The 72089-nt window shown below is 46.2% G+C and overlaps 1 long non-coding RNA gene across 1 annotated transcript; it reads right to left on the bottom strand.

Annotated features, from left to right (window-relative positions):
- Positions 1-12719: 12719 nt before the first annotated feature.
- Positions 12720-46893, bottom strand: LOC144165125 (uncharacterized). The gene is made up of 3 exons (XR_013321377.1): positions 46759-46893; positions 24379-24442; positions 12720-13478 (listed from the first exon to the last, which is right to left on the bottom strand). It is a non-coding gene; the product is annotated as an uncharacterized LOC144165125 (long non-coding RNA).
- Positions 46894-72089: the final 25196 nt, after the last annotated feature.

Raw genomic sequence — 72089 nt, 5'->3', positions numbered from 1 at the left:
ATATCAATTAACTCTTTCATATATTTTGGACTTCACAACGTTCTCAAAGGGGTGACTGCGGTTCCTAATATCAACCCCAGAGAATGCATGTTCATAACAATCACCGGTCATTTAGCTTTACATCCTTCCCATTTTGCTCTCTTCCCCCAACATACCCTTGAAATTAACCCATCAGCTATTCGCCGTAACATTACAGTCTAACCTGATTTCGTCATTGGAGAAGAACGTATAAGGGCTTCCTACTTTACATCAAATACTTATGCCGGCCGTTATTGCTGGCTTATTTTTTCTCATGTTTTTGCAGGCGCGCTGATCAAAATGGCGTCCTGCATGAGTTTAAAATGGTGAAATTATTCTTCATCCATTTAACGCTGTCTACTCACAGTCAAGATTTTTGGATTATCCCTGCAGGGAGCACCAGCAAAAATAAGTGGGATGAGGTATTACATATATCATGCTGTATACTTCCGAAGGGGTCCCTACAACGATAGGCATGCGTTGTCTTGAGCGACAACCACCTAGTTAACACTTTAGTTATACCCATGCATATCCAGGCTGTGCGTGGCTTTGTTTTGTCCGAAGAAAAAGAGAAACCTGCTCTTTTACGCAATAAACGCAGTTCTTTCGGAAGTGTGTGATCACGGAGCAGCGGCAACATCACAATGGGTACCCCTGATTTTCGCACATGGGTCTGCCAGCCTTACCCACCTTACCGTCGTTTGATCTCGGCTTAGTTCTGTCACCTCGTGTCTCTTTGCAGCAAAGCAGTATACCTCTACACCCAACAGTTTCTTCTTCAAGGGCAAGCAATCATCGTGGTCAAAAATGCGTTGAAACTTGCGAACACTGATTTTCCAACGTTTTGCGCTAGTTCTTATCGCGCATTAAAATAGCATACCAGGACACTCGTTTGTTAACGCCTCGCTCTGGAACGTTTCTTCACCATGGGAAAATACGCGTACTCAATGAACACACAGGGACATTCGTTTTCCAACGTATCGCTCAAGCTCTAGAACAGTTCGTGCTTCAGAGACACCACACTTTTACAGGAAAGTGCATACCTTTACCCGCAAATATTTCATTACCTGGGGCAAAAACGCCAAGCGTCCAAGGCCTAAGATGCGGAGCGCTAAGCATAAAAAATACACCATCTTCCCGTAGGCGAACCCTGAGTAGTATGCGAAGCAGCCATGGGGTCGATTCAAGCGCCCATTAGTTTTCAGTTCGTCGTTTCCGTTAGGTTTACCTAGTTAGTTACTTATATATTGCCGTTTGATTTCCATGGTAACTACCACACTTTTCACTTACCAGAACTATGAAATGGGAAATTGCGTTGACCCCTTGGCTGTTTCGCATAATACTTAAGGTTCCCCTACGGGAGGATGGTGTAATTTTATTAGAGGGGGTGGGGGGCCTTAGAGTGAAGAGGCATAAAGAGAGACAGAGACGTTGTACGGGGTATGAGTTCGTCTTTTTTAAGTTTTATCATCATCATGTTCAACGTAGGTGACGTCGAGCTGTGGTTGAAGTTTCCTTTTGATTATGACCGCCTTATGGTCTAAGAAATATAAAGTCGTGGGCTGTCGTAATGGATCAACCCTAAAGTTGCTGAAGATGGGGTCGATGCACGTTCCCCGGATGATTGTGGGCTGTTTGTAATCACGACCGGCCGACACTCGCCTACGCACGCCGCTGCCGACGACGTAGAAACGTCGAAGGCGCGTAAAGCATGCTCTCTCGTCCCAGCGCCGGAAGACATCGGTGACGCTGTCGCTCCACTAGCCCTTAAAAGGGAAGCGTGCTCGTCTCGTGCAATCACAGGAAGACACCGGTAATACTGTTGCTCCAGGAGCCAATAAAGGGTAAGACACCACTGGGCATTCAGCAAGGCGAGCACGCGCAATGGGAGAGAGAGAGATTGATTGATTGATTGAGTCTTTTTATTGGAGCAAGGAGGGCGTTTGCCGTAGAGTGGGGAGAGGGATGGAAGGAAGGGGATTACTAATCAAGGTCCATATTCAAGCAGGGGATTCGTGTTATGGGGGCCTGGAAGTCTTCACCGGGGTCGGCCCCAGTTAGACTAGTCGCGCCAGACCACTCTTAACTGCAAAAGCGGCAATTGTTCGTAATAAAGATGCGTCTAATCCAGTATGTGCTTCATGTGGTAGGGTGTCGGGATTAATGTTTGTTAAACATTCTGGGCGATGTTTGGCAAAGTGTGGGCATGTCTACACTAGGTGGTGGAGATTTGATTTGACGTCAGTGTTGCAGTAGGGGCATCGTGGGTATGTGTTGGGGCATCTTGTTCATTTCTGGGTAATGTGAGGAGTGTAGGCGGCATCCGCGCATAACTTGTTAATGAATACTTCCTCGGATCTGCTGCAGGAGACAATGTTGGCAAGATACCCAGGGGGTGTAACCTGTTGGTAACGTTGTCTTTTACGTTTCTTTAGCCGGAGAAATAGGAGGGCTGGAGGACAAGGGTGTGGATGCTGAAAGGGGAACCAGTGGAGGCGTAAAGTTCAAACACTCCTGTGCCGCCTCGTGGGCGAACTGGTTCCCTGGGCCGGTTTCCTCGTGGCCTGGAGTCCAGTCAATTCTGATGTGCACGTTGTGGCTTTTGAGGAGTTCTTTGAGTAGGATTATAGAGTTGCCGAGCGGGTTGAGGGAGAGTGGCTTGCGAAGTTCTTGAATTGCTTCGAACGAGTCCGTTAGAATCCGTATTTTGGCTGGTGGTCGGGTATTGAGGTCATAGCTGATATGATTAAGGGCACCATTGATGGCATGGAGTTCACCTTCCAGTGCAGTTGCACCATCGTGTCTGAGGGAGAGTTGACCTCCAAGGGATGGGTTTTCAGGACAGGTCCATGCTACGCCAATATGCGAAGTTGCCACACTGGCGTCGGTATAGATGTCGATCTCATTGGGAAGTTTGGACTTCTCCAAGTGAAAGCTACGTTTAGATCTTGTTGCCGTTCTAGAGTTGCCGAGCGGGTTGAGGGAGAGTGGCTTGCGAAGTTCTTGAATTGCTTCGAACGAGTCCGTTAGAATCCGTATTTTGGCTGGTGGTCGGGTATTGAGGTCATAGCTGATATGATTAAGGGCACCATTGATGGCATGGAGTTCACCTTCCAGTGCAGTTGCACCATCGTGTCTGAGGGAGAGTTGACCTCCAAGGGATGGGTTTTCAGGACAGGTCCATGCTACGCCAATATGCGAAGTTGCCACACTGGCGTCGGTATAGATGTCGATCTCATTGGGAAGTTTGGACTTCTCCAAGTGAAAGCTACGTTTAGATCTTGTTGCCGTTCTAGAGCGGGGAATAGGTTTGGAGAGATTGCCGGTGATGTTTTCCGAGATTGTCCAGGGTGCTAAAGGGATGGGAAGGTCGATGACCGGTATAGGCTTCTGCTCGTCCCATGCTGTGAGAAGGAGCTCTTGTCGGGTGAGCCCAAGTTTGGTGTCTGCCTGTTCACGAGTTTCTTTCATGATTACGTCTATAGGAGGGAGCGCAACCGCTCGCTGAAGAGCTTCTATTTTTGTATGTTTTGGGAGGCCTGTGATGGTACGCAATGGGGCTCTATGGAGCACCCGAAGGTGTTTTGTGTTCGTTTTGTTCAGGTTGTATACTGGCGCTCCATATGCGAGAGTGCCGATTGCAACTGTCTGGGCCATGGAGAGGCATGCCTGTTGACTTGCGCCACCATATTTGTTAGACAGCCTCGCGATTAATTTGAGCATGGGTTTCCATTTCTGTCGTAGTTGTTTTAACCATATCTTAGCACTATTGTTACTGCCAAGTGGGAGACCAAGAGGCGTACGTGGCCACGTGTCGTTTGGATAGTTGTCTCCAATGTACAGCAGAGCAGGGTCCACGGGGTGCGTTTTGGTATCGGTTGATACCGTTAGAAGTTCTGTCTTTTCTGGGGCGAGTTCTAGGCCAAGTTTTGGTATGCATGCTTCGAGGCTGTTCACCGCCGCCTGCAGCTCGACCAGCATGTCGGATGTTGACGAGTAGTCTCTACCTTCCATCCATATCGTAATATCGTCAGCGTATATTGCGAAACGGGCTGACGTTTCCTGTTCTAGTGTTTTGGCTAACTTTGCCATGACGATGTTGAAGAGTACGGGTCCGAGTATAGATCCCTGTGGAACACCTTTGTTGTTGTAGTAGGTATTGGGTGTCCATCCAGGGAGCGTGCTGCTCAGTTGAATGGGCCGGTTGTGGAGAAAGTTGCGAACCCAAACTTGTGCTTTTTTGCTGGGGAAGGCTTGGGCGAGTTCAGTCAAAATCGTCGTTTGATCTACTCTGTCGAGAGCTTTCCGAAGGTCTACAGTAAGGAAGTAGTCGGGAAGTCCGCGGTCGTACGGGGATCTGTTGATTACCCGTCGTAAGAGCCAAAGGCAATCGTGTGTCCCTAGGTACGGACGAAAGCCAGTTTGGGACGGGTGAAACCATGGGTTCACATATTCCAAATGGTATTGTAGCCGGTTGTTTATCAGGCGTTCGATCAGTTTGCATAACGTGGGTGTAAGAGATATGGGTTTAAGGTTGGAGATGACAGAAGGGTCTTTTCCAGGCTTTGGAATTAGGTTAACCAGGGAAAGCTTCAGGGTGTCAGGAATTTTTCCTGTGTTCCAGGAATGATTTATAAGGCGAAGAAGTTGTTCTAGCTGGGGCTCGTCGAGGTTACTGATGTGTTGCCACGTGACTCCATCATGTCCTAGGGATGATTTCACCTTGCTTTGTCTGATGGCGGTGCGAAGTTCTGCCATCGTAAAAGGGGTGTCTAAAGCTGAGTCGTCCGAGTCTAGTTCGATGATAGGTAGGTACGTACGGGGTTGCGTACTTGCTGAAGAGAAAAGCGTTGCTATAATCTCCCGCTCGACTACCTCCGGGGTGTTGTGGAGCGTGAGCGTCGCGAAGAGGGGAAGACGTTGTTTGCCCTTTCCTGTCATGCCTCTGTAGATTCTCCATAGCTTCGAGAGTTTGCGCTCTTTGCCTAAAGTTGAGCATAGCTCTTGCCAGTGCTCATGAGCCAATTGTTTCTGTAATTCTTGAATAAGTTTGTATTGGTGCCTTAGTTTCACTAGGTCGACGTGGCGTTTCCCCAGTCGTCTGTATTTACGAGTTAGGAGTTTAGCTCGGTTCCACAAGTTTGCTAGGTGGCCGTCCATGGCAGGTGTGTCCTCAGAGCATGTTACGGACTCTTTAGAGGTTTGGGCAGCATTCTGAATACGCTTTATGAAAGTATGAAAGTCTGTTGCTGGGTCTGATGATTCGTTGAGAATTTCACGAAATGAGGTCCAGTTCGTCAGTTCCAAAGTTTTTGCCGTCCGGATTCGCTTACCACGAAGGGAAATTGATATTGGAAAGTGATCACTGCCCCAAGTGGTGTCGAATGTTTTCCATGTAGTTACTAGCCCCGGTGACGCAAAGGTGAGGTCTGGAGAGGTGTCTTTCTGGGAAGCATGCAATCCAATTCTCGTTGCCTCCAAGGGGTCGTTTAACAGCATAAGATTGTTCATCTCCATGGTTTCTTCCAAACGTTTTCCTATAACATCCGTAGCTGCGTAGCCCCACGTTGTGTTTTTGGCGTTAAAATTACCACCAATTATTGTCTGCGTGGCCGGATATTGGTGCATGAGTTCTGTGACCCATTGAAAAGAGGTGTGTCGAGCAGATCCAGTGATCGGCTTGTAGTAAGACGAGGCGACAAGAACTGTTTTGCCATTAGGAAGTCTGCCACGGATAACTAATGTTTCGTGCTGTTGCGATGTAAGTCCAGGGAGTTTGATCTGATGACATGCAATTTCTTGTCGAACCAGTATCAGGGAGTACCCTGGTGCTTGAGGGGCAGAGTTTCGGGGGCTTGTTAGCTTGCATGTTATTACAGGGTCCGAATACGTAACATATCCATTGACCTTAGGAATGCTTCGAGGTTCTTGAAGGAGAATAAACAGCTGTTTAAGTTGTTGAATCTTCTGCAGTAATATTGGTGAGTTTTGCAAAATCTTCGACAGTTTCATTGTAATACTATGGGTGCAGCCAGTACTGACCTTGCGCACTTGTACGTGGTGGAATTTTGCGAGGTGGTTTCTCTTTGGGGTCTTTTTGCGGTAGCTGACTTGTCATGGTCTGTATCATTGACGTTGTTTTCGTTACATGAGATTCTAGAAGGCTACGAATTTTGCTAATGTCTTCTTGTCGAGCGGCCCGTTCTTTCTGAACGTCCGATCGGATAATGTTGAGCACTTCCTTGAGTTCAGGGTCGATTCTGGACTGAGATGTGGGCGTGCGCTTAAAGGTGGGGCTCCGGCTACGTCTTGAAGAAATTTTGGGAGGTGTGGACTGTGGCTGGGGTGGAGGTGCTGGTTTGTCTTTTCGGCAAGGGCCTTTTTGAGTTCTTGATTCTCTTTCCTGAGTTGTTGGAGTTCGTTGCGTAAAGAGGCAAGTTGAGCAAGGATTATAAACTTTATTTTGAAGCCTGTGTCCAAAGGACTGCTCGGCTTCTTGGTTAGGTTGCAGGGACTATAGTCCTGGCTATCTATAGTCCTGGCGTGTTTTTAACATGGTGCGCCAGCGTGGTCCAATAGAGCTCTTCAAGCTCCTTAGGGGGTGCATCCCGTGCCTCCCAGCAAGTGGGGCGCTTTGTGGCAGGAATTGGTTGCAGGGAAGATCTCAGGGCGCTTTGTATGTTTGGGCATGTCCAGAGGGTGTGTTCATTGTTGGGTCGCAGTGTGAGCATTTTAGTGTGCCTGGAAGCCCGTCTATGTAGTGTTGTATGTGTTGTGTTGGTAGTGTGCCTGTTTGTGCACGTCGAATGAGAACAGCGTCAGGGCGGGCGAATTTTCGGGGGTTAGAGGAGGGTGGTTCTCGGATCTCTGACGTCCCGTAGGTACTTTCTACGAGTCTGATGCATTTCTCGGCGGTGCTCTTTTGGGCATGGAAGCGAGGCCAGGGTATGGGCGTGCCCGGATCAAAGAGAGAAGCTCGGGCTAAGGCATGGGCCTTCTCATTCTCCTTTACACCTGCGTGTCGAGGGACCCACATTACAGTGCAATGAAGCTCTGGGTGGTTACGTGTGATGCTGGCGAGTGTGTAGCGCATGTGGGGGTGCATGTGATTCTCCCGTAGATTGCGAATTGCTGATTTGCTGTCCGTGATGATTACCAGTTCTGTTTGATCTTGGTGTGCTTCTATGGCGTTTACAAAAGCCTCAAGCTCCAGGGATGTCGACGACGGCGCGGGGGCGTGCTTGGCTACTGCGGAGAGGACGTCGCTATGAAAAGCTGTCGTTCCGATTTTGGTGTCGTTGTTGTACGCAGCGTCGGTGTAAATGACCGTAGTTCCTTGGGAAAATGTCTTCCTGTTGTAGTGGTTTGCCCTGTCAGCGCGGTGACTTGCCTGGTCGGGACCCATATTTTTGGGTATGGGCTTCAAGGTTATGTTGGCTGGAGATGACCATGGTGGCGGCTCCGGTGGAATATGCTGGAGCTGCGAGATGTTGGGGTCCAGATCAAGGAGGATGAGACGACCTTGGGGCGACGCTTGTAGTATTTGGGTTTGGGCGAGGTGGTGCGTGTCAATCTTCTCACTGAGTGTATTCAGCGCGCCTGTGGCATATAATAGGTCATTTTGGGTGAATCGTGCGGTGCCTGTTATGATACGGGTTGCGTTGCGGAGAATTACTTCGAGTTTTGTGTGCTGAGTTTTTATCAGATAGTAGTAAGGAAGGCCGTACATGATCCGTGAGATAAGGAGAGCTTCCACCACCTTGCCTCCTTTATGTTCCTTTAAACAATACTTGCTGCGGGACACCCTATTTATCATGTGGAGGATCTGGTTCGCTTGAGTAGTGATGGTTTTCAGCCAGGTTGTACCTGTGCCGTCCTGATCTATGTGAAAGCCGAGAATCCGTATGGAGTGTTTTCGCGGAATTTCTTTGCCGTTTAGGTGTAGCCTCATTAGTCCCCGGATATCGTTTGCGTGAGCCTTGCGGGAGTTGATGACAACCGTGTATTCTGTCTTCCCAGGAGAGCACACCAGTGCAATAGAGGCCGTGTATTGTGTGACTACGTCTATGCCTCGCTGCAGCGTCTCTTCTTGAGTGCCAGGAGAGCCCGTGTGACACCAAAGGGTAATATCATCGGCATAGATGGAATGTTTTAGTCCCGGGATATCATTCAGAAGGGGTGGAAGATCACTCACGGCCACGTTAAACAGAGTTGGAGAAAGTATGGCTCCTTTGGGCACTCCTGCTGTACGTTTGCGGGCATTACTGACGTGGTCGTCTACTTTGATTTTGACGAGCCGGTTAGTGAGAAAATCTCTAAGATACTGGATAGTTCTGTGTCCTAATTTGTTGCGTTTTGCTTTTTCGAGTATCGGCTCGTGAGCGACGGTATCGAAAGCTTTCTTTATATCGATCCCGACTATGGTACGAGTTTGGGGCAGTGCTCTTCACTTCCACTATGTCTCTATGAATGCGGAGTATGGTGTCTTGGGCAGAGACATGTCGGCGAAAACCGGTCAGCGTATAACTAAAAGCCTGGTTTTCTTCTGGAACCCATTCAATGCGGGCCTGAACCATCTTTTTCATGCGTTTGCCTATGCAGGAGGTAAGGGAAATGGGGCACAAATTTTTAATGTTATCAGGTGATTTACCGTGTTTAGGAATAGCAACTACATGTGCCGTTTTCCACGCCATAGGGATTTCGCCACTTTCCCAGGCTTGGTTTATGTAACCTAGGAGGGCTTCTAAGTGGTTGTATGGTAGGTTCTGCAGCATTTCATACGTAATTTTGTCTGGTCCAGGAGCTGTATTGCTTCGGATGCTTTGTAGGGCGTTTTGCAGTTCATGAATTGTGAATGGCTGATCAATGTCCGTAGTTGATGGTTGTGGGAGTGACGTCTTCGGGTACTTGCTAGTAGACATTGTAGTGGTGTGAGGGAAAAAATGTTTCAGCAGAAGCTCAGCTAGGTCATCGTTAGTCATTTTTGTGTGGAGCTTGAGCTTTTTAATGATGTGGCTGGTTTTCTTATTGCCTAGTAGGCTGTTAAGGATGCGCCAAACTTTGCTTGTATGGAGGCGACCATTCATACTATCGCACAATTGCACCCATTTGTCATTGATGAGCTGTTGCGAATATTTCTGAATTTCGTCGGAGAGTTCCTGAAGTTGTCGGCGTAGTTTTTTGTTGTGCTTGTTTCTGTGCAGTTTTTTTCTCAGACTAAGCCGCCGGTCCCATTGTGCGAGATGATTGTCAACGGTCGGCTGTTCTCGTGTCGTCGTGAGCTCTGCGGTGTGCTTGCGTATGGCTTGGTGGATCTGTTTGCCCCATTCCTCTTGGTTGACTGGTGGCTCCGATTCCTGAAGCAGGGCTCGAACCTTGTCCCAAGCCGTAAGGGCGATGGTGCCCATTTGGAATTTGGTCCGTCGGCTGCATTGTTTTGGCCGTAAGGGCGCTAACTCAATAGTAACAATGTGATGGTCCCGGGCCAGGTTCTTTTGGGTGTTGTACCACTGTGCACACTTGGGTTGATTGGTCCATGCAAGGTCTGGCATTGTATTTCTTTCAACGCTATTTCCAATACGGGTGGGTTGCAGGATATCGTTAAGTAGTGTCAGTTTTGCTTGTGTGGTTCTTTCTTGTAGTTTGCGGCCTCGTGGACTTGAATCCGTATAGCCCACGCTGTGGCGGCTATTAAAATCTTCAGCAACGACCAGGTGGCTATGTTTTGGTCGTGTGCCACTCTTTTGACCCAATCGACCGATGCGATGTCCCTGCCTGGTTTCCAATATGTATTAATTACTGTCAGGGGTGCCATCGTACTCGTAGGTTGGCATTGTATGGCCACCGTTTCCTGTGTGTCGGTGTTCCATTCAGAGGAGTCAATCTGGATGGCTGGGATGCTGTTGTGGACCAAATTTAGGGTGAGTACCGGAGTTGTGCTCTGTTGAGTGCGACGTTTGGTGTGAGTGATGCTGGGACTGCTGAAGGTGGTGTAGTCCGGGATGGTATGACATCCGTGGGCTTCTTGGATGAGGATGATATCAGGCTGTTGTCTGGCATTTTGTATGTGACATCTGAAGTCAGCCTGTTTGCGTTTTAAGCTTCGGCGATTCTATTGCCAAATTAGTGTGTTCCTAACTTGCTGAGAATTATAGGTCATAATCAGTGTCGTTGGTTTCTGGTGTGCTTGAGCTTTGGACAAGTACCTTCGTTGCTGGTGGCATTTCATCTGGAGACAGGCGTTTGGTGGTCAGGCTAGTGAGTAGTTGTTCCATGCGGTTCATCTGAGCCGTCAAGGCAACTATGGTACACTGTAAACTGCCTATTTGGGCCTGATAGTTAGTTCGGAGTTTTTCAATTTCTTGTTGCTGTTGCCGTATTATGTCCTCGGGATTGATATGCGGAGAAGTGGGTGGTGCGAGATTGGTTGCTGAAACAGCCGCTCCCGCAGGTGGTTGTGTTGTTGGTGTAGTCATTGGATTCATTTCGGTTTGCGTAATAATTTCCCTGTATGATGGCGTGTGGGAATGGTGTGTGTGATGGGCTGGGAGGCGTGGGTCACTTACCCTGGTTGAGCTGTCGCTTCTGGTCTTTGAGGCGAGGAGGCGCCTCTTGGCTGGAGTTGGCCGAGTCACAGATTCCTCTCGTTCTTTGTTGGGAGTCTTCTGGCGCTGTAGCATCGGTGCGGAGCGTTCCTTGCTGCGGCCTCTGCTTGAAGACCGGCGTGCCGATTGGGAGTGATCTTGGCTGGTGGATTTCCGGAGTGCGCTGAAGCGGTTTTGCAAATGCGGGTATTTGGCGTCGTCCAATGGAGGTGTCGGTGGGTATTTGTTTGGCCGTTGGCGAAGACGGGCGGCTAGTTGTTGACGAGCCTGCATGCTTTCAGCGAGGTCTTCATCCGCTTGAAGTCGTGACGGGCATTTGGGGTCGGTGGGGGCATGATCTCCGTCACAGTTGATACAGTGGGTTACAGACGTGTGCGGTTCTTCGTCTTCAGGGTCGATAGCGAGGGGGGTGCTGCATACATTGCAGTAGCGGTGCGTGTGCTTCCGAGGACACACTTCGGTCTTGTGGCCTATTTCCAAGCAGTTCAGGCATAGTGTACTGCGCGGCCGGTAAGGATGGACACGAGTCACCGCCCTGTGGACTGTTATGTGGCGTGGGGGGTACACACCTTTGAAGGTGATCACTGCGCTGTTGCTTTGTCCCATCATGCGGGCTTGAAGTATTTTTCGGTGTCCTGCGTGAAGGCATGTCATGAGCTCTTGGCTTGTATATCCGTAGACGCCGTGAATAACTCCCTTGACTTGGTCTGCTCGAGTTGCAAGGTAGGTCTGTACGGCGTGTTTTCTTCGCCCGAGAGAAATTTCCGTGATTTCGAGGAGCTTTCGTACTGCGGTGGGGCAGGAGTTGTCTACGGCGAGTAAGTTTTGTTGCGGGCGAATTTCGATGAAAGTCTGGGAGTTGTCTTCTGCTGTGAGGTCTGCGGCTGATGTGATGGAGAGACCTACTTGAGTAGTCGTCGTTTCCGAGAGATTGAGGCCGTCTAAGGGCTTGAAGATTATTGTTTCAGGTGGAGGTTGGCTCGGCTTACTTTTAGAGGGTGTGATCCATGGCCTGGCATCAGCGATGTCATTTGCCGTCGGGGCACGACTGCTCCATGCGGCCTGGGTAGTTGTGCAGCGATATCTTATCTGTGGCAAGGGCATGCCAGTGACTCCGCTGTTCTGTCCAGTGGTAGTGGCCTCACAAAGGAGTCTGGCGGGTTGTAGCGTCGATGAGGTCGAATCGCGGGCGCGCAGTTTGAGCACCTGTAGGAACCACGAGCCGGCGCGCGCCCGTGGAACCTGAGGCCACGCTCGGTTGGCCCGTTAGGCTTAGCTCAGGGCGAGGTAAGGCTTGGGTGAAATCTCTAACTTGCAGGTCCTTGGGTGGTCAGTTTCCAGTTGCTCGTGTTGCTGAAGGTCCTCGGAAGTTTACACACCCGTTTAGTGGCTTCTTGGAGGTTCGGCCGGTGAATTTACGCGACTGCAAGCGATTTTTGCGGAGCCACACATACAGGCGTGGTTCTGTGCTGGCGCGTCCAAGACGGCGCAACAAGGAAAGGACATAGCCCCGACCATCAGATGCTTTGAATCTAAAAACTGCAATATGGATGGTAAGCCACTTTTGAACAATAGGACCCCTCCCCCCGTGTGTGTACCCGGTAAAGATTGTTTGCAGACTACCTTTAAACGCTAGGCCGGGTTTAGTCATCGCAAGCGATCGCACGCGACAAACCAATGAAGACGACGAGGCACATTTTTTATCATCCTCCATCAGCATTTGTAGTGGTTTACAACAGAGTTGCTGAACATCCACTTCGGCAGAGCGGTATACCGACCATTTGTTTTCTAGTTCTGTCCTGGGACTTTTTCTCCATGTAAATTTTAGGCTCTTCGAAGGTGGAAAGCGATATCCTTGAATAAGGAGTCAGCGTTGGATACCCAAACTGGGTAATTGCGGCCCTGTCTGGTTTCCATGTGTCCATTTATTTCCAATGTTGGGCTTTATGGTTGGGGCGAGCACGCCCGCTGAACAGAGTTAACTAGGGATGGCTAAACGATATTGCTCTCTGCAAGATCAACTTCCTAAACTGGGCGCAGAGACTTCCAGAAGTTTGTCGCCAAAGAAGTAGAACAATTTGAGTAAAATGGGGTGCATCGTGAAAAGGAAAGAATTTTATTTCGATGTTTTTGAAACATTTCCCTTAGCCAAAGTTACAAACAGACAAGGTCGCACCAGGATGTAAAGTGCAGAAGGACTGGTGACCTATTTCTACTATAGGATCAATGTGCGTCTTTATGTTCCAAACTCTACCCGGCTCTATGAATGTGAGTAATTTGGTAATATCTTTTGCGGCTGCCAAGAAAGGACAGCATCTGCGAGCTGTAGTCTTCCCGGCCACGTTTCTGGCAACTGTCAGTTTTCACGCCTCTTTGTTAGGTTTAAAGGTTAACAGGCCGCATCACTACTCTGATTCTTCCACTGTAAAAAAAACGACAAATTCTCTGAAATGTAAAGAGAAAGTGACATTTGGGGAAGCATACCAAAGGTAAATTTAACAAAAAAGGTTCGAGGTTATGTCTTCCCCTTTTATTTCCCCTTTAAGCATTAACAACCTTTTTATTGAAACGTGTGTTCGTATCTGGTTCCGTCATGCAGTGCTTTAGGCAAAGTGTCCATGCCCCCAGGCCGTCAGTTCGTGCGTTCATGGGATATGGCCTACATTTATTGGAAGTAGGTACCTTTATTTCTTTGGTGTATGTTTGTTTTAATAAGTTCTTTATAACTAGTGCGAACACGATTTATGGTGTTGACGGCTTCCAGTTTCTGTAGCAACGGCCTCTGCCACTAATTCCTACATAGCAGGTACAGTTGTCTGGACAGTATGAGTCAGTGTGCCTGCCGCCAAGAAAACACTGCAACGAAAACAGAAATCAATATTATTTTTGAGACGTTAGAAAATACACAAGAGGATGCGTTTCTCATCATGGTGGGTCATGCATTACTGGTCTGTGCTTTCTGCTTGCGCTTTCATGCGGTTTCTGGTTGAAAGAAAAACACAACTTCTCTAAACTGACACGCTTCGGAAATGTTGTGAAGATGGAGGTGCTCAAGATCATTAGTGATGATGATGAGAAGACTGTTGCGGTACTAGAACCGTAATGCCTCTTTTAAGCGCGTGAAACTAGTGATCTCTTACCAGACCTTAGCGTGGCTTTTGCAAATTAATCTTAAACACCATTTATTGTAGGCAAAAGTTCTTCATTCATTACAAACAGTCTACGCAATTTTATTATCAAGCTTTTTATTTGTTCAGCTGGGAAAAACTATGCAACCCTAAGTGTACTTGCAAGTGCTCCCGGTAGTGATTTAATTGACAACGTGAGTTATACATGACAAGAAATCCATTTTCTCCGCCTTGCAAAAACAGCATTATTCTAGTGATAGTAATTTTTAGTGACAAGTTTTACAAACGAAAAGAGCACATGCAAATTTTGAAATGCAAAACGACTGCCTTTGATAGTATTGGGCCAGCTCTTTGGACAACCCCATCAAGTAGTTTGGTTGCTTTAGCATCAAAATCAAATTTTATAATGATATTTTCAAGAAGAGGGTGGGGGTAGACGAGGTGAGCTGTTTTGTTTCCACAACCGGGAAGTCCTCGAGTTTATCCATAACCCCTTCTAAAAACCCTGTTTAAAATACTGACGTAATCAAACTATTTTACAAAAATCCACGAAACAGTGCACGAGTTGCCGTCGTTCTATAATGAAGAAGCAATGTACTAGCCATGGAGGAAGGGTGTGCGGTGTGTTGCGTCCTAGGTACGGCGTCGGTAGAGGCAAAATTTCTTATAGCCCTCCGTTTAGCAGTGACGTACGCGGGTCACATGAGGCGAGGATTATCGGCCGATGATTCCGGCGGGGTTGCACTGTTTCTTCCCAGTCTACCCAGTCTACTGTTTCTACCCCTCCTGAATAAAATATTCCTGGAGGTACTCCCGTGATGAACATTTTGCAGGAGACGGAGACTCTGGCCGGAGCCAGCGGGCTGTTGTGCAGGAACACTGCTGTTTGTGCTGTGGGCTGATTTCGGATAAACAGACTGAATGGAACTTTCGCTCTTGCTTTAGTATGGTGGCTTACTTGACATGTGTGGCGTGAAGTGCCTGGCTGAATGAAGCACAGTGCTTCACCTCAGAAACCGGCCGCGCGTTGCCCTTGTCATGGCAGCCGCATCTCCTCACTTGTTTAGCCGCCTAATCAGCCGACGGCCAAAACAGCAGCGCCCTTTCCTGCCATGAGCCTGCTCCTGCCAAGGTTCCCGTTTCTTCCACAACGTTCACAAAGACTTTACATCGTCCATAACTTACTGCTAATTTAACTGGTCCGTGTATCAAATATATCGTCATCCGCAGACTGGCGTCCGTCATATGTAGTCGCTCGACTTAAACAAATCCACGCCTATCCGCCACGGTGGCTGAGTGGCTAAGGTTTTCTGCTACCGAGAACAACGACGCGGGTTAGTAACCGGACGCGGCGGCCAATTTTCTGCTAGAGGCGAAAAGCAAAAACGCCCATGTGTAAGATATTTCGGCGCATGTTATAAATCCCCTGGGTGTGAAAATCAATCCGGAGAACCCCACTGCTTCGCGCCTCATTGCCTGCTTTGTGTCGACGCGTAAAACCCTACAATCAATCAATTGAGGAACAAATCTCCCAATGGCCGCGCATTGGTGCTAGTAAAATTTTGCATACCAGGACAGTGTACCGGAGGTGCCACCACGAAAAGCTAAAAATGTCACTCGAAATACGACATTGTAAGATAAACTTTGTCGCTTTCACCTGATCAATAATGGCTTTGCTTACAGAACCCATCAGGAAAATTTTGGCGTTATTGGAGTAATTTTTACATTTAGGCTAACGTTGCCGCTTTTTTATGGCTGCACGGCTTTTCTCATGCAAAAGCCAGTTGCATGATCGGTGTTGTCGCTTTCCGGTTTATGGAACCGGGTAAAAAGAACTTCTGTTTAAAACCCAATTTTTGAGGGAGACGCATATTTGGGCTTAGTTTTCGTAGAGAAACACGAGCAAAATTCTGTTGTATAAGTACAACTTACCAAAGGAAAAATACTAGGATAAAAAAGGTGTACACAGGATACTCGCTACGCATCGACTGAAAACTTTAGTGCACATATAGCACAAAATGTAAAAAAACAGCAATTGTTTTTTGTGTAAGAAAGCAGAACCTTACGCACGCCGCGAAATGTGTAGATATTGTGCATCTGTAACAAGCATAACCTGGTTTTACGTAGAGTAATCGAAGACGCGTTCCAACATTCTTCTGCTTCATTGTAGATCTCATATGACCGCGTTAATGTCCCGATTGGGTTGGTCGCCTTTACAGCCCAACGCGGGTGTGCAATACTACACTTGGTCACAGCCCCATCGCTTGTAATGGTCAGTCGGGTGACCTTCAGCCACAAGAGGCAAGACCACTGCTTGGTGCTTCCTCAGTTTGTGATTTATGCACCTTTCCTGGATAGCAGTTGCCACACGACAATAGGAGGGGAGATAAAACATTGCAGGTGACACACATGGTGGCCTGTTGTGACTTCAAAGTAGTATATCTTTCACACCCCCAGTTTTCCTTCTGGCGAAGTATATTTACTCGGTGCCACTCCGGGGTTCCAGCTCGACAACGCTGCCCTCTCGTTGTAACCCTGTTATAACCCTGGCCACAGCCAGGGTTATCAGCACTGGCAGTAGCGCCGTTATCAGAATATTGTGGAGAATAAACAGCAGCTTGAATGATTGCAAAAACGCCCGAAAGCAGCCACCACATGCGCCGCGAATAATGCGACCGCGGCGTTCATAAACGGCACCTTGAATGGTTGCAAAAACGCCCGAAAGCCGCCACCACATGCGCCGCAAAGATTGCTGCCGCGGCCGTTGCCGCCTAAAATTTCACCTCGCCCACCAGCTGGGGGTCCCTTCCAGTTGAAGAACACTTGTCCAATTGGAATGCTGGTGTGACCATACAATTTTTCTTTAGCTTCAAAGCCATTTGGAACGACATTGACACGACGGCGGCCCTCGTTGACAATCTGGTCACAGTTGTTCTAACGGTAGAGAAATAAAAGTTGTTACTCTGACCACATATAAATTCTTCTTCCCTTCGCCATTGTATTTAAAACTTAATCCTGCGCGATCTGCGGCTGCTGGTTTAAACGTGCACGGGTGGGGGTTGGAGGTAGGGGGCATGCACGTACAGCAGGTCTTATTGCCGCTACCGATGACACACGTTGTTACTAGTAGAAGATTTCGACGTCGGAGTCACATGGTTCGATGGACCCTGTCAGCTGCACTCCGCAATCGAGCGGTTTGGGTCTGGGTTCGTGCGTTGCACAGACAGTAAGATCCGTGTGACTGGAGCGAAAGGGAGACCGACATGCGTCTCCGCCAGAATAAAGGTCGAGGCCATCGAGGTGTTCACTCGCTATGGGCGGACGTATGTCGCTCGCTTGGAGGAAGAAGTGCGGAAACTGAAGAAGCGTCTTACCAAACAAAAAGGGGATTCGGCACGAAAATAACAGAATGCCGCGGCCAAATTTCAGCTCCTCAAGTAGCAGTGAATCTCTTCCGCATGAACAGCAACTAGCCCGCTTGGAAGGCAGACGTGGGCTAATATTACTTGTTAGGCTTACTTGTTAGAGACGTGTACGACAGTGCCTTTAACTTCTAAGCACCCGCTCAGGGCCGGTTGTGGCTGGTGCATGCATGCACGGGTTGTGAGGGAATTAGGGGGGTGGGGACGCGTGCAGGCGCTGCATAGGTTTCATTCCCTCACTGATGGCATGTGCATTTTGGTGGCGTAAGGTTTAAACGAGGGAGTCATACAGCCCAATGCGACTGGTCCGGTGTCATTTGTAGAGTGGGTTGGGTTGTCGTGTTGCAAAAACAGTAAGATGCCTACAACGCAGAACAGAAACCGACAGCTCTACGGTTGTCCCCGAGAATAAAGCTATAGTCTTGCGAAATTTCATTCAGGTAATGCGCTAGGAACTGTGCTCACTCGTAAATTTCAAACAAGCGTGCTTTTTTTCGTGCAATCTGTGGAGCGCGTGGCTCTTCGTAGGTAATCTGTTTTCACATATTAGACGTGAACTATATTTTTTTAGCGTGCATCACCCTATATGTAGTTTGCGGCCTGCACAGGTACGAGCCGTGAGTGGATTCTTTATGTTTTATCTTCGTTAGGAGAATGCTTACCAGATTTACTTGTTTGGTGAGACTTTTCGCTACAATCGCCACCAATTGACGTGCGTTAGGATGTGTACGTGCCGAAACCAGTTCGAGGATTAAGGAGAATTAAGGCGAATATGTCAGCACGACTCCGCTTCCTTTTATGGAAACAGATTTTAGCTTGTTACAACGTCACTGGCGCGATACATATATTGTCCTGTATGCACTAGTTACGAGAAAGATGATTTTGATTACCAGTTTAAGTTTCGATATCTGCAAACTATAATTTTCGGTGAAAGTTGGGCATGCATCCTGTGTGCATCTTTCATCTTCTTAAGCTTTTCTTCTAAACGGAAATCATATTGCACTGGCAGTGCAAGGCTGTAGAAACAGCACAATCTGGAGGCCCCAATTCCTTCACCGTAGCACCTCACATGGATTTCAAAGCTTGCCGCTGAACGTTCTCCATCGCTGGGAGGCCCGGATCGTTTTGTCCACAGGGATCCCCATCTCTGTCAAGGTGTAAAACGTTAGCATGCGCTAAAACCCGTGGTGCCGGTTTCGCGAAGTCGGCGTTTGTAGCGCGACCACGGCGTCTGTGCTCCCCACAACAGGCGCAAACGCACGTCAACTGGCGAGGAGAGCACACGCCAAACGTCACGCCATGAACCTGGGCATTCTGTTCACGAAGGTACATCGGGCCGAAGCCTGGCGCTGCTCATGAGGCGTAGGCCCACTTTTGCTCTGTAATTGAAAGCAAGTTCTACTGATCTCGTCGAGCGCTCTCGCCATAACGGTAGATTTGGCCCCTATTGCACCAGAGCTGCGCCGTACACTTGGACACCCATCCCACGACTTGCCGATCTAGATCCTCTGACTTAGCAGTGCTAATGACAGTGTTCGCCGAAATAAAAAACGGCTGCGTTCGCTGTTACCATCGTACCTGACTGCATAGTGCATGTGCGCTTTGGAGCTGGTGCGTGCATGACCACGTGACTCGCCATATGCATGCGAGCTCGGCCATGAATGAGGGCGAGGTCGGATCGTCTTCTCTGAGCATTGCTTGAGAGCTTGACGCTTTGAGGCGTTTTCGGCAAGCGGCGTCGGACAACCCTGCGGACATCGCCCCACCAGCCGTTCACCTCAAAAAACGCCCGAAGCGGGACCATAGCCGTAGACAAAGTCAGGCCTTGGATGAAACGTTTAGTAATTACAGCTAAATAAAGGTTAACCGAGTCACGTCGAGACTTGCCCAGTCTAAGCCATCCTTTCGCTTTGCATACCTAGGGGTCGCAAAGCTGAACCATAAAATATGTTTTCTTTGTATTTCTACCTGCTAACCCGTGACGCCGAAACGAAGTCCTTCAACAGTTCCGCTGTTAATTCCAACTAGTCCAAACTTGGAACATATTTTACCCCATGTTTTTTTGTGAAGAAGCTGATTCGTCGTCCTAAGGTTACGTGAATGTAAACTTTGAGCGCTGCTGTTTAGTGTATGAAGCATTCTCTCTAGATAATGAGGTCACCGGTTTCATCACGCGCAGTGATAAAATGGGGCAAACATGCACAAATAGAAACGGTACAAGGTTGGTGTGAACGTTACTATTCAGCATCAAGACTAGATTATTCTTGTGCAATGGTGATATTTCCATTAAACCATAATATTTCCATTATACCGTAAATTTGGTAGATGTCCTTTTTTGTCATTTTCATGTTAAAATCTTATACGATTGTGTTATGCGGTCATTGTATTAGCAAAAAGGCCCATTGGGGCTGACCCATTCATTTGAAACTAAATTTCTTGAACCTGTGAACGTGTCTGCTGCATTGCGAAGGTATGTAGTAGGGCTCCACTGTTTCCTGGCGCATGGAGATAAAAACGTCATACACAAACCAATCGTATTATTTTAGAAAAGACGTTCGGAGGAGTGGCAAGTGGCGGTTGAACTATGAAGAGTTTTTTTCCTTAGCAATGATTTTAAGGTCAATCGATATTTTTCATGCTTGCATTCTCGTGCAAAAATAAAGATGACCCATTAGCACTCCTTATGATGTGATGCGGAAACACGGATGTTGAGCTGCTGAAACTGTGCATGCGGTCTGAGTATCATGAATCTTCTGCTTTAGCGTCAGGTCGTGCGCTGTCGATTATTGTGACTCGACTCTATCCTCATTTGGATTGCCAAGCAATGCTGCTGTTATAAATTGTTTATTCACCAATGAAAGACAAAGCGCCGTGGATGGACAGGGGGTCGGCATAGAGGGAATTAAAATTTGCAGTCCTTCAGCACGCTGCACCCTGACGCGTGACTTGAGTGTCTTAAAAATGCTATCCGCTGTGTGTACCTCTACAATATCTATGTCAAGCCTCATTCCATACTTGAAAGTGCAATTTAAACAGTACTGTGTTCTTCCAGTGTGCTATGGTCATGGGACCTGGTGGTGTCCAATATAGAGAGCGTAGCAGTGGGACCACCTTGAAATGATTCGATGGTAATACAGCTTGCGGAGTGCGTCGGTTGCATAGGATGTATTGGTGAATATTTGGTTGATACAGCTAAAGCTGGATGTAACAAACCTTCATGTTACAGATTTAAGTATTTAAGAAAGTTTTTGAATTCTCATTTACCAGCCCCATTGAAACTCATGTGCTCGCGACCTCCACGTTATGAAGGTGCTGTGATGCTTAAAATTGATGTAATCAATTTCGGACGCTGTTGACATATGGTTTTTTTGGAATTTTCTAGAAAATTGGCTGGAGAAATGAACAAATTAAGCAAGCTTCACCTGCACTGCAAACTACCGTGCATTCCCAGTGTGATTGCGGTGTCAGTTAGGGGCTAGGCCAGGCTGTACGCGTGTACTGGCGAGTCTCCAGTGATGCATGTAGTGCAAGTTCACCGGTGATGAGTTCTGCTGCGAGAAAACGAACATCTTTGCCTTGTCAAAACAAGCTTGAATTTAAATTCCTCCAATGACTTCGAGAAAGAACAACGTCGCCGCCCGGTACAGTGTCCCAGCTACGACTTTGTCAAACAATTTTCAGTGCGGCAAAGAGAATGAAGATCTCCAAAGCCGCCGTTTTAGCCTATGGCTGTTTTTTAAACTATTTAAGGCACTGAAAAGTTTCAAAAGGTAACACAGGCACTCAAGGTACCCTTTAAAATTAAGGGGTAAGTGACAGTGGCTCTTTAGAGTACCAGGGTGTGAATAAGTTCGCTGAAAAGCACCAGGTGCAAATCACAGTTTTTTCACTGTGAAATACAGTTTTGGACCGTGAGTTCTCTATGAGTGATTTCTAGAATTTTTGTTTCGTTTCTGCTTCATTCACGTGAGCATTAGCTCTAAAGCTGCATATAACAAAAAATGGGAATTATTCTCGAATTCGTTATATGCAGGCTGAACTTTACATCTCTTTAATTTTTTTGATTAGGGACTTATGCGATAAGTCATCCTCTAGAGTGCGCTATTTTTGTGTGGAATCTTTATTTCGGTATTCGTAAGTTCGGGCTGATCGGGACAAACGGGAATCATTGAGAAATTGGTACACTCCGATAAGCAGAGGGGCTGGCCAAAGTGTCGGCGCGGTTGAAACAAGAAAGACCATCCCGCACAGCTACTAACGCTTCATCAACGAAGGCCTAGCCTAGCGTACAGAAGTCTAGTCTATACAGACATTGGTGCCATACCGATGAAGAGCGGTTGTCTGGCTAGTAATCGAAATGATTGGTTGTGAACAACGTGGGCTCAGCAATGTATCATGGCTTTGTAGTAATCCTTCAAAGTAAGAATCTTCGGAAGAGTGATATGATAGTGGTCATACATGATGCATTCAAGGCCGTGCATAATGGCTGCATGCTCCACTTCTGCGGATGTGGTGTTACGTAGATGGAGGCGCCGAGCACCCTTGATGCTTCGGTCAGGTGGTGAGAGATGCAAACCATTGTGATGAGGAAATCGCTGACGTTAGCTTCGGAGCATATGCGAAACGTCCAGTGCTGCTTTTTCATCTACAGTTTATGCGCTCCTTTTCTTCTCTTTGGTTTTGCGAAAGGAGGAATCGGACCAGTGGTCGTGGTTTTCATGAGACTCCCTTTGTGTTAACAGGGCAACTGTAGGGGATAATTGGGACTGCAAAGCTGGAGTTGGGCTTGAGACTGCTTGTAGTCTTTCTCTTCCTTGTTCTACTAGAAAAGTTTAGGCGCTGCCCACTCAAGCTCTGTTGGTGATATGGAGACCGAGAACTTTGAGAATGGAAGCCGTTGTGTGCTTTGAATGACCGTAACGACTCCTTGGCGAGTAAGTAGACATTTGAAGCTCGCCTGCTCCACGCATTTTTTATGATGATATTCATAGGAAGCACACCGCTGCAGCTTGTTTGAGTGGAACCTTGGCAAGCCGGAGCGAGTGCCTCATCGTGAGCAGAGTTTATGAAGACAACGCAAGAAACGTTGCTGGATGAAAAAAAGGGTGTGTGATTGTGCTTTATACGCAACGTCACTGGCAGCTACGGCTATTGCTAGTGTTGAAGCAAGTTGTTGTTTTCCCCTTTCGTACTGATTACGGCGTCTTGGCATCGCTCGTTGAATTTCCAGTTTTGTTCAGTTTGGTTACCCAGATTTTAGGGTTAGTTCTCTATCCAATGGCGAAACCCAAAAAGGGGGATGGTGTTCGATTTCACCGTAATTGCCGTGTTACGTATAGTTCCCGATGATTGTTGGTAATCCGGTGAGTCCTTCCGGGGAAAAACGGGCAACAACCATCGACCATTTTGTGTACCGTCTGTGTTAAAAGGTTGCGCAATTCCGACCTGCGCTATCAAACGGTATTTGCCTATTATAAGTTACGGTTTTCTTATTTGGTCTCAAATCCACTTGTACAACCTATGTGAATTGTTTTTGAGAGATATATTTGCAGCCTTGTATGAAACAGCCACATCCAAAGTAAGTCATTCCAAAATTCAAAAAGATGCTAAACTTAATCTTGCACTCTGCTAAGTAGACTAGTCTGGAAGCCATTCCCTAGTGATACCAAAACTGGTGCCAACCAATCCCCCCGAAGAATGGCTGAGCCACCACCAGTTGCTCTGATTAAAGTTTATTTTCTCTCTGTCTTTCTCATTAAAAATAAATAAACAACTGGCTCAGTTCTAGCATTTAGGAACGTTCTCAGAAAAAAAATGGGCATGCTACTAGGAAGATAGAACGTCTGATTTCTCTTGACGAGCCGTAGACCTAACCAATTCAACTAAGGTGACATAGTGTTTGTGTAGAAAATGCAGCATAGTTGCCTTCACACTAACAGATATTGTAATCTATGCCTCTGGTTTAATTTAGTTCCGATGTCGGGCTGGAAAGTTCAAGTTAGCTATAAAGTTATTGGTGTGCGCCAATAAATGCAGAAGGTTTTCCGTATAGTTTGATTGAGCTGTAAAGCTAGCGATTGCTACAAGTCATTTAGAATCGTGTGTCAACAAGGAACTGAACAGTAGGCTCGGCCGAGTATAATGTGTCACTCTAATATCCACGAACTTGAAAGTCATTGTCAAACAAACAAATGGAAAAGAACGAATGCTTTGAGCCCGTAGCGTTCAAAGAAATCTACCCGGAGGCAGCGCTTTTTTCGTTGCAGATTCGCACTGGTCTACACATCAGCAAAAAACGTAGAGAAATTGAGAAAACGATTTTTTAAGCTGTCTTATTTCTAGCCTCATTCAGCAAGCTCTCATCAAAAAAGCATACCTACATATTGCCTTTATTTATGCAACAGCTGTGAAAAAAACTGATTTTCTCAAATTTCTCAGGGTGCCGTTACTGCTATGATTTTCAGTTCCGACAGTACTGCGGCGGAATAAAGTGTAGTTCCAGGAAATAATTTTGTCCCGCATGCATTTACCCGTCAAGCTTTTCATAAAGACCCCAACTTCAACAATGACACAAGTTCATACCATTCGCATTCGCTTACGTGCACCGAAATTCACAGACCTTGTAGACATGTCTTATGTAATACTACAGTGTGATATCACACTAATACTCAGATATTAAGAATGTAACGAATTCTTTTGCATCACTTACCATTATAGTTTATTATGTACAGTCGGTCAAATCCTAACTTAGCTCGCGCGAACGGCGGGTTTACTATATTATCACAATCTTGCAAAGGAACAGCCTAGCAGACGATGGGTGCAGCTCAGCATGGTTTCTGAGCATGCAATTATTCTCGACCTGTTTGCAAATTTGCTTCCATCATGCGGCTCCAACGCATGAATAGTCGCCGCTCGCACACGCTAGGTAAAGATTTTGCCGACTGTACATGAATATTTCCAACATGGTGGTATTTCCTGCGCCTGTGCCCTCTGGATAATCGTGATAGAATTTGGAAGCTGGTTTCCTTTCTAAACAACTGCTCAGCACGACTACCAAATGCCCTTCAATGCCTCACCCAATGACTGTTAGTTGGCATTCGTTTTTTATTACAAGTTGGGTTTGAAATATAAGTATTTGAAAACAAATAGCTTAATTTTCACCAAACGCGTTTCTCTTCCTAGCACGCATCTTTTTTTATTACTCACATCAACTCCGCAGTCTTCCCATGTTTTTGTCGAGGCTCCCTTCTGGACTCTCTCGCAAAATATCCTGAAAACAATTACAAGCGTTAAGGATTGGGGCGAAAACAATGTTAAGCAAAACAGCAAGCTTTGCTTTGGCAACCTGTGGCATGCGCTATAAACAATCACAAATTTACATAATGTGAAAATTTTTGAGATTAGGAGTTTTTTTGGCCATTTATCTTGCCGTGGCGATACACATACACGCGGTCGTGTGAAGCCATTGCAGAACCACTGCCCAATAGTGGGTAAGGATACGGACGTATTCCAGAACATAAATATTAAAGGGCCACTTTCTAATCATGCACCCTTCCATATAGCCAAGAAGAAGGTTGAACACGAAGCTTTTTCGTCAGAGATTCCTTGGTTGTCACCTGAGTTTAGTCATTTGATCGAAACGGCGTTGACTTTGACCCTTCGTTATTTGATTTCGCACGAAAAAAAGCTTCGTTTTCACCGATCGTCGACGTATGACAAAGGGCTGCATTATTAACACGATAGCGTTATTAGGCTCATTTCTTGATTCCCCCGTAGCTCCTAGCCGTCCGCCATCAGCCGTGCTCATCAAGCGTCCAAGAAAATACGTCACCGCTGCCACCAGAAAGCCACCACTGAGGAAGCAAGATTCGAGGACTCCGCTGAGCCAGCATTGTGGCGCTACGGCCACCGTAGTTTGTAATGGAGGCCAGTGATACAACGTCGGATGTAAAAGAAAGGACACGCGTTTTCACAAGGCGACGTGCCTGCGTGCTAGAGTTTGTTCTATGCCAAGTCGGTGGTAGCATGCTCCGACAGAAACTGTTTTCAGCTGCGCCCGCACTTGACGTCCACATCAAAGCGTGTTTTCACCAGAAGATAAAAAATAAACATTTCCGGTAATTCATGCCCCCAAGCTACTCGCAAGCAGCAAGGCATGTCGTAGTGCAAGTCTTCGGAAGAATTTTGACTTTAGGATGTTTAACGTGCACCGAAATCTCCTCAAACTGGCGTTCCTGTTTTCTGTTTCTATCACAAAAACGACAGCCGCGGCCGGGGATTGAACAAGCGGCCCTGGGCTCAGCAGCACAACGCCTTACCCACTGAGCCACCGCGTTGTGTTTTCCACCTGGGCTCATTGCGGCACCAACAGTAGGTGATGTAACTAAAACAGAGGACAACGGATTAGGCCGGTCTTTCAGAAATCAAGGAAGGCTTAGATTATAAGCCTAAAATAGCTAAAATAAAGCCCACTATATAGCGTTTATTCACAAAGGTTTTCAAAATATTTTTCAATATTACCACGGTTATGTATCCGCCGCAAGCTCGGTTTGATAAGCAACAGATGCCGCCCCGCGGCCAAGTAAAAATTAGTCCTAAAAATTGTTTGAATATCCTCCCAGTGATCAGCCACATAAGACTGATCAACGGGGTTCTAGACAAGTGCGTAGGTCCCAACTAAACATCGCCAAAAACAGAAAATCGATTATTGCGCACAATCAAAACGTCCAACCAACAGAAGAACAAGAAAGAGAGAAAATAAACGATAAGAATCATGCAATCACTGATCATGAAGAGAATATTGTAGAGCCTCCCGTACAGCAAATTTACCCCCAACAAAGACAGAGAAAGAAACATTACCATTAGGACCGCATACACGGCAGTTCTCAAATCCGCTATTTTGACCGTAGAACGAACTAACAAATGTGGACCAGCAGGGTAACAAAATGAACATGCATAGATGTGTCTAGTAGAATGAGGCGGCCATTTACTCAATAAAGGGATGAAATAACGTGGTTCGTAGCAACGAATGGACTCAAGAAGAGCAAGGCAACAGCGGGTGAAGGTCAGTGGGAGAGGCCTTCATGCTTCAGTTGTCCTGAAAAGTCCATTTGTGGTATTGGCGATGCTCCTGAACTTGTGTCTTACTAAGGCATTTTGAGTAATCGGAGAAACCCCTCTTCTAGCCCAAAGAAAGCGGATGTAATGCAAAATCGCCAGTGGCCATGATGCCATATTGAAGAAAAAAAAACAGTCCCCCCCCCAATAAATGGAAACTACTGCAAGCCATGATAGACATCGCACCAACCCCGCGACCCACCATAAATACACTGCCCTACCAAAAATATGCATACAGTCCTACACAAGAAGAGCGGTATGGCAGGCTCGAGCTTATCAGGAGAACGTTTCAACATCATGACACCACAACCCAGGCAGCACAGGACTTTTCTGCCTAAAACAGGCCGGTGTACTTTGGCCGGTGATTTTCTGTCCTGCCATTTTCCAACAGCCATGTTCGGCCTGTGTCCAAATGTGGGCCTTTTGGCCGTATACGGCCGTACTCCCATGGCTGTCCAACAGCCAGTGTCCGTCGGCCAGTCGACCGGCTTACGTTCATACGGCCAGATTCCAGCCGTAGCACTCCGTCCATTCCAAAGCCACCCGTGAACGGCCGAAGTACGGCCGCCGGAGGACAGCCGAGATGCGGTCGTCGGACTCCAGCCGGACTAAAGCTGACGGAAATACGGCCGTGCTACGGACATTGGAGTTCAGCCACAGTACGTTAACTGTACTGAGGCCGGTCACTGCATGTCGCGCAAGCAGATGACTCATTCGCGCAGTGCAGCAGCAGTACAAACCCAGCATTTTGGGTCCAATGCAGCCACATCAAAGTGAGCTCGTGCGCAACCACGAGCCGTGAAGCTTTCAGCGCAGCCTTGCTTAATTACCAGCCTCAGTTGACAGCAAAAATCATTTATTAAACAGTGCTCACAAATGGTCGTTCCTTTAGTTGCTCTGCCTCTTTTACTGCCGAACACAGAAAATATTTAGTTCTTCGTAGAGCTTGAATAGATGTATTGTCCAGGTCCTGATATCCTCTGTAGGGCGGCTTACCTGTAATAAACGGGGAAAGAGGGAAAGGGGAAAGGGGGGGGGTGCGGTGGAGGGCGCATACTTTACTGGGTTGAATTTCAGAGAGACAAATTGCGCCGCTTTTAGCCAATTTCGTTTAGGGCAATATTCCGGAACACTTTCATGCTATGACAACATAAACTATTTTTATAACAGTTTTCTTGACCAATTTTGATGTATATAAAACCGGCGTGAATGCCTTTACGAAGCGTTTTGGTTCTCAACAAAACACCCAGGAGCATTTATATAACTCCTTCACAAAAAAGTATGTCCAGGTTTTGCCCATTTTTCTTGCAAAGAGATTTTCTACTCGATCAACTTTTTTGATGATCTTGCGCAGGGCTGATCCTAAGCAGGAGCGAACAGGTACTTTCATTTTCAATCTATTTTAATGTTGTTTTCATGAGTTACGTCCACACCACTTAATAGTCCAAACGAACTTAATTTTCTTCTAATGTCATACTACGTTCAAAAAATTCCAGACGCGTTGCGAATGACGCCCTGCTTCAGGTGGATGCAGCTGTATCCTTCTGTGTTAACGCAAGGAAAGGCATAAAATTAGAGTTATACCCCTACTACACTAGGGTACAAATGTCATTTCAACCAAATGTCATTTGACTAAAATGCCAAGTTGTGCTGCTACACTAGGTTTTCAAATGCAATTTGGCTCAAATGACATTCGATGCCATTTGGCTCAAATGACATTCGAGCCAAATGAGCACCGAGAGAGACATTTAAGATTTCAAATGCCATTTCCAGCACTCTCGGACGCAGCGTCTTCGATCGGCAATAAAAAATATATTACTTCCGTACTTCAAACAAACAAAATATTGTTTTTTGTGAAACTTCGTTCACAGTTTATTTACTTAAAATACGAAATCAACATATTTAATTTTCATACTCCTAAAACCAGTGGGTCAGTTGCAAAAAACACAAACAAAAACAACGCAAGAAAGCCACATTTAGAGTCAAAACTGGTGTCTCTTCTAATTTGATATCATTTTACTGCCTCGGACTGCTCCCAAGTTTGATTGTTGTATTAGTGTACGGAAACGGAACGGGGCAACAACAGCGCCACTACAGCAGAGCGAACAGTTGTAAAAGCTTTCAAATGCCAGTGAAATTGTAGTGTAGCACGGCGGAATGGCATTCGAAGCAACCCATTTGAGTCAAATAACATTTGGTTCAAATGACATTTGGACACTAGTGTAGCAGGGGTATTACATAATTTGTTTCAAACCAATAACATAGCAATGGTAGTATGCATACAGGAAACCTTGCATACTGCAACGAATAGGGCAATAAATATTTTATTGGTCAAGGTTGAATGCGTAGGGTTCTCAACCCGTCGGAGGCAAACTTAAGCCTCTGGAAGTTTATTATTTATGTATTTATTTATTTATTTATTTGATGCCTGCTTGCCTTTGCATGTATAAATGAAGGGAGATACATAGCACTAAGCATTAAATATGAGGCAAAATAACAAAATAATTCTACAAAGCGCGCTGAAAATCGTCAATGTAAAGAGTTAACGCAATCATACGTGTAATATAATTACACTGCAGTATTGATGTAATATAAAATGAATCGCGCAAGGCGCCGCCTTTAAAGGAAAGTTAATAATTTGCTTTAAGCTAACGGTCCCACTTTGCGATATGTAGAATGGCGCTTGGACATACTTCTGCCCTTCTACTCCAGTTTTCGAATGATAGATATTACGAAAAAGTTCAACCTGTGGTTTCGTCTGTGATCTTTCACGTCTACTTTTACTTTCTCTCATGCTAAGTTGAGCTTGCCAATTACCTAATACGAATCGCACTGACATATTCTGTATGTTTTCGAGCGTATCAACCAGCTCTTTGGTGTAGGGATCCACGAAAACAGATAGGGCCAATAGTAATAACAATGCAAAAACCGATTTATTCAGTTCATAGGATGAAATGTACTACGCAGAAGGTGATATGGAACACCATCATTTGCTTTTTTCCTGTCCAAGAATATACAGTCAACCACTATAAGCTTATCTATTGCAAGAGCCAAATCGTGCGTGAACTCAACAATCTGCGTCGAGAAAGAAAATCCCGACAAAATCCGTGTTTGCTAGGATGCTGGCGATTATGTTTAACCAAATGAGTCATATCCTAAGAGTAGCTAAGCTCACCTTCAAACATCGGAACTAAATTAACAGCTAGGCTTTGTCAGTGACAAGGCTCTGTTGTTATCGCAAATTTAAAATAATTTTTTTTCTAAATAGGCAGTCGTAAAATCCCATGCAGTAACATAGTGCAGGGAATGAAGTTGATCCTACCAATGCACGAGTGAGTCTCTCCTACGTTTATCACCAACAACATAGTGCAACATTGCTTGTCGCAGTTTAATTGTAAGCACAATAACTTGCGCTTTTGCTCGCACTTGCCTTTCTTTGGTGGGGATTCCTTGACATGGTGGCGGTTTAGCTCCTGCGTGGTGGCCGCTTGCTCGACGCCCTTGAAGGCCAGTTATTTTGGTGAACAATCTCCATCTCGGATCGGACATCTCTGCAGGGTCGATGTCTCCAGTGCTCTCCATTTCTTGAGGGGGCCAATAGCCTCGAGCTGATGCGTCAACGATAGCGGCGGCCGAGGCGTGGTAGCGGCGATGACTGGCGAGGCTTAGCTCACCCGTTAGTGTGGCACAGCCTTCTTGTGGCAATAAATGATATTTCAATGGCCTAAAAGGTCCCCTGCTAATGTCCAGTGAGTCCTTGCACCTTGCCCGTTCACCGAGAACACTCATTACTGTTCGACAAACGATGTTCGTTCATTTAAAACGTAGAAACACGGAGCGGATGAAAAACGCGTCCCCGTCGTTCGGCTCCCTAACAGCTTTTTCTCCCCCCATGAAAAAAACCGGTCGGTCTCCTTCCAAACACGTCTGTGCAAAAATTCTCGGCGCCCATGCGCGTGCCGTTGTTCGGCTGTATGCCGTTTGCCGAAAAAATGACGTATAACCAGATACCTTACGTAGGCCTGTCTCCTCTTGAACACCGGGTGCCAAATATTCTGTGGCCATTCGCTTGCCGTAATTCGGCCGAGGACAGCTAACCGAATGAAAAACGTATATTCTGGGGACGTACGTCGGCCGGTATCCTTCATAACACTGGTTGCCCGAAAAAAACAAATATTGTACCGCCGGACGCGCGGTTCACCGTTGAAACAACGAATGCACGGCAGCCGCGCTCCGGCCGGTCTCCTTTCGAACACCAACTGCCGCAAGAATACGCATATTCTGTGGCCGGTCGCTTGCCGTGCTTTGGCCGATTACCGCTTCCCGAAGTAAAAACGGATGCCCTAAGGCCGTACTTCGGCCGTTCTCTTTCTCAACATCGGCAGCCGTAAGAGAACTGAATATCTGGCAGCCGGTTAGCTGCCGTTGTGCGTCCGGACATGGGCGGACAGAAAAATACCGAAGCGCTGGTTGCCGAAAGTTGGCCGTTCAACGCATGATCAGTGGCTGCCAGAACCTGGATGCTGGCCGGACATTCCAGAAAGCGGCCATAGACGGGCTGGTCTTGGGGCACACTTTCTGTGCCGCCAGGGGATGTACACCGACTCCAGGACGTACGAAAGCACGAAGCCCCAATTATCGTAGTCAACTACTCTGGCGATTTTGTGACTGCATGATCCTCCAACAAACAAGAACAAACAAGTGGAAGTTGGACCCATCGTCTTGACAATCCCAGTGCCGGAAATATCCAATACAAGTGTAACATCATTGGAGACTCACAAAGGACATTATACACTTTCCTGGGCGCAGAATACCAAGCGCTTACGTAAGATATTCCCATCCGTAATGCAGAAAGTTAAACTCACCTGGATAGTCGCATAAAATTTGTCTGGAAGCGAACGACGCACTATGCAAGAGGCACATGAACTCACATTCCATGCCCCTTTGTGCTCACGACTGCCACACTGCCGTTCGATAAACGTTAAGAACAAATCCACATCCTAAACCCAGGAACACCAACTGGCGTCTTTCTACAATCGAGGTCATTATGCCGAAGAGTCACAAACTCTTAGGAGGAAAAATCAACACAGTAATCTGGAAATACTTGTGCGGCAAGGTGTTCTGGAGGAACATAAGAAAAATAAATTTGAACTCTGCTAAAATACTGGAAACACCCACCCTCTTGTGCGCAACCAAGCCATATATGTTAAACGGTATGGCCAAAGGAGAAACACTCAAACAACATATTCCACTTCATAGGCAGATTTACCTGCTCGTTACCTCAACATCAGCGCGAGCTGATTGTGAGGGCAGGGACAGAGCTGCAGCATCTGTTTCCGTAGACTCGGGTTCCACCTCTGAGCTCCCGGCCATCTCTGTACCCCATTTCTCCAAACCACAAATATTTCTTTCTGAACAAAGGTATTCTCTTTCTTTTTGTCTCTCTCTGTCTCTCTCTCTCTTTCTCTCTCTCTCTCCCTCTCCCTGAAAAAGCAAAATTGTTCATCCCGAACCAGAGGCCATATAACAAACATTTTGACACATTGACACACACTCGTCCTCGCTCAAACTGACCAACACCTTGCATTTGCAATCTTTAAGCTCATATTTTATTCCACATAAGCGCAGAAAGCCTTTGTCTCTCATGGGACACGTTGATTAAAACCCTGGTTGCTAGTCTTTCTCTTTTAAATATCCTTTCGTGCTCGTGCAGCGTAGATCAGAAATGCAGCAGCTGCTGCCGAACACACTCCGAGGAAGTAGAAGTATCACTATCGCGTCTTACATGTTAGAATACAAAAGTGGATTTCTCTGCAACATGCTATTGTGCAAACATTATACCCCTAACTAGGTACCGTCAAAATTCCGCCTGTATTCTGACAAATGCGTATTATACAACGTAATTAACAACCATGATAATAGTGCTACACTACATGATTCGTTTACACATTTTTTTAGGTGGCGCGACCAATTACACAGGAATGTAAAGTTTACAAAAACAGACACTCTGTCTTTCAGCCCGAGAATTCTATTTACCTGCATAATTATTCGTTTAATTTTTCTTCCCTACTGCGGGTGGCTCAATGTGTGTACAGTGATAAACAGATTAAGCATAAAGAAGTTGCAGCAAACGACAGATAATGGGGGAACGGCGCAGCCGCGAAAACGAAAAGCTGTGACGGGATCACGCAGGCTGATGGGGGAACTTCACTGATACCCTCCCACCCGGCCTCTGTTGTCTGCTGCACGATGGATCTTTCTTGTTCTGGCACATTCTTGCTTCTTCCGATATCGCTTATCTGCAAATTACTTCCAGGAACTGCCTTACGTTTGAGAGTGATTCACTGGATCGGCGGCGCTCTGAATTACGAAACAGTTACATTTTATTGAACATCCTTTAAAGCAAAGTTTTCTACCTCTACCAGCCAATGGCTATTTCGCGGCTAGCGGGACAAGTAACTTCAAACGCGTCTGTGCATGCGGAGGGCACTTTTCACTCACGGAGCACCGTGTAGATGTCGCGGCGATTAGGCGATATTACACAGCGTTCCCCGTGCTCAACCCAGAAGGCGGGAAGGCGGGATCCTCCAGTGGGCTTTGCCGTCTGCTTTAGCGACGGTCTTGGACCTGTTGTGGCGCAGCTTCGTGTCCATTGGGCGCTTCCTTCACACGGCTTGATTAATTGTTTCTCAGCACTTCCTGGGTAACCCACACACGACGGAATTAAGAGAACGTACGGCAAAGATGTATTACTAATTGGTTTGCAGGGCGGGAAAACACAATGTAGAGACAAGTTACAAACATCTGGCAGCTGAGAAACGCCATCTTTGCGGAAAGCTTATCACCAAAGGGACTCCGTTTATCTAAATTTCTTAATACCATTTCGGTTGTGGTTTAACAGGTATTACAAAATACTAATGGAGCAACTGGTTCTGATAAATAGCGATTATGAAAGTTCCGCCAGCTTTCTAGCAATTCTCAATCTTACTAAAATAACTAGTTTAACTCTGTATAAATGGGAATCATTAGGTTCACTTGCCGGCTTGTTTCAGTGTGTGCGCTTGTGTCGCGCAGTGGTGTCACCCCTAGCTAGAGAATCAGGTTTTCTGTCTCACCCTTTTAAATACACTCCTCTCCGTTTTCTTTCTCTCGACCCACGGCCGGGCTACAGCGGGGGCGTCCCCCGGTCGAGGCAGGTCGTGGCCGACGCAGCTGTGTTCGGGAAGGCGGCCCCGCGAATCACACGTAACTGCTGCAGAATCTGTGATTTTACTGTTTCTTAAGCCACGTATGTGAATTCAAGGAGCGCCGCATGTGGAATTGTTGTGGTGGCTGTTCACAGATTTGCTTTCCAAACACCTTCACAACGTAGATTCAAGACAGTTATTTTATTTTTTTTTTATTTTAGTTTTGTAATCCCCCATTTCTTTTGGTATTGTGGGGAGCGGAACTTGAATATTTATGCCACAAAAGGTTTCGAGATACGCTAAACCACAAAAAACGCGTAGGTGAAAGTTGCTCAGTAGCGTACCAAACAAATCAGCAGACTCCCACGCTGCAGTGAAGGGCATTTTCGAATAGGTTTTATTTCCTCACACCTTTCACGTCTTGTGGCTTGGCTGCGGAACCAATAGTTGTAGTATGCTGTTATTTTGTTTCAGCTTAGGCTGTCTATGATTGCGCCTACACGTCACCTTCACACCTGTCTTGTCTTGGTCAAAGCAGTTTTATTACACAGCCAACAAAGCACCAAGGATATTATGGTGGTTAAAACGCACATCATGGGAAGCTCTAGTTGAAATAAAACTGCTAACATACAAGCCGCTCATCCGACCCGTCATCAATAGGGCTGCACCATCTGTAAACGTTATGGAGAATTACAAGGCGGCTCCGTCTGTGAACCTTATATTTGACGACTTTTTTCCTCTTGATAAACTGGAATCTACTATTAATGCCGGAAATCTAATCTTGCACCCCTTCAACCCCATACCAATTAATTTAGGTGCAGCTTATACCTCAAACAATTTAAAAAACGAAATTTAGTACCAGGTAACCTTTGGTCACGGCCTTTATAAAAACATTGTATCTTATAAACTGCTGGTGTCGTCGATATTTTTTTTATAATATCCTTCGGCCTTTCTTGTATTTACTATAACGTGCTTGGAATGCTCTTCGGAGACCTCTTTATTACCCAATGTTGTGAATTATATGGTCTACGTAGAAGAGTGTCTGCATTCTATGGACACACCTACTGCGGCGATAGCCCATTTGGGTTGCAGCATAAAAAATTAAATAAATAAATAAGTGGCTTGGCGTTTTAGCTCGAGTAACACGTTTTAGTGATATATACACATTCTTGCATCGTCGTCATTCGAGCCCCGGGACATTGAACAAAACAAAGACACTGAAGGGTTCATTTGGAGCGTGGGCGTCAGGTAGCGCTGCCTGCGGAGATGCGTACGCATCTAGTGCGGGGGGTTAGGGAAAGAAGGAACTTCTCGTAAAGATAACGGCAATGCGATCAGCCCCGGAGGTGTGCCTACCACCACCATGCCTCCTCAAAAAGCATGAATGTCGGGCCAATACGGCAGCTTGTTCTTTAACACTGGCCTTGCGAATTCACATGGGTGTGATTTATATGCACATTGTGATAAACGCAAGCCTAACGTGTCTTGGTTACTCGACACAGCGGTGCGGGTAAAGTTGACTTTATTGCGCAACAAATTTCACGAAAAGTATAAAGTGCACCATTTCTAAAACAAGATAAACAGTGTTCGCCTTCTTTTAGCGTTACTTGTCAACCATGCACACAGGTCATCAGGGCGGAACATTTTAAATGTACTACCATTGTTCTGCCGTGTCAATCAGCCATGGCGAAAAACACCGAGTTCAGGAACATACATATTTTGGAGCGTGGATAAAATTAAATAAACCTACTTTTAATCTCACGAACAACATCCAAAAATTAGGAGACAGCAAATTGGGGCTGTAATGAAACATAGAGGTCAACAGACGATATGAAACACGATGTAGTGCTAGGAATATGGAAAGTTATGATGGTTACGGGCTTCGCGTTTGGGAAGGCGGTACTCAAAAAACAGACATTGTAGCATGCTAGCGTTAAACCTGAGATCTATAGGTCGTTTAGCTTGAGCTGAGTGTTGTAAACGACTGAAGAACACTGCAGGGAAGTACGGGCGTGGCGTCGTTCTAAGTTAGAGAACATCAGAACAAAAAAAAGTATTGTTTTGAGGAGATGGCAAGAATGATGAATATATGTTAGTAGACAGATAGGGTGTTTATTCCACGTTTCATAAAAGGCTAGGGCAGGCAGTCGGAAGAAAAGGTTCGAAGACAACGGCTGAATGAGGCACAGACGCAAGCACTACTACAACAAGAAAAGGTGGGGAAAATGTGGGAGAAATGGGGAAATAGGAAAAAAGTGTTATCAAAAAACTATATACACAGGACTGGAAACCAGAAAAAACTTTTCAGGAAAGAAAATCTCTGTAATCATACCCAGGCTCGAGCAGGTTGATTGAAGACGAAGGCCTTTGCGGGCAAGCGTCAAAATGGCGAGGCATGTCTGGCTAGCAGAAATTAAAAAGAAACAGTTCCGCACATTTTGCTGCGATGTGATTGTAACGATCCAGATCAAGATGTGGGACACACTCGGCGTTCCGACAACAGGTTTTAGCATATCACTAAACGGAAACTAGAACGCTACAAAATACCTAAACAAAGATTATTTGCTGGCGGAAAGCAAAGGCAAGCTAGGAACATAGCGACCACTTATACGTGCAAATTTAATTTGTGCATACCGGTTAGACGACCGCAAAAATTAAAGAGTAGAAAAAATTATGCCCACCTCCCCTAGCGGGAACCCTGGTGTGATGCGACGCTGAGGGGGGTTCAAGCGCAATCGGAGAGCAACCGTCGACCGAAAGGCCGCCGGAGAGCGGCACACCGGTTATATGCGCAGCGCGCCCAAAGGAGAGGAGACCATGGAGAGAGAGAGTACTGCACATGCGCAGCACCGCGCGCAGCGCCGCCCGCCGGCGGAGTGGAGCGCGCTCGGCCACACACCCGCAGATGTTGAGAGAGTGTGTTCGCTCTCACCTGGGCACGCGCCGGCGCCAGTGCGTCTGGCGCGGCTATGACGCAACACAATCCAACACAATCTCCTTTAATCCAATGCAATCCAATCCAAGTCAAGTCAAGCCAAGCCAAGCCAAGCCAAGCCAAGGCAATCGAATCGAATCCAATCCAATGCCCCTCGCGAGAGAGTGTTCGCTATCGGAGAGAAGAGCGGGAGAGTGGAAAGGCTGCGGACAACAACGGACGCACGCAGGAAGGACAGGGCCGCCGACAAGAGATGCTCTCAGCGTCGCATCCTATAAAAGACCGAGATACATAAGCTTCTTTGCGGCAACGACACATGACATCACCTCAATATAAACAGGGTACACTTAACAATCAATTAACACAAAAGCTACACCTGGGCTAAGAGGCGAGCCGTAGTAGGCGGGTTCGGAATGTTTTGAAACTCTGGGATCTTTAACGTAGTACAAATCTCGGCACACAGGCGTTCTCGCTTTTGCCGCAATCGGGAAAGCAGCAACCATAGCCGCGATTCAACCCGCGTCCTGGGGCTCACTAGAAAGACGTCTCCGCCAGTGAGCCACCAAGAAGGCTAACGCAAATTGACGTATACTGGATGGTTAAGGTGTGAAAGCAATGTTGACGCTATCAGCAATACGTCTCACTGTCGTAAGTTGTTTTCAGTCACGATAAGTTCACAAAAATACAAACAGAATCAGTATGTGTGTATATGGTGGACGATTGGGTTGGATGGCATCTTTCTCAGCTGCGATCAAAACAAGAGAAACGCCATGAAAATATCTTTCGACATTAGCGAGGCTCATTACTGAGATATAGTGGCTGAGGTTGCGGAAAGGAAGAAACCTATTCCCTATTTGGAGCATGTATTACATCATGCTGTGAGCGCTTATAAATGATTACTCATTTCCCCCCCTTCGTTCCACCCCCCCGCAAAAAGGAATACTGGCCGGGGTGTTCCTGGAGTATATTCTAAGACAGCAAAATTCCGGACAAATATCAAAACATTTTTGTGCCAACTTTTCTTCGTTGTCAGCGGTTCACTGACGTAAATGTGCACTACAAAGCGTTAACGACGCAATTTTCCTAGACTTTTCAAAAGCATTTGATCGTGTTCCTCACCACAGACTTATTCACAAGCTTACTCTACTCAACATCGACTCTGCTGTTATAACATGGATAAAAGACTTTCTTTCTAACAGGATGCAATTTACATCAATTAACAATCACAATTCCTCTCTAGTCCCCGTAACATCTGGTGTTCCTCAAGGAAGTGTACTCGGGCCCTTGCTTTTTCTAGCTTATATTATTGATCTACCAGACTGCGTTAAATCTAACATAAGGTTATTTGCGGATGACTGCGTATTATACCGTAAAATTAAATCTAACCATGACCACGATATTCTACAATCTGACCTTAATGCTATAAACACATGGTGCTCAACCTGGCTAATGCCTCTAAACCTTGCTAAAACAAAACAAGTGTCCTTTACTAATCACGCCTCCCAAAATTCAGCATCCTACATAATAAACGACAGCCTCGTGGACAGAGCTTCCACCTATAAATACCTTGGTTTACTTTTAACCAGTAACTTGACATGAAATAATCACATTAACCATATCCTCGCGTCTGGTAACCGTTCGCTTGGTTTCCTTAAACGTAACCTCAGACATGCACCCGCGCGTTTACGAAAGTTATCATATATTACACTAATACGCCCTAAACTAGAGTACGCGGCAGCCATTTGGGACCCTCATCAGGCATATCTAATAAATGACTTCGAAGCTTTACAAAACCGTGCCGTCCGCTTCATCTTTTCTGATTACTCACCCTATACCAGCGTAACCGAATTAAAAAAATCGTCGCAACATATCTCGCTTAACTTTATTTCATAAACTGTACTACCATGCATGCCTTCATAACGAATTTATGTGTGAACCCGCCGCCATTTTTCCGCGTCGAGATCATTCATGCAAAATCAAACGCATCTTATGTCATACCGTTGCTTTTGCCGAATCATTTGCTCCTCGTACCACAATACACTGGAATAATCAACCATCAAACATTGTTACGGAACCTAATACCACGAAATTTACTAATGCTTTGAGCAAAAATATCAGTGTATAATATGTATCATTTCACTACCTCATTTCATTTCAGTTCTTGCGTTGTCAGATGACATGTTGTAATATACCATGTCGTTATAATCGGTGTAGTTTGTTCTAGTTACTGTACCAATAACTGTTCTTATTATTGTACCTAATTTTTGTATTTGTTTTCACTCTAGCAATGTTAATTATTTCTACAATTTTTTAGTTCTTGTGTTTCTTTTGTTCTTGTTCTAGTTTATGTGACACCTTTGTAACCCCCCTACCCCATGTAATACCCTCCCCAGAGGGCCTTTAGGGTTTTTTTGAAATAAATAAATAAAATACGTTTCTCACGCCGTATTAAACATACCACTGCTGTTTGCATATCCCTTTTAAAAATCATCATAATCACTATCATTAGCATCTTAACTACACCCATTGCAGGGCAAAGGCGTGTCCTAATTAACACCGACTGTCCCGGTCCTCTGCTTACTGCGACCAGTTTATCCGCAAACTTCTTGATCTCATCTGCCCATCTAACTTTATGCCGCCCCTGCCACGGTTGTTTCTCTAGGGATCCACTCTGTTAACCTTAATGACCAACGCTTATCTCGCCATCGCAATACGTGCCCTCACCACGTCTATTTTTCTCTATTTACACATTCAACGTGGTTTATAGGATACCCTAGCTATGTCGGCACGTGTATGTTGGACAAACCGGAAGGTGCCTGAATATAAGATTAAGAGAACATGCCTCAAGTTTAAAAAGAAGGCCTTACACACACTTGGCCACGCATTGTAAAAAAATGTAAAAGAAGTGGTTGCGCACCTATCTTCGAGGAAACTTCGGTGTTGTTTTCGCATCCTAAACAAAATTCAAGAGAGATTGTGGAAGCGTTTTTATTCTCACAGCACAAAGACAAGTGCATCAGCCACCATTCTGTGGCCTTGTTAAATAAGGAATTGACGCTGCTGTCGCCTTTTTTGTAGGCGCTGATCTACTTGTGTGATGTGTGTGCTCTGTAAAGCTTTTACTGAGATGTTGTACGCAGGTCTGTGGGGTAAATATGTCTTTCTTCCAAGAAATTAAACCAGTTGTTAGAATGCGCTCGTCCTTGTCGTTCCTTCCTCGTCCCCGTTTGTTTTGCGCAAGTCCAATCATGAATCGTTTTCAACTAGGCCGGCTTGCTGTGATGTCCCAAATGGGTATTGTAGCGATAACGAAGGAAAGAACCGTGCCTTCTGCAACAGAAGCGGTATGTAATAAAATAAAAGTAGTTGGCTGGAATTTCAAAATTACTTCATTTGTGGGTTGTTGCTGTTGTCGGGTTTTGTTTGTTAAGGCGCGCGTTGGAGAATACGTGTATTGAAGCAGCGGGCAGTGCTGCTTTAGTTGCGACGTTGTTGGTTGAGCGCTTCTTCGAATTCTTAAATGCAGACACGTAGGCCTGGACAAATCTATCTGACGGTTGAAATTTCTGCTGGCAAGTTTGACCGTGAGTACGTCGAGAAGTGTTACGTATTCAATTGCCAGCGTATGCTCTTTAAGTATTTTACCTTGGTCTGAAAGATCCTTGTTTGCATTGCCTCGGGTTAGGGCTACTGTAGTCTGCGTACTGTAGTTTCTCTGCCGGTTTTCTGTAAAGGTCACTCTTTAGACTACTATTCTCCAGATGAACTACAGTATCCAGTAAGTGAATTTGTTTGTTAAAAAGTGTCACTAAAATTTTTTGGGGATGGGAATTATTAGGATGCGACACAAATGCTTTTGAGTTGAGTGTCCGTGCTCAACACTAATGAAAATGTCGATGTAGCGGAGGTATATCTGCACTCCATGCGGAAAATCGTTTGAGAGGGTATGTTGAAGTTGTTCTAATAAAACGTTCGCATAAGTCGACACCGAAATAAGGGCCGGAACCTCCAGGAACCTCGACGCCGGAGACGTCCAATCTTACTGTAGGCCAATTAAAATAGTTTAGGGTTTAAACAATTTTTAGCAAACATAGATACACTTATAGAGCTTGTATGTGAAAGTTTTCTCCTGCAGCTTTGAGGTAGCTTCCATTCCAATTTTGAAGGAAATGATTCTATGGAGAGGTTTACGTCAAGGGTGAATACGAGGGCGTCATTGAATTGGCAGCCTTTATTTTTCATCACTTTTCTTATGCACCGAACTTTTAAAGAACTGTGTCTTTAGCAAATCAAGACAAAATAGGCGGAATAGAAGAAGGATAGAGCCCGAAACGCCGATAATGCTTGTCTAAACGTGTTCTTGGAAACTCTAGGCCGGCCAGAAAGGTATTCTTCAAACACTGATATTGCACGCATTTTATACATCTTATGGGGAAGGCAGAAGCATCGTGCTTGCATATTAGTTGGTGTCACAATGTTTAGTTCAGTCTTCGTTTTTAGTATCTAAGCAGCTGATTAGTAAGAGTGTGAGCTATGCCTAGGAGATACTCCTAGCTCGGATCATGGTTGAAGGTTCTGTATTGGCAGTGGGTGTATCATTTTCCATTTTCCCATTTGTACGACAACTCTGCTGCCAGTTTTGCCTAATTTTCAAAATCTCTTCCCAGGACTACTCGGCATGCGTTTCTGCTTTGTCTACAAGTTTGGTGAATGTGTGAGTTCAATCGGCAAAGCTATTCAGGGTACCTTCTACTGAGTGGGTCAAATTGTCGCACTTTTTTCATTACTTTGCTGTTTTAAATACTTATTTCGATAGAGATGTGTAAACAATATAATTTCGCAAATGCATCGCATACAGCGTCAAAGTGCTTATTCCAAGAAGTGCGTGCTCGATGACGTCATTATAGTCTTGATTTCGAGACAAAAAAATTTCGTGATTTCCTGATGCAAAAAGTTAGATCCTCGTGTAAGCCGTATTCATTTCCATGTTTATTACTAGGACAGAAAGCAGAACCATGTTTTAGAATGAATCTTCAGGTTTTGGTAATGGTTTTAAAATATTGACAAGTTTGCTGTTACTTATATGAGAATGCTCGCGAGAGCGGGGCACCCCCTCCCACCTTAATGACGTCCTCAAATTCACTCCTTAGGTTGCTCCCGTTTTTATATTTATACATTTTACCGAAACTACCGATGCTTTAGGAAAGGCTTGAGAACACCAGACCAACATGAGTAAGATGTGTACTAACTTTAGAAAAGATTGCAATAAATGTCGATTACTTCGACTTTGACCCAAGCTACTGCTTGCCATTTTTTGGAACCAGCATAGGCACCTTTTCCGTTCTGATCTAGAAGGACATTTCAAAAACTTCAAAAAAACAAACCTCCAAATATTTTTTCCACATAAATCCCCAGTTTATGCCCTCTGCAAAAACGATAACTTCATCATTAGGGAGTACAGATGCACAACTCTGTAAATATTTGTTTCACATTATGTTTTTTTACATCTGAATAAATTCTCGTACCAGTATTTAGGTAAACAGGCAAATTTTTCGTAACACTACCGTTTGTTTAGGGCATGGTAAACTTAACCCCCACTTTATAGAACATCTACCGACAGGCAGCAGTAGCTAAAAGCACCGGGTTAAAGCCGCAACTTCACAAAAAAAAAGTTTCTTGTAGCACAAGCTACTAAACACAAAAGAGTCAGCACTGATGACGGAGACGGAGACGCCTGGTTGCGGTTGATATCCTTACGTAGAGTGTACCAGAAAAGTTTACTCCACAGGTTTTATTCGGAGTAGGTTTTATTACTAGGTTCTTGTATATGGGGTGCTTTGTCTTGAATTCAAGCTTTTGAATGAAATCGTTTCCAGATAGCGCAGGTATCAAGCCATTTCTTCGCATGTTGTCGCCCTTTGATGATCCAGTACTTCTGGCAGTTGAACCATAGTGTCGCGGCGACAAAAATGACCTTACTTAGCGTGGGCTGATGGAGTAGCAGTTCAGGGTACAAATATTTGTACCGAATTAGAATACGGTGTTTCTTGCTGTAGTCTTCAGGGCTGGCATGTAGTCTTCCTATTATTCACAGGGGTCATTCATCATCAAAAATAGATTGAATAGTTTTAGAGATAAGATTGATGCTGGAGGAATGCCCTTTTTACATGATATAGATCTTCAGAAAAACCATCTCTGAATGCATAACGTTAAGCCTCTCCAAATTATCCTGGCATCAAATGTCCTATAATTGTGTCATGCGTTCTTGTTCCGAGTGCAGCAAGACAGACAAGTTGCTGCTGCCACGACATGGAGTGTTGCAATTCCTCCCGTGAGGAGGTCCGCTGGAATATGATTTCCTTGGCAGCAGTGTCCCTTGCAGATTGTTGTGGTTCTTCGGATTTCGTTGGTCTCTTTCCAAATACAGCATAGAGCAATCAACTAATACGACCATAGATGCATCTCTATGAAGTCAACGTTCAGGTTTTCATGAAGGTAGTGGCTCATTTATGCTGAGAGAAGCAGGTGTTGGTTTCAGTTTGGCTAGAGTGATAGTCTTAACATTTCAACCTGACGTTTTGCCATAAGTAGGCCTGTCGTAAGAGGGTGTTTGGTAACTTTCAAGAATAGATAAGCAACAACACCATTGGCGCAAGGGCTGGCGGTACTAAATGATTGCAACGTAGCCTGTGTGATGCCTTGATTGAGACCTTGACCAAAAAAACATCACATATTCATCCCTTCAAGGGTGCCCACTTTACACCAGCACTGCGAAGTGTGCGCTAAGTCTTCTGTTAGTTCATCGTCCCACTCAAGCCGTCCTTTCCGCACACCGTGAAGGAGTATCTTAGGTGTGATAACGACAGGGCTAATAAATTTGAGATTGCGAATATTTCAGAAATACCTTTCACTGTCAGTCTCTTTGTATCCGCACGTTGATTCGTCTGGTGTTGCGGTCGAAAAACCAAACGCGTCCTGCATTGTATCCCATTAAAGTCCAAGAACTATCGATGTTTCTGTATGCGGCAGGCCTACGGTCGATGCTGAGTCTGCCTGGTTTTTGGAGGGTAACGGAGCAACGGTCTTCGGTTCGTAACCCATTTCCGCATTTCGCAGAATCACATTTGAAAATCTTGGTCTCATTGCATAACGCAATCGTTTCTTGTTGGGTATGTGCACTCATTACCAGCTCATCCATTTGGATGAACTTGAGAAGCAGTCCCAAAGTACACCTATACCAATACATAATTCTGGATAAATGATACAGAAGTGTTGTCAATAGAAGAGAGAGGCTTGAATTTGCTTATAAAGCAAATAAAGACAATCTCCACACTATCTGGGTGGAAAAAGGGTGAGCGCGTAGAGGGCAGCACCCGAACCAAATAAAGCCTATGGAGTGGCGGTCTGGCTACCACAAATTTATCATTAAAAAGGCTTTCTCAACCTCCGAAGTTATACCAATATTGTATTGACGAAAACACAGAAGCCAGGCTACGATGGCCAAATTGAGGTTCGGACTGCCTTTAAGGTATCATTTAAAGACATCGCGCACTTGGCATGCGAGGACGCTGCAAACACAATCCAAATATTCGGGGTTATTTCTTCTTCATTAATGGCGACTTGATGAACAAGGTACCAAATATACCACCCGTCACTTTTTGTTCTGCTGTGCCATCGTCAATATAATGACGAATGGCCTTGTCGCACCCGTTCATTCCCGAAGTGATCAACTTTAGTTTCTTTATTAGTTTGTCAAGCCGTTTATGTCCAACTTGAATGTTGTCGGAAGTTCTACGTCCTTTGTGCAGGGCACACATACTTCGTGGAAGCCATTTTTATGAAGACGTGCTTCTTAAGCTCAAGCATTACTGAATTGTCTGGAGGAGATAGTTGGTCTTTTCTGCCGATACTTTCCATTGCCTACAATTGTTTAGCGTTTATGCCATGTCTGAATGCTTTTGCAGGCATGGAGTAATACCATGTTTGAGCAGTGAAGTATTCGTGTAGGTTCGTTTGTTGGTCCTTGTACAGTCCGCCCAAGCCGAGTCCATTTTGCTTTGTGATTGGGTCCTGAGATCTGAGTATTTTGATTCACAATGTTCAAATAAAGGTCCGATAAAATTACTATCGCGATGCCATCGTGATGCGCATACTTACACAACCACCTCCATGTGCCGATGAGCTTGTCTCGCAGAGCAGTAGTCACCGTTTTGTCTAGGAATGGAATCATCTGGATGCTGACCGACTCGATTCTGAGTTCTACGATGACAGCAGAGTTTGTTGCCGGGGTGTTCAGGCATACGCGCAGTCTATTCAGCATCAGTTGCTGCTTGTTTTTCCTCTGAATTCTCCCAGTGTAACAGTGCGAAACAGCCAAGGCGCAAACACAGCAGAAATAAACAGTACATATTTTGCGACTACGTACAGTACCCTTTTTGCGCACGGTTCCAGCGCGCATTTAAACTATCTCCTTCTCCTTTATATCCAATAAAGGAGCTTTGAGAGAGTTATAATTTGAAATAAATGTGCAACGTGCTTCATTTATACCCCCATGGGCCTGGTCCTTCGAACGGCGTAATACCATGCTTAGTCAAAGTAAACAAGCTAAAAGCAGGCGAGAAAATGATCAGCTTAACGGCTCCCAGCCGCTAGAGCCTGTACAGCCGCAGGGGATTCTGCGAGGCTAAGAAATTGCTCCTACTAGTCTTGCCGACATGCATTTTGCTACAATAACGTGACACAATGTAACAACATTTTATGTAGACATGCTGTCCACTTCGTTCGTGTGCACTCGCTGATTGTATGTATCTTGCAAACGAAAGCGCAGTCCGCAATCATTGAAAGTAATCAAGGCTAATGTCTTGGCCTACACAATATAGCTATCTGTGACTCAGAGGCGGTTCGGGTACCTAGGGGTGGCTGTAGCGATTTGTATTTGATGTAAACCGTCGATCATTTATAAAAAAACGCTTAGGGCATTTTGGTGCACGTAACTTGTGGTGTTTGTTTTTAGGCCGCCGTAAGGTATTTTTGTGACCACCTTTTCTGCTCCTACAAATATATATTTTTTCAATATTTATTGTATTAGGAGATGCGGTAAGGTTGCGTTTGTAGAACATCCTTCTGTATTAATTATTGTACTAAAATGTCTTGCCCAAGGTTGACACGGAGAAGCGGTGATTTAAGGAAAAACTTGCACGACTACAACGCACTCCAGAAGATGTAGTGAATGTGAAAACAATTGCTTTGCAATCTGGAAAGTGTACAGCTTCATATTTTATGGCTGCTTTTGAGGAAGACAGTTCACAGTCCCCTGCCGTACACATCACACATTTGTAAACTGTCGCGTGAGAGGCGGCGTACTTATTCGACGCACAGTAATTCCGTGGCGGTTGCAGTACCTCGTGTCCATTGGCGCGCAGTACGTGGTCCTACTTTTCCCTTTTAGACGTTTCTTCTTACGGTCAGTATGCCTTACAGTCTTGGTCAATCGCTCTGGTCAGCTGTAAATGTAAGTATTTACCGGTTCCTGATTTGCTACTCGCCTTATTCCTAGTTGTGTAATTTCAATTCTCAAATTATTCTTGTAGTATGAGTACATGACTCTGACACCGTGAAGAGTGACCCTAAGTGACGGGGTGCAATATACGTGGGAGGAGTATACGTTGCGGTGGAGTACACATTCAAAGCTTTTTGAAAAGTAATAAAGGTTAGCATGGCAATACAATCTGTTAGACTAAACAGCCCGTCATTCACAATCTCAGATGCTCCTAGCGCACTCTTTGCCTAACTTTTGTAGGGCTGGTTGGACGAATAAATTTCACTGTGAAATTGTGTGGTTGCTGCAGCCAGTTCTTAGATGGTTGGAGTACCTCAGTCAAGGTACGGGTGGAACGCCCGCTGTCCGGCATCAAGAAAACAGAGTTATCTCGGTCTAAAGTTCGGAGCTTGTCTATGAGAACTGTTTTCTAGCCATATCGGTTGTCAAAAATGTCGGGAAAATGTGAACGGAGGCGTTTGTAATTTTAATATATCCGGTTATTTCTGAAGGGGGGCTACAACTAGGGATTCACAAGACACTAAAATGCATATTTTAAAGTGGAATGATGGCGTTTACTTGCGTACACTTCCGTACGGGGTCGTAGTACAATTTCTGTACTTTAGAGTTTTTTTTATAATTCAATAGCTTCAATTTTAAGAATAATTTTTAACCTGTGGTTTCTAGAACACTTGATTGAACGGCTAAAAGGTAAGCTTTTACAAGACATTTTAGATCAAACATTTTGACACCGCAAGTTCCAGTAGACATATCTATAAATATACTCCCGCACTATATATTGTACTTACAATGTTTGCAGCAGGATGATTACAAAAATTGCCGATCGCGGAAACCTGCCTGGACACATATTGACGCCGAACTGTAGTACGTCTGCCCTTCTATGTGTGCTGTAACTCAACCCATTTATAGCGCTGGGCACAGCAAGCATTTACTGCAAAACTTGAATCCCTTTGTTGAGAAGTTCGCCGCTGCGAATTCGTTGAATGCATATGACACACACTTGTATTCTTCTAAGACGTTATTGAAATATGTCTCGGCTATCTATTTTTATAATATAATGTAGGTATGTGTACGTGGACGGGCAGCATAACAATTGTCGGTATCCTTAAAAAGAAAATGAGCTGATGCACGTTTCTTTCACCGGAACAAAGAAAAGGGGTTTCCCTGTGCACGACGTGAAGGACTGTTCACCTAAAGGTAGGTTTCAGTTCCAATAATACGATGTAAAGCTTCATGCATCGATGTTGGAGAAGCCATCTGTTCTTCATGTGCTCACAGAATGCAAAATATGCATCTTTCAAGATTGCACATATAATATTTCTTTGCACAATTATTTGTTTTTCGCAGATAAACCCGGGTTCTCTTACAAAACGTTTTAGCTACCCTGCAGATGCACGTTTTTATAACTCATATGGTACCGTCCATAACCTCGCCTGTGCTCATGACGTGTTGCAAAATAATGGTAAATACTTAGGCTCTGCATTTTATGTGCCTGAACACCAAATGTGCTGATAATACGCTATACACCAATTCTCTTAATATAGTCATTATGTTTAAATATGTCCCTATACGAAAGTTCTCGGGGTAAATTTTTAAGCTACTGCCTTTACTAGACATCTCCTCACTTTCCCGTTAAAATGACTCTTTCTTCATCTCATTTACCGTTGTCATTGCACTCTCTGTTTTGCCGGCCTCGCGCCATTCAGGCCGAAATCATCAATCAATCAATACCCTTTGGTGCAAGCGAACTGTTTCTAGATCTAATTGCCCTGAGAGATGAAAAGCTCTTGCAATCTGGTCACGACTTTAAACTTCGTGTATACGTTTCTGCTCTACAAGCGAAAATAGAAACATAACGTTCTCATTTGGTTTTTGTATGAAATAATTGTTGAAATATCAGTAAGCACTTTATGGTTACAATGAAGCATCGTTACTCTATCGCTTTTCGTTACAAAGTTGCAGAGTAGCTACCGAAAATTTTTATTCGAAGTCCCATTGATATGCAAGCGTTTTGCAACTGTGCCAAGTCGCTGAGCACTCAGCTCTTCGCCCTGGTGATGCAGGTATTCAATGCTGTTGTTCTGCACCTACTGCATCCCGCCCTGGCGAATCATTCGCTGGACTATACTTGGGACGGGGCACTTCCGCCTTGTGAAGGCGAGGCACATGCTAGCTAACCCGCTGGCGCCCTGGCTCCATCACTGCGGCCAACAACACCAAATTAACTTTCTACACTCAAATCAACATCGACAGGGCATATCGCAGAGAACACCATCGCTCTTCTTACAGCTTGAAAAGAGCAACGCCCATGGGTAGCATTTCGAGGGATTGACAGCAGTGCCACGTCGCAGAGTACTAACCCCTTCCTTATGGTCAAGCAGGTGAGTAATTAAAATAGCCCATAACAGAAAAAGATAAGTACCGACTACTTAGTTGGGCCACCGAGCCATCAGTGCCTTTTCGAAAACATCCTTGAGTGTACCAATACCACTTGCTCTCTACTGCTGGTATTTTCATGCGATATCCAGACCAACCCTGGCCCGAAATGAAAGCAATCCTCACGGAACAACAAAACATCTCTGCTAGTCAAGGCACAATTCTCACAGAGATGGAAGAACTAAAAAAAACAATTATTACAATGCACGATAAAAAAGGTAACTTAAGTAATCGCAATAATGAAGTAGAAACCCATTAAGAGAACCTTTTACTGCTGCGAACAGATTTTGAAATGACCCGTATTGGCACACCCGATGCAAACCGTTCGGTCTACGAGCTGGCTGCTAGGTGTTGAGACACTGAAAGCTGCTCACAGCGTTGTAATATCGCATTTTACTACCTTCCGGGCCCTCATCCGGTCGAAACACATGCAGAAGCAGAGGGGCTGATTATTAAAACTGCTTTGAACAACTCAAAATACCCATCAACAAAAAGCAAGACTCCGCATCGCCTCGGACGCTATGCCAATAATCACTACCGTAAAATCACAAAAAAATAAACCCATCATAAAATCAAACATGCAATGTTTAAAGTGCCCCAAAATTGCAAGGAACAGACCTTAGCATTGGAGAAGAATTCTCCCAGACTGTCCGAACCGCCCGCACACCTAAGTGCATTGGCGAATCTAAAATACTGAAGTTTCAAATACGCTTACAAACTCGTAAAATGGTCAAGAACGTTTCATTTTTGACAATCCCTTCGTTAACTGTAAAACAAATCGCATAGCAAAGACCTCGCAAAGTAGAAAGTAAAACTTATCCCCCAATTTAGGCAGGAAACCCTTTTTCTTGTCTATAGTCCTTTTTCTTGTCCTTTTTCTTGTCTTGATCACAAACGCAGCTTTCTACTGAAACCAGAAAAAATATTTAGCCGTGTTGCGCCATCCATGTCAAATCTGATTGCACTAACAAAAAATTAGTGCCCTTTCACTCTGTGAACAGGGATGACCTCCAAGGCTGGACGCAGTCGAGAGAATGCACGAAACTAAACACGTTTTTGGTAATTCGCGATGAACCATATTTCCTGTCCAATTAGCTGAATGAATCTGTAACGGATCCAATCTTTGTTCTTGTGATAAACAGGCAACGTCCTGTGTCCCTCCCGCGTCGTAAGCATCTCACTGTTTCAGTAAGGACAAGTTTAGACTGTTGCCGCAAATGTCGTAATACCTCTAAAGGCTCACGTCATTTTACGCGCCAGTCAACAGAACTGCGTGACATTTAATGTTTTCCGCCCATAGATCACGATACGGGTTTTGCGTAGGTAATCAGAACATAGCCTAACACACAAACCCAATTAGCTCTATCACTAAGAACTTCGGAGAGGCTCCAATAGGCTGTTTCACGTCCTCGTTTGAATCTCGCACCAGCAGAGCGGACATGCCAGCCATCAGTACAGGAATAAATCCTATATCTGCGCGTGCACGCCTCTCTTCCTCCTTCCCACTATTCTACACTACAAACTTGCGCACGCATAAACCCGCAACCGGTCATGTGGGCGTGTTTCGATGAGACCGACACCGTCAAAAATATGAACTGAAAGCCCTCTCAAGAAAAGATATTGGCTCATGCCAGCGTTCCAAGCGGGCAATTTGTTTTCAGCTGGGAGAGATTTTCCGTTACTCCACGAGCTCAACACGAGGCAGTAATGGCGGTGAAAGCAGTTTTCCGCTGGTTTTCAACCATTCGAACTTGTGTTCAGGCCAACGCATACATTGTTGCTCTTTTTCCTGCAAACAAACTGCAAGCATCCATCCCATAACGATTAAAAACATGGAAGTCTTTGAGCTCAATTCACGCGTACAAACATGTAGCTGTTCGTTTTCTTCCCCTCGTATGCATCCTACTGCGTGTGCAAGGTGTCTGTGTAACACATCAACCCACACAGGAACCACTCGATTGGAGGAGGACAGTGTGTGACAAGGAGAAGAAACTCCCAGCCTGCACCACCGAAGTATCGCAGGAAGTATCGCAGGACAGCCGACTAACCGCAATGAGGCTTGTAATTTCGACATCTAAGTACCAGCACAACCGGCATTTCATCTCGTTTACCCTACCCTGAACTGGTGTGTTGGCAGTACAAGCCTCGCGCCGACAAGCCACTTTTACCTTATGATTCCACTCATTCTAAACGTCTAAACCGGGAAATAGTTTACGCTGTGCGTCTCGGACGCCCTGGAAAAGTCATGCTCCTATGCCGTGCAAACTGCCTTCTGCGAACGAGTCAGTCGGATCCAATGAGCTTGGTACCCGCAGCACGTAGTCGTGTAGGTGACGCAAGGCATTCTGAAGAACCTGACATCTTACCTTTTTAACGATATGCATGTTGAGCAGGCTCACGAGAATGAGAAAAAAAACGTTGCCACTGTGCCGTAGATTCTCGCCTTGTCTCAATGTTTAGAAAAACTGTGCATGGTTCCTCGGTAATCGGAGTCGGTAAAATACGAAAGTGAAACGTGAAGCAAATTCTGCTGCTGCGCATGAATTGTGGGTTGGTGGGTGTCTTGTGGGTGGGCTTGGCGGCTAACGTCCTGCTGGCGGGTCACTTCGCAGAGGTGTACTGGCGTCATTTCTGTGACGGATATGACGGCAGTCAAATCTTTGTGTATCCAGGAATAAACCCGTCTGTGGTAAAAAGATTGCCAACCAAGTAAACATGAAGGTAGCGATTACCGCTCCCCTCAAGCAGTTGAAATTAGCCAAATCCACTCAAAGACAGGTGCGAAGAACCTTGGGTTTCCCGTACACTATCGTGCGCAGTGCGCCCCGTTTCTGGTACTTCTGTTTAATCGGACTCCCCAACCGAAATGTGCGTCAGTTTAGGTCGCTCAAAGTGCCGATGCCTTAATGACAATAACATCTAAAACGGAAATGGTGAGTTTTTTTGCCTCCCATTGTGAGTCTGGCAGGTGCGAACCTCTAGCTGACATGTGCGAGCTGATAGGAAGAAGCGGAAAACAAACTACGCTAGAAATAACTGAAGAACACGCAATAGAAAGGTGGGGTAGGTAATGTGCGAGACTGGCGGCATTCGCCTTGTCCCAAAAAATGAGATTTTCTTTCCAGCACGTGCGATTCATTGCGTATGCCTTAACTTTTTGTCATTGTAGATTCTGCCAAGTTAGTTAATGCGTGTTGATGTGGTCGTGCGCTATCAGAACTTGTACGTCTGTTTTGCGGTTCTTCTCGTTTTAAATTTTTTAATACTGGTGTTAAGACGCAGTGTGCGTAGAAAAATTACAAGGTTTCTGTTGTTAAATGCAGTTCAAAATTAGCGCTCGTCCTGTCGTCTTTTTGTGCCCTTGTTTCAATTAGATCAGTATTTTTGTTTTAAAACAAACTGCTCAAGCACTTCAGTTAGCACCTTCATACGTTCTGCGAACTGCCGTTGCTTAACGGTAAGAGCTCAACTCACTCTGGTAAATAGTCCGTCATTACATAGTTTTACCACTTTCCGTGCGGAGTGCGTTCGAAGTTCTCAAGTCATCGGACACAACAATTTTCATGGGCTCATTCTTCTGGTAGTCTTCATCTATCTAGGCAGGACATTACTGGCGGTTTCAATGTCTGGCACAGATGACACACATATGGCGTACCGCATCACTACGGGCCACATTTCTTGCCAATCGACAAGTTGGAAACAGCTAGTAAGTTGTGCGAGTTTAATTGTGAATATCCCCCGCAGGATCATAGAAGAAATAAATGAGGCTTACTAAGTTTCCTAGCAAAACACCAAGTAAAGTGAATAAGTGTGTTAATCTGCCAACAAAATGTTTCGCAGTAGCGAAACCTCCTCCGCCAGCAGTTAGCTGTGAAATCTACCGGATTTTTTCTTAGGAGCCGCACAATATCGTTTGGCTTCCTCAATCCCCTTACGGAAAAGTCGGACGTCTTGCTGGGCTCAGAAGGGGTCTCCCCTTCGTACCAGTGTACCTGAGATTTGGTAACCATTAGCTCCAGCTAAAACCGCCAGCAGTTATGCGTCGGAAGATTACGGCGTGGTCCCGCCTGATAGCGTGTAGGGACCTTGAAGGTCCAAAAGTAGGTGAGCACACAGTGAAAAGAGCGGCGGCTCAAAAGTTTTGAACTCGTTCCGAAGCTCCGGTTCGGGTTGTGTAGTCTAGGCTATGGGACGCTAATTAAGAAGCTGATGGACGTCATCCCCTCAGAGCCTTCTGGGTTGGTTTATTTTGTCAATAAATGGCTTCGTTGCACCCCCAGAAACGCTAATCCGAACCCGAGCTTGTACCATTTCTAACGCGCGTCCGGCCGACAGCGCGGGGAGGCAAAGCTTCCCTAAAGGGGTGCCTGCTCGCTCGTTGACGTCATCGCTCGCGAAGGTTTTCCAGCTGCGTTTGCCGGCCCAACCACTAGCTTAAAGGCCATCGCGGTTAAAGTAACAGCGCCGACGTGCAAGTAGCCACCGCGCAAGACAGCTAGATGCTCCTACAAGCTCTGCTGCCCCGTTAAAAACATCTTGTATGTCTGAATTATGCAGGACGCACCTTCCAGAGACCTGTCAATTGTTTAGCGAAAACACCACTGCTAGACGTTCATTGTCGGCATTCGCGTAGCGCCACTGAGCCGCGTTGAGTGTACGGTTATGAAATGTGACCGAATAGACAGCGCTATTCATCGCCTGCATCTGCAATTTTCGGGTCCGCAGTCGCTACTGTCAGCCTTTCACACAAGGTGATGATGATTGTCAGGTATTACTGGCGGAAGGCCGGTTGGGGCAAAAAGCGCCCAATTAGTTGTTACGTACGAGAGACGAACATGTAAATACTAAAATCGGTGAACAAGAACACACTTAAAATGGGTCATAGACAATGAGGGTGGCTGGTGTTCAGGGGCCAGGTTTCGATAATGCGTGGTGTTAAATAAGGTCTCAAAATTTCGCTTCTGCTAAATATTTAAGAACTCGCTTGACAGAAAACGTAGGATCGTCCAAGAGATAGAATGCTGGTTGAAGTGATGATGATGATAGTTGGGTTTTATTGGCGCAAGGCCGACTATGGGCAAAGAGCGCCTCTGGTTGAAGTGGGAGGTGTTGTCTGTAGAGTTCGGCGAAGTGTTTTTGCCGTGTTGTGTGGATTGCTTTGCATTAAAGTAGCACATGAATCATGAACACGGACGCACATGAGCGATGACTCATGTCATGAGCACATGAATCATGAATCAATAAGTAGCACATGAATCAGGGACATGAATAATGGACACAAGAACACGGACGCGCCATCCTGCGCAAGCTGGGATGGCGGATAGAACCGATACCCACGACGGCGCCCCTACCCGAGAGGAGGAAGGATGCTGTCGAAACAAAGCCCCTACAACGGAACATAACCCCGGGTATGGATGACGGGAGCCGCTATTAGCGGACTAAGGCCCTGGCCCGACAGCTGGAGAAGAATCCCCGGATTCTATACGCGAACGCCTCGCTCAGGAAAGGCAGCGTCCGTGCGGCGGCTATCGTTAAGACACACGAGCGACTGATCGCCACAGTACCGACGAGGTCAGGAGAACCCGTGATGGCAGACGAGGTGGCTGTGGTTCTGGCACTCACTCAACCGGGCGTCGAGACCGTGGTCACGGACTTCAATACTGCGTATGGCAACTGCCGAAGGGGACGCGTTTCCTTTAAGGCATTTGCGATTTTCAGCAAGAAGGGGACACTGGGACGAGCCGTTGAGCTCATGTGGGTCCCGACTCACTAGGGGGTAGCAGGCAACAACATCTCCGACTACCACTCTCGCGTAATGATGTTCCCGGCACCCACCGATTCGCGCGATGATGTGGACACCCCGAACCCAATGACAAGCTACAGACAGATTACTCGAGCGTACAGAGAAGAACGGGGCACATTACCCGAACCGCATCGCACTCTAATCAGGCCGCAACAAACGATCCTGCGCAGAGTGCAGGCGGGGTCGCTCACGCACCCCGCCCTGCTCCCTCGCATGTATTCCGAATTAAACGACGCCACCTGTCCTTTCTTGAAGCCGACGAAAGGCACCCTGTCGCACGACATCCCAGAATGCACGTTCCTCCAGAGTCCACTCTTCCAACTGCCTCTCCTACACCCCCGTATTACACTTCCACTTCACCACCCCACTCCTTGAGCGATGATTTGTGGTGCAGCCCCTCACAGCCGACCCAGCAAGTCCTGGCGGCCAGAAGCGAGGACCTGGTGGCGACATATGGGTTCCGTGAATAGGGAATCAACCCCGTCTTGTACCTGTGGGCACCACCATATCTTTTAAGCTCAATAAATGTTGTTTGATCATCGTCATCGCCTTTGATTGTGTAAGTTACCGTACAATCACTAAAGCTTCTGATAACCTAACACTTTGAAAAACTGCCAAAAAAGGTGTGACAAGTAGATTTAAAAATTTAATCGCGAAATATGTAAACTCCTCTTATTCACCGCCCGCAAAAACACTATCTTCTTTCCATACTGAATTCATTGTGCTCCTGTAGCAACAGTGTGGTTTAAAATATGCAAGCGCCGCGCTGTCAGCCGCTCTAAATTGGAATGCTCATTTTATTAGCGTTATTTCAGCCGCTAACTGAGGATTAAGTGCCATTAGGCAATAAGTGTCATCTGGGTTGCGCACCACAACACGTGAAAATACTCCAATTCACAACCCTCATCACGTCAAAACTGGAATACGCCTCAGAGATATAAAGCCCGCCTCGAAATTATTTAAGCAATGAATTCGAGTGAATTCAACATCGCTCTTCTATATTGATACATTCGTTATATTCTGATCAAATGATCATTTCAAACTTGAAGGCCCAATCTCGATTACGACACCGTTTCCTGCGGCGCCGCATAGGCACCCTTACTCTGTTTCACAAGCTGGTCATTTCGACCCCCAATCATTCACCGTACATCATCTCGCCGACGTACATGTCGCACCGAACCAGCCAAACCCTTCAAGTTTTTTGTTGCTGCACTAGAACCGCTACATTTCAATGCGTCATCCCTACCTCATGATGCGAACTACTGGAAAGATCTTCCAAACCACATGATTGCAATCACCTGCCTGTGAACCTTCAATTAAATGTAAACAGTCGTGTTGGTCAGTGATAACTTGTGGCAATGCTCTTTATACCTTCTATATCTAACCCTTATATGACCATATCTTCCATGCTCTTCTATGTCGAGAACTTATGTACTACCCACATGTGGGGTCTTTACGAAATAAAATGTGATGATGATGATAATATGACTATACAAGTTGCCTTTGAAGTTTTTTCGCAATTATAAAACATACACACACTCTTATTGGCAAGAAATACGAGCGTTCTGGTTGAAATTATTACAAAAGTGTTAGCATGTAGAGCTCATTGGTGTTGCATTGTTTTAGCTGACTGAATGTCAAATATCCATTAGCAAGTAGAGGCAGAAAAGTATAAATTACACCCCATTCTCGTAAGAGAACCCTGCGTAGTATGCGAAGCATGCATGGGGTCGATTGAAGTGCCCATTAGATTCCAGTTCGTCTTGATGTTGAGGTACGTGGCCACCGTTATATTTACCCTTTGGTTTCCATGGCAACTACAACTTTTCACTTACCGGAACTACGAAATGGGAAATTGCGTTGACCCCACGGCTGTTTCGCATACTACTCAGGGTTCCCCTACGGGAAGATGGTGTAATTTTATTGAAGGGGGGGTGTTAGAGTGGAGAGGCATTAAAGAGAGAGAGAGACGTTGTACGTATTGTGAGTTTGTCTTTATTTAGGCATGAACATCATCATGTTCAACGTAGGTGACGTGCAGCTGTAGTTGGCATTACACTTTGATTATGACCGCCTGATGGTCTGTAAAATGTAAAGTCAAGGGCTGTTGTAGTGGATGAACCCTGAAGTTGCTGAAGATAAGGTCGATGCACGTTCCCCGGTTGGTTGTGGGCTTCTTGTAATCACGGCCCGCCGAGACTCGCCGACGCACGCCGCTGCTGACGATGATGAAATGTAGAAGGCGCGTGAAGCGTGCTCGTCTCATGCCGGCCCAGGAAGACACCAGCAGCACTGTGGTTCCAGGAGCCCTAAAGGGGAAGAGTGCTCGTCTTGTCCCGGCCCAGGAAGACACTGCCAACACTGTCGCTCCAGGAGTCATAGAAAGGACCAGGCCTGCAGCAAGCGGAGCATGCGCAGTGGTGGAGTGGACGGCGCAACAACGACAACGACAAGGGAGGGACATATCCCCAACCATTGGAAGCTTCGCATCTATAATACGGATCAATTATCTGTAGCCGTGGGAGTTTGCTTCTTTCTTTGACTACCGACAGTTCTGGTGGAGCACTTTTCTCCTGATGTTGAAAAATAAACTTAAAAATCGCAAAACTCACATATAGCTTTTCTAGGGCCACTAAAATACAAAAATAACAAGTTATGTATGCGTTTTCAGTGAAATTAACTTCTTAAAAATGTAAAATCCTCACGTTTGGCATAGTAAAACCGTCCAGGGTGTACCAGGATGGTATTTTCATGGTTAGTATAAAGAGGGCGTTGAGAGAAATAGAACGAAGCTGTGTTTTTGGTGTGTGACGTGGCTGCGTGCTGTGAAAAGAAACCTGTTGCAAATTTATCTATATAAATTCTCCAGTTTGTCCTGCGTTGACGTAACATATTCTGTGAGGGTGCGAGGTTTATTTCAATTCTGTCCCTCAAACACTTTACCTACTTTGTCCGTTATCCTGAAGTTTCTCGCGTTGCGTCCGTTCTCCCCAGACGAGGTCCATCATGGATGCGTCCATGTTTCCAGCCCCGTGTACCCAGCCAACGACGCGCCGCGATCACCAGAAACGAGAATGGCGTAGCATCATACGAAAAAACTGCCGATCCCTCCGCCCAGTACACCGGCGCGTCTCCAGTGTCCTTAATCTGCAAACGGGCATCGCTCTTCATTGGCCCTGATTCATACTGCTCAACAATTCATTGGTGTCGGCAAGAAATTCTGCATTCTTAATTGTCTTCCCTACCTAAATATTATCCGAAATTGCACACGCACTGCAGCTTCGACCGGAAGGTTGCCCGCGACGGCGGGACATGTCATGGCAAGTCGAGCACGTGGAGAACCAGGCTGTGTGTTTGGTTGGGGCTTGGCTTTGCGTTATTACGGCCTAAGTTTTATAAAATAGATGGCTTCACCGTCTCCCGCTATCGCGCATTTTTTCCTACTTTCACGAAACAATATATTAGGTAAATATACGCCCATCTTCCCAAGAGGGAATCTGATGTGATGCGACGCTGCAGGGAGGAGCGTTTGAACTGACCCTGGTATTGGATTGCGTCAGTCCACTCGCTGCAGGGAGGATAGCTTCTATCACGTCTTCATCGGAAGAATCAAGTCAAGCCCGCAATCGTTAAGCAAAGTGACGCGAAGTCAAACGAGCGTGAGCGCTGACTGAAGCCCCGCAGCGCGCTACCCGCTTGATATTCACAGTGCCTGAAGGAGAGGAGACAGCGGAGGAGAGTCGCGCATGCACGCAGTTGCACGACGGGAGCGGAGGGAAGCGCGCGCACGCAGCTCTTGTTTATGATAATAAGACGGAGTGAGAGTGATGCGTACAGCTGTCGGAGAGAAGAGCGCAGGAGAGTCGCGCATGCGCAGGTGACGTGCGGACGCCGCCGACGACGACGCCCAAGCAGGAGGGACATGCCTTAGAGCAAGGGATGCGTCGCATATAAAAAATAATTACAGTGTCTATGGTGCACTTCATCTCATACCTACGACAGCTGGGCGTTGAGCTTACAGTCGAGTAAAAGTCCAGAAATGTATAGCTGCACTTGTCGCGACCATACGACCACTTTAAATTGTAGCTGGTTCATGCCAGGGATGCAGCGGACAATTTGTCCGCTCTGTTATTCTCGGGGCAATAGTGTCCTAGATAACAAAAAAATCTACTGATATCGTGGTAAGGTGAAGGAAAAGTGTGTGTGGTCCGCCCCTCGGCAGGTTTGACGGCTGCATCAGGCTGTTCGAGGACAAGGAAGAGGAGGGTAAAAAAATTCCCCTGCACCTCCCCGATGGGGATTGTGAGGATGCAGAAATGCGTTGCTTCGTTATAGAGAAGCGTCTTGGAGACCGCGTTGAGCGCAACCACCAACTGCAGAGGATCGTTCACGTGAAAGTCGTCGGAAATCGTTTCGAACACACCGTCAGCATCATCGACGTCGTCTTCCTGCGTTTCCTCTCGTTCGCCGCCGTCATCGAAGTGATCGAGCCGACTCCAATCGACCCGAACGTTGATGGCGCGATACAGCGGGGTGTGTTCCAGGTGCTTGAGCCAAGCCAGGATGGTGCCGCGCTTCACCAACCCGCGCTTGTACGTTGCCGGACTCATCAGCCTCCGCTTGATGTGAACGTCGGACGCAACGTCCTCGGGTACCATGCGGGGAAGGCACCTTCGTGTCGAGGCGCGATGAGCCGCTCTTCGACCGGGTTCAGATCGGGAAAACGGGCCGGCCGAGAAGGATAAAGGTAGCCAAAACTCACGCAGCCCTCCTCTTCGCAGCTTTGTCTTCTCCTTCTTCTTCTTCGGCGGTTCCCCTACGGGAAGATGACGATGGTGGTTGAACGCGAAGCTGTCTCATGATGGATTGTTTGTTTGGCCTATCCATAGGGGCATCATGCCAAAATCATCATCAGACGCGCTGCGGACGCCGGCCAAGGGACGCACGACAACCCCCGGCTATAATGCATTTCTGCATAAAAGGCACGATCAGAACGAAGCTGCTCAATCAGTGGTTTGCTCTGGGTTCTTGTACCTACAGTCCGCCTAGCGGGTCTGGCGTACCTGTCGTTCCCGTGTCTGCAGCGCCAACCTACATCCCTGCTGCCCGTATGCCTCGAGGAGCACCAGCTCATCAGCAGTCTCGGCCAGTCACCGACACCAAAGACATCCGCACAGGTGTTGCAGTGTGGTGCAACAACGTCGGGACATTCTCTGAAGAATTGTATTTTACACAGGTGTTCGCGTGTGTATCTGAGGTCTCGGGAACTATTGGCAAGTCTTTCGCTTTGTGGTTTTGTTTTCGTGGTTTGAAATACAAGTGATAGCAACGTGCGATGGAACGAGTGGTTAGGTCTGGTTCGAGGTGCCAGGTGGACCTCTGATCCTTAGAAAAGATTTCATTTACACCACTAAAAGCAGGAATTAAGATGAACAGTCAAGGCCGTGACTTTTATTTTGAGAGGACGTCGATGCAGGCGATTAGTATGGTTGATGAGGGGTCTGCACTTATTATTTCTGTCATCTCACGTCCAGTAGTTCAAACCACTGTCCCTGTAGCCATGCATATATTTGAAATTTCGCACACTATTCTTCTGCACTTAAAGATGAAGTCGGTATTCTAACATTAGGCCAGCTGATCCGGCCACAAAGGCAAGAATCTCTGATTGTTTTTCCCAACATTTACATATTCGGACGGTGCTTACCTGTGCGGTTTCGTAGTCAGCATTATAAAATTGCCGCAGCTTTCACTAGTGCTTCAAGGCTAAAAAAACAGAAGAGCTCACGGCTTCTCTCCGTTCGTCGAAGACCAGGCTGTTGCACTTTACATGAATTTCCAAACCTACCGCTGAAAGTAATCAATGACTGGCACCCACAAATCATTTTCTCAGAATCATTTCGCCTCTCTGTCAAAGTGGACTCCGTTAGCTTGAGCTAGAACCGGTGTCAACTGGTTTCGCTAACTAGGCGCCACCAGCGTGAGATCGGCGTCTGTGCGCCGCCCTATAGCGCGAACGCATGTTAACCGTCGAGCAGAACAGCACGCAAGAGATCACGTTACGCACGCTGGGCAGAAGGTACTCGAAGTTAGTGCTTGCCGGCGCACGGCGCCCAGCAGAATGCGCTCGCTGAAGTGCGTTCGGTATTTTTTTTTCGTGTTTGTGCAAGCTCCTCACGTGGCGCTTGCTTACGCGCAAGAATAAACGAGGCAGGGAGGTCCTCCCGATGTACATGCTCACGTGCGCTGGGTATGGTTTGTTGATTTTTCGGTAAGGCTGCACGCCAGAAATGAAGGCCCACAGACATCTGTTCTTACAAATTGGGTCACGACACTGGGAGAGCCGCTGCACCGCTTCTGTTGGCTGTCCGACGCAGCTTTATACACGAATGAGGGGCGAGCGTCCACGTTATTTCCGGGTCTTTTAGGATGCCGTCTCTATTAGGATGCCATAATGTCAACTGAATATTTCGGCCCTGCTAACATTTATCACCAGAGGCACAATCGCGGATACCTATGCTCAGTCCACTCACTATTAGCCCGCCTACAAAGTTGATTCACAACGTCCACTGCGCATCCATCCTTAAATTCCGCCTAAATTCACAAAACAGCTGAGCCATCTGCGCCATACCGCGGCTTCACACCAGGTGATAGACTTCTCATCGCCAACCCATGCGCCCTGCATTAACCCACATGTGTGCGCCAGTTTTAACGGCAGAGTTGTTTAGGCCGAGTTTGCCCGTCCGTCCCAACAAAAAAAACACCGAGGCCTGAAGAAAAAATATCCGTCGTCATACTGCTCTCTGGACGTGGACGTCCTGGAAAGTTGTTATAAACCACCACGAATGGTGAAGGAGGAGGGTAATAAATGTTTCTCGTTGTTTCGGCGGGCCTGTCAGTTGCGTTCGGCTAGTTTCACTAATAAGTGTACAGAGTATCGGAACACATTTTCCCTATTATTCCATTGCGCCGTCCTGATCATTGGTCTGTTCGCGTTACGTGACATTTGTTTACAAAGAGGTAGTTCATGGGTGACGCCATGTTGTTGGTTATGAGTTATAGTCGGTAAACTGTCGTAGGTTTATGTTTTCCTCCCTCCTGTGCTGTTGCGAGCGGCTGGTGTAATTCCGGTCGGGTATCAAAGATAACGCGTGTAACAGCAGTTCAGCAACACGAGTGTGTGCAAAGATGCCGTTTTGCTGCATTTATGGTAGTGCTGTTCCCAAAAGACCCGATCGAGGTTAACGGCAAGGCCGTAGATGCGGCAATCTGGCAACAATGATGATCGGCAAACTGGCTGCAGCTGCTGTATTGGGTGTTTCAGTGGTGGTATTCCCATAGCCTACATACCGACCCTACGCTCGTCTTCTCCTGCGACAAATGCTTGGTCCTGCCTAGCCTGACGCAAGCACTGAGCGTCTTGGGTAAGAACTGCTCTATTTCATGAAAATAGTCCTGATCATTCGGAGATGATCTGCAAATATAATCTTTACAAGGATGACATGGTGGCTGGTCCACTTTTCCGTTCCGCCTTATAATCCATAATAAGGTTTGAATGATTTTTTTATATTTGTTTGAACAAAGTCCGAGCTCTATGCTGTATGCAGATTAGCCTGACGCTTGCGCTCAGCGTCACAGGCTTTGGCGGTTGTGCCCATGAACATCGTTTTTGCACAAGGCGATGAGACAGTTGTTGGTAGAGGTGTACACCTTTGCTATAAAAGTGTGGTTAAGGAGCTACCGGAAATTAAACCCAGGACCTTTACGCGGCTACACCGGAACCTATCCACAAGGGCACGAAAAAACCCCCGGGTTTAGGATTAGCTGAAACGAAAAACAATAACATTTGCGGTCAATTGGAAAGACAAAAATGCTTCCTAAGGTCCCGATCAAACCTGAGTTCCTCGCATTATAAAACCAGCGTACATTCGATTGTGCTACCATCGAATTCTCGAGCAACAGCATTTCGTTTGGGTTCGTAGCATTGGTTTTGGCTTTGGACTTGGCCGCCGGTTTTAGAGCAGAATAATACCGTCCACTTTGGGAAAGACGTGAAATCCTTCGGTGGATACGAGCCCGGTCACCCAGGTATGAAGAAAGTTCAGTGGCAAGTTTAGAAATTAACGTTAGGTGCAACAGCCCTGTCCCCGGCGAGGGGAGGGGTCTTCCAGCTCTATTATAAAAGACGATAGTCTTTCTTGGGCTACTTAAACCCACATATTTTGGTCTGTCTGTATGTCTGTCTGTCTGTCTGTCTGTCTGTGACTCGACTCAGCCACCCAGCCAAAGTAAAACAATGCCGGCGCAACAGTCTTATATAGTAACATCTAAATCTACCTGTCTAAGTCCGTCGTAATGTTCATACTTGTCAACATTGTTGAAAAAGAAGGAGACATTACGCAAATATAAGGCAGCAAAAATAAGTGAGAAGTAATATTTGGAGGGTTGCTTTATAAAAAATTATACATGCTTGGATTTTGCGAAATTAAATAATTCATCAACTGCAGAAAAAAATTCACTCCGCCGTCGCCTGCTGTCGCAAGTGCCACTGTAGCTTATGGCGCCATTTTGAGAAATCAACCGCAACAGTTACGAAACGTTCCCCTAGATAGGTTCCACGTTTCCCTCCTCCACGCACGTGGAGGAGGGAAACGCGGTTCTTTAAACGTTGAAGTAGGGTGCCTCAATTCACGGGCGTCTTCTCCGTACGGCAGAGTTAACTTCGAGACACCCGGTTTCGACCAGTGGAACGCGGGAAATTTAAAATGATTTAGAAAAACCTGTGGTGCCTTTACCTTGGGAGGAGCGGAACACCATGGGAACAACTTGAGACGTGAGCGGGAAAGCGAAGGGAGGCATTTACTCGGGAAAAGTCGATAAAGGCCATCGTCTTTCGACGACATTTGCAATGGAAAGAGCAGATACGCGGCCAATTTTTTCTCAGCTCCACTACTGGTGCAAGCTGCGCCATTTTTGTTACCTATTGGTCCTCTTTTCGATATTCTCTCTGAAATGACTCAGTGTTTTCTTTTTGCCGCCTATAATTACCTCCTTACATATCTCCTCCCACGATACCAGTCCCGGAGGTGGTTTTCTTCTACACACCTAGTGTATGTGTCAGGACTGCAGATCTTGTTTTACACGTTATAGCACAGTGGACAGGAGCAGTGCATCCCGTATTCGCTCAGGCAGAGAATAATTCAGTTGTGGCATTTTTATGTGCCAAATACAACAGGTGGCCAAGCTTTTATAAGTTCCGTCCTCTGTTTGCCATAATAGCACAACAATGCGATACATGGCAAGTATCTCATAAAATATCACGTAAGCGTGCATATGTGCTGAAATGCGTGCATATATCTTGTGGATTTCACAGATCATTCGATTACAACAAACATGGTCCTGCCACCCGCAGCAGCCATTACTAGCGCTCCTGATATATTCAAAGCCTCGTTGCATTTTCCATTGAATTGTGATGTGTAGTGCTTGGTTGTGTTGCCTTTTGGGTTTTAAAGAACTTACAAATTACCCGAGAGTATTCTGTCACCCAGCGTGTGAATTCTTGAGATCACCACGCTTACTGCAGTGTCTCGTCAGGAAGTGCTTCGAAGATTTATTGCACGACACAAATCACTTATAGTATATAGAAGCAGGCAGTACGCTGGCAAGCAGGCACGAAATATTGAAAAGAACACTCTGTTTGTCAGGCGAAAATACGGGCAGCCTAACGACAATATGCCTGCTGCCCTCTCTTACGGTAAACATTCTCTTAGTGCACTTTTCAATTACTACACATCACCACCAGAACAAAAAGAAGTCCATGTGTCTACGGCCGTCGCTTCTTAATTTGTCCGCAGTTGTGTGTTTGTATTGCGGCCCTCACTATCCAAAGAAACGAAGAAATCGGTGCGCATTGTCTTTCAAGACAATTTTAACTATGGTATGGTGACTAATCTCTTTTTCTGGCGTTTTCTGAACATTTTTCGCGAAACTGATATGCCGCTCAGTTTACAGCAGAATCTTAACTGCGCTTCTGTATTGGTGAAGACGGATGTTAGCTATGCACTTCAGATTTGCCACTTTCCCTAAAACGATGGGTTGCTATCACCGTATCAGCATCAGGAAGATTTTAGAGAGCTTAATTTAGGAAACTGAGCTGTCAGCTGATGCCCACCTATTGTATTACAGGTGAAGCGTAATATATCCGACAAATTTAAAATCCCAGCGTAGCGAGCACCGGGTGGCACAAATGTCTGGAAGCCTTCAAATAAAAATTTTGGAGGAGCGGGAGCCAATTCCAAAAAAAAGTGACCAAAGTATCGTCTACTTCTTCCTTATTACTTGGAAGGCGGGGAACAGGAAATGACCCGTAGCATCCTCTAACACAGAGCTTAATGATATTAATCACTTTGGGCTGAGTAAGAACTGTATGTGGTACACCGTCTCTGTGAATGTAGATGATGTTTTTTACAGGAAAGCTTTCTATACCTCACTAATGGTGTGATTCGTAATAAAAGTGCACTGAAGCAGAGCCAATTTGACACATATGGCTTCGCTAAATGATGATGATTAATTAGCACTTCAAGGGGCTCAAATTGACACAATACTTTCGCAACCACGCCTTCTTCAGCTTTTTATGAAAATATTAGGTATTTACCCGACTAGCTATGTTTTTTTTTTATTTCTGGCCGCCGTGTCTGTTACCATATACTGATGCATACATCTCTCTCTTCCAACACAGTAAAAAGTGGTATTGAGGCACTGGGGTGTGATGTCGCACTGACTGCGTCGTGCGTAGACACTGCTGAAAACAGCACTAAATGTTTGATAAAAAGACTGCTGTAGGTTGGTTATTGGAGTTTCTAAGGGCGAAGCCACCTAAGCACTGGGGCTGTCAGCGTCTCCTGTTGTAGTCGTCGTTCCATGTAGTCGATGCACTAAAACAGCAGGACACTAGTTTCCAACTCGTCGCGCCCTTAACATAAGGTGCACTAAAGAGCGCACTGGAACACTCTATTTTGAACGCTTCGCGCTAACGAACTTCGTGCTTCAAGCTAAGCTGTATACCTCTACCCCCTTCTATGTCGAGAACTTATGTACTACCCACATGTGGGGTCTTTACGAAATAAAATGTGATGAGGATGATAATATGACTATACAAGTTGCCTTTGAAGTTTTTTCGCAATTATAAAACAGACACACACTCTTTTTGGCAAGAAATACGAGCCTTCTGGTTGAAATTATTACAAAAGTGTTAGCATGTAGAGCTCATTGGTGTTGCATTGTTTTAGCTGACTGAATGTCAAATATCCATTAGCAAGTAGAGGTAGAAAAGTATAAATTACACCACCTTCTCGTAAGAGAACCCTGCGTAGTATGCGAAGCAGGCATGAGGTCGATTGAAGTGCCCATTAGATTCCAGTTCGTCTTGATGTTGAGGTACGTGGCCACCGTTATATTTACCCTTTGGTTTCCATGGCAACTACAACTTTTCACTTACCGGAACTACGAAATGGGAAATTGCGTTGACCCCACGGCTGTTTTGCATACTACTCAGGGTTCCCCTACCGGAAGATGGTGTAATTTTATTGGAGGGGGGGTGTTAGAGTGGAGAGGCATTAAAAAGAGAGAGAGAGACGTTGTACGTGTTGTGAGTTTGTCTTTATTTAGGCATGAACATCATCATGTTCAACGTAGGTGACGTGCAGCTGTAGTTGGCATTACACTTTGATTATGACCGCCTGATGGTCTGTAAAATGTAAAGTCAAGGGCTGTTGTAGTGGATGAACCCTGAAGTTGCTGAAGATAAGGTCGATGCACGTTCCCCGGTTGGTTGTGGGCTTCTTGTAATCACGGCCCGCCGAGACTCGCCGACGCACGCCGCTGCTGACGATGATGAAATGTAGAAGGCGCGTGAAGCGTGCTCGTCTCATGCCGGCCCAGGAAGACACCAGCAGCACTGTGGTTCCAGGAGCCCTAAAGGGGAAGAGTGCTCGTCTTGTCCCGGCCCAGGAAGACACTGCCAACACTGTCGCTCCAGGAGTCATAGAAAGGACCAGGCCTGCAGCAAGCGGAGCATGCGCAGTGGTGGAGTGGACGGCGCAACAACGACAACGACAAGGGAGGGACATATCCCCAACCATTGGAAGCTTCGCATCTATAATACGGATCAATTATCTGTAGCCGTGGGAGTTTGCTTCTTTCTTTGACTACCGACAGTTCTGGTGGAGCACTTTTCTCCTGATGTTGAAAAATAAGCTTAAAAATCGCAAAACTCACATATAGCTTTTCTAGGGCCACTAATATACAAAAATAACAAGTTATGTATGCGTTTTCAGTGAAATTAACTTCTTAAAAATGTAAAATCCTCACGTTTGGCATAGTAAAATCGTCCAGGGTGTACCAGGATGGTATTTTCATTGTTAGTATAAAGAGGGCGTTGAGAGAAATAGAACGAAGCTGTGTTTTTGGTGTGTGACGTGGCTGTGTGCTGTGAATAGAAACGTGTTGCAAATTTATCTATATAAATTCTCCAGTTTGTCCTGGATTGACGTAACATATTCTGTGAGGGTGAGATGTTTATTTCAATTCGGTCCCTCAAACACTGTACCGACTTTGTCCGTTATCCTGAAGTTTCTCGCGTTGCGTCCGTTCTCCCCAGACCAGGTCCATCATGGATGCGTCCATGTTTCCAGCCCCGTGTACCCAGCCAACGACGCGCCGCGATCACCAGAAACGAGAAGGGCGTAGCATCATACGAACAAACTGCCGATCCCTCCGCCCAGTACACCGGCGCGTCTCCAGTGTCCTTAATCTGCAAACGGGCATCGCTCTTCATTGGCCCTGATTCATACCGATCAACAATTCATTTTTGTCGGCAAGAAATTCTGCATTCTTAATTGTCTTCCCTACCTAAATATTATCCGAAATTGCACACGCACCGCAGCTTCGACCGGAAGGTTGCCCGCGACGGCGGGACATGTCATGGCAAGTCGAGCACGTGGAGAACGAAGCTGTGTGTTTGGTGCGGGGCTTGGCTTTGCGTTATTACGGCCTAAGTTTTATAAAACAGATGGCTTCACCGTCTCCCGCTATCGCGCATTTTTTCCTACTTTCACGGAACAATATATTAGGTAAATATACGCCCATCTTCCCACGAGGGAATCTGATGTGATGCGACGCATCAGGAAGGAGCGTTTGAACTGACGCTGGTATTGGATTGCGTCAGTCCACTCGCTGCAGGGAGGATAGCTTCTATCACGTCTTCATCGGAAGAATCAAGTCAAGCCCGCAATCGTTAAGCAAAGTGACGCGAAGTCAAACGAGCGTGAGCGCTGACTGAAGCCCCGCAGCGCGCTACCCGCTTGATATTCACAGTGCCTGAAGGAGAGGAGACAGCGGAGGAGAGTCGCGCATGCACGCAGTTGCACGACGGGAGCGGAGCGAAGCGCGCGCACGCAGCTCTTGTTTATGATAATAAGACGGAGTGAGAGTGATGCGTACAGCTGTCGGAGAGAAGAGCGCAGGAGAGTCGCGCATGCGCAGGAGACGTGCGGACGCCGCCGACGACGACGCCCACGCAGGAGGGACATGCCTTAGAGGAAGGGATGCGTCGCATATAAAAAATAATTACAGTATCTATGGTTCACTTCAACTCATACCTACGACAGCTGGGCGTTGAGCTTACAGTCGAGTAAAAGTCCAGAAATGTATAGCTGCACTTGTCGCGACCATACGACCACTTTAAATTGTAGCTGGTTCATGCCAGGGATGCCGCGGACAATTTGTCCGCTCTGTTATTCTCGGGGCAATAGTGTCCTAGATAACAAAAAAATCTACTGATATCGTGGTAAGGTGAAGGAAAAGTGTGTGTGGTCCCCCCCTCGGCAGGTTTGACGGCTGCATCAGGCTGTTCGAGGACAAGGAAGAGGAGGGTGAAAAAAATTCCCCTGCACCTCCCCGATGGGGATTGTGAGGATGCAGAAATGCATTGCTTCGTTATAGAGAAGCGTCTTCGAGACCGCGTTGAGCGCAACCACCAACTGCAGAGGATCGTTCACGTCAAAGTCGTCGGGAATTGTTTCGAACTCACCGTCAGCATCATCGACGTCGTCCTCCTGCGTTTCCTCTCGTTCGCCGCCGTCATCGAAGTGATCGAGCCGACTCCAATCGACCCGAACGTTGATGGCGCGATACAGCGGGGTGTGTTCCAGGTGCTTGAGCCAAGCCAGGATGGTGCCGCGCTTCACCAACCCGCGCTTGTACGTTGCCGGACTCATCAGCCTCCGCTTGATGTGAACGTCGGACGCAACGTCCTCGGGTACCATGCGGGGAAGGCACCTTCGTGTCGAGGCGCGATGAGCCGCTCTTCGACCGGGTTCAGATCGGGAAGATGGGCCGGCCGAGGAGGATAACGGTAGCCAAAACTCACGCAGCCCTCCTCTTCGCACCTTTGTCTTCTCCTTCTTCTTCTTCAGCGGTTCTCCTACGGGAAGATGACCATGGTGGTTGAACGCGAAGCTGTGTCGTGATGGATTGTTTGGTTGGCCTATCCATAGGGGCATCATGCCAAAATCATCATCAGACGCGCTGCGGACGCCGGCCAAGGGACGCACGACAACCCCCGGCTATAATGCATTTCTGCATAAAAGGCACGATCAGAACGAAGCTGCTCAATCAGTGGTTTGCGCTGGGTTCTTGTACCTACAGTCCGCCTAGCGGGTCTGGCGTACCTATCGTTCCCGTGTCTTCAGCGCCAACCTACATCCCTGGTGCCCGTATGCCTCGAGGAGCACCAGCTCATCAGCAGTCTCGGCCAGTCACCGACACCAAAGACATCCGCACAGGTGTTGCAGTGTGGTGCAACAACGTCGGGACATTCTCTGAAGAATTGTATTTTACACAGGTGTTCGCGTGTGTATCTGAGGTCTCGGGAACTATTGGCAAGTCTTTCGCTTTGTCGTTTTGTTTTCGTGGTTTGAAATACTAGTGATAGCAACGTGCGATGGAACGAGTGGTTAGGTCTGGTTCGAGGTGCCAGGTGGACCTCTGATCCTTACAAAAGATTTCATTTACACCATTAAAAGCAGGAATTAAGATGAACAGTCAAGGCCGTGACTTTAATTTTTAGAGGACGTCCATGCAGGCGATTAGGGTGTTTGATGAGGGGTCTGCAGCTTATATCTGTCATCTCACGTCCAGTAGTTCACACCACTGTCCCTGTAGCCATGCATATATTTGAAATTTCGCACACTATTCTTCTGCACTTGAAGATGAAGTCGGTATTCTAACATTAGGCCAGCTGATCCGGCCACAAAGGCAAGAATCTCTGATTGTTTTTCCCAACATTTACATATTCGGACGGTGCTTACCTGTGCGGTTTCGTAGTCAGCATTATAAAATTGCCGCAGCTTTCACTAGTGCTTCAAGGCTAAAAACACAGAAGAGCTCACGGCTTCTCTCCGTTCGTCGAAGACCAGGCTGTTGCACTTTACATGAATTTCCAAACCTACCGCTGAAAGTAATCAATGACTGGCACCCACAAATCATTTTCTCAGAATCATTTCGCCTCTCTGTCAAAGTGGACTCCGTTAGCTTGAGCTAGAACCGGTGTCAACTGGTTTCGCTAACTAGGCGCCACCAGCGTGAGATCGGCGTCTGTGCGCCGCCCTATAGCGCGAACGCATGTTAACCGTCGAGCAGAACAGCACGCAAGAGATCACGTTACGCACGCTGGGCAGAAGGTACTCGAAGTTAGTGCTTGCCGGCGCACGGCGCCCAGCAGAATGCGCTCGCTGAAGTGCGTTCGGTATTTTTTTTTCGTGTTTGTGCAAGCTCCTCACGTGGCGCTTGCTTACGCGCAAGAATAAACGAGGCAGGGAGGTCCTCCCGATGTACATGCTCACGTGTGCTGGGTATGGTTTGTTGATTTTTGGGTAAGGCTGCACGCCAGAAATGAAGGCCCACAGACATCTGTTCTTACAAATTGTTCCACGACACTGGGAGAGCCGTTGCACCGCTTCTGTTGGCTGTCCGACGCAGCTTTATATACGAATGAGGGGTGAGCGGTCCACGTTATTTGTGGGTCTTCTAGGATGCCGTCTCTATTAGGATGCCATAATGTCAACTGAATATTTCGGCACTGCTAACATTTATCACCAGAGGCACAATCGCGGATACCTATGCTCAGTCCACTCACTATTAGCCCGCCTACAAAGTTGATTCGCAACGACCACTGCGCATCCATCCTTAAATTCCGCCTAAATTCACAAAACAGCTGAGCCATCTGCGCCATACCGCGGCTTCACACCAGGTGATAGACTTCTCATCGCCAACTCATGCGCCCTGCATTAACCCACATGTGTGCGCCGTCCTGATCATTGGTCTGTTCGCGTTACGTGACATTTGTTTACAAAGAGGTAGTTCATGGGCGACGCCATGTTGTTGGTTATGAGTTATAGTCGGTAAACTGTCGTAGGTTTATGTTTTCCTCCCTCCTGTGCTGTTGCGAGCGGCTGGTGTAATTCCGGTCGGGTATCAAAGATAACGCGTGTAACAGCAGTTCAGCAACACGAGTGTGTGCAAAGATGCCGTTTTGCTGCATTTATGGTAGTGCTGTTCCCAAAAGACCCGATCGAGGTTAACGGCAAGGCCGTAGATGCGGCAATCTGGCAACAATGATGATCGGCAAACTGGCTGCAGCTGCTGTATTGGGTGTTTCAGTGGTGGTATTCCCATAGCCTACATACCTACCCTACGCTCGTCTTCTCTGGCGACAAATGATTGGTCCTGCCTAGCCTGACGCAAGCACTGAGCGTCTTGGGTAAGAACTGCTCTATTTCATGAAAATAGTCCTGATCATTCGGAGATGATCTGCAAATATAATCTTTACAAGGATGACATGGTGGCTGGTCCCACTTTTCCCTACCGCCTTATAATCCATAATAAGGTTTGAATGATTTTTTTATATTTGTTTGAACAAAGTCCGAGCTCTATGCTGTATGCAGATTAGCCTGACGCTTGCGCTCAGCGTCATAGGCTTTGGCGGTTGTGCCCATGAACATCGTTTTTGCAAAATGCGATGAGGCAGTTGTTGGTAGAGGTGTACACCTTTGCTATAAAAGTGTGGTTAAGGAGCTAGCGGAAATTAAACCCAGGACCTTTACGCGGCTACACCGGAACCTAACCACAAGGGCACGAAAAAACCCCCGGGTTTAGGATTAGCTGAAACGAAAAACAATAACATTTGCGGTCAATTGGAAAGACAAAAATGCTTCCTAAGGTCCCGATCAAACCTGAGTTCCTCGCATTATAAAACCAGTGTACATTCGATCGTGCTACCATCGAATTCTCGAGCAACAGCATTTCGTTTGGGTTCGTAGCGTGGGTTTTGGCTTTGGACTTGGCCGCCGGTTTTAGAGCAGAATAATACCGTCCACTTTGGGAAAGACGTGAAATCCTTCGGTGGATACGAGCCCGGTCACCCAGGTATGAAGAAAGTTCAGTGGCAAGTTTAGAAATTAACGTTAGGTGCAACAGCCCTGTCCCCGGCGAGGGGAGGGGTCTTCCAGCTCTATTATAAAAGACGATAGTCTTTCTTGGGCTACTTAAACCCACAATTTTTGGTCTGTCTGTATGTCTGTCTGTCTGTCTGTCTGTGACTCGACTCAACCACCCAGCCAAAGTAAAACAATGCCGGCGCAACAGTCTTATATAGTAACATCTAAATCTACCTGTCTAAGTCCGTTGTAATGTTCATACTTGTCAACATTGTTGAAAAAGAAGGAGACATTACGCAAATATAAGGCAGCAAAAATAAGTGAGAAGTAATATTTGGAGTGTTGCTTATAAAAAATTATACATGCTTGAATTTTGCGAAATTAAATA

Source organism: Haemaphysalis longicornis, unplaced genomic scaffold, assembly GCF_048455015.1.
Source record: "Haemaphysalis longicornis isolate Haplotype H1 unplaced genomic scaffold, Haemaphysalis longicornis Haplotype H1 scaffold_14, whole genome shotgun sequence".
NCBI lineage: Eukaryota > Metazoa > Arthropoda > Arachnida > Ixodida > Ixodidae > Haemaphysalis > Haemaphysalis longicornis.
This window is presented reverse-complemented; position numbering and strand designations above follow the sequence as displayed.